The 69,764-nt window shown below is 42.6% G+C and overlaps 9 protein-coding genes across 9 annotated transcripts; all 9 read left to right on the top strand.

Annotated features, from left to right (window-relative positions):
• The first annotated feature begins 298 nt into the window (after window positions 1–298).
• On the top strand, window positions 299–2,125 carry LOC144500934 (interferon a3-like). The gene is made up of 4 exons (XM_078224433.1): window positions 299–430; window positions 788–877; window positions 1,685–1,918; window positions 2,027–2,125. Exons 1-4 carry the CDS (start codon window positions 299–301, stop codon window positions 2,123–2,125), a joined length of 555 nt encoding a protein of 184 aa, XP_078080559.1.
• Window positions 2,126–8,860: 6,735 nt separating this feature from the next.
• Window positions 8,861–10,611, top strand: LOC144500935 (interferon alpha-21-like). The gene is made up of 4 exons (XM_078224434.1): window positions 8,861–8,992; window positions 9,277–9,366; window positions 10,178–10,411; window positions 10,513–10,611. Exons 1-4 carry the CDS (start codon window positions 8,861–8,863, stop codon window positions 10,609–10,611), a joined length of 555 nt encoding a protein of 184 aa, XP_078080560.1.
• A 4,724-nt stretch (window positions 10,612–15,335) lies between these two features.
• LOC144500936 (interferon a3-like) lies at window positions 15,336–17,162 on the top strand. Its single transcript, XM_078224435.1, has 4 exons — window positions 15,336–15,467; window positions 15,825–15,914; window positions 16,722–16,955; window positions 17,064–17,162. Exons 1-4 carry the CDS (start codon window positions 15,336–15,338, stop codon window positions 17,160–17,162), a joined length of 555 nt encoding a protein of 184 aa, XP_078080561.1.
• Window positions 17,163–23,531: 6,369 nt separating this feature from the next.
• LOC144500938 (interferon a3-like) lies at window positions 23,532–25,360 on the top strand. The gene is made up of 4 exons (XM_078224436.1): window positions 23,532–23,663; window positions 24,021–24,110; window positions 24,920–25,153; window positions 25,262–25,360. The coding sequence occupies exons 1-4, from the start codon at window positions 23,532–23,534 to the stop codon at window positions 25,358–25,360; spliced, it is 555 nt and encodes a 184-aa protein (XP_078080562.1).
• A 4,719-nt stretch (window positions 25,361–30,079) lies between these two features.
• LOC144500939 (interferon a3-like) lies at window positions 30,080–31,906 on the top strand. The gene is made up of 4 exons (XM_078224437.1): window positions 30,080–30,211; window positions 30,569–30,658; window positions 31,466–31,699; window positions 31,808–31,906. Exons 1-4 carry the CDS (start codon window positions 30,080–30,082, stop codon window positions 31,904–31,906), a joined length of 555 nt encoding a protein of 184 aa, XP_078080563.1.
• A 4,725-nt stretch (window positions 31,907–36,631) lies between these two features.
• Window positions 36,632–38,459, top strand: LOC144500940 (interferon a3-like). Its single transcript, XM_078224438.1, has 4 exons — window positions 36,632–36,763; window positions 37,122–37,211; window positions 38,019–38,252; window positions 38,361–38,459. The coding sequence occupies exons 1-4, from the start codon at window positions 36,632–36,634 to the stop codon at window positions 38,457–38,459; spliced, it is 555 nt and encodes a 184-aa protein (XP_078080564.1).
• Window positions 38,460–43,168: 4,709 nt separating this feature from the next.
• LOC144500942 (interferon a3-like) lies at window positions 43,169–44,993 on the top strand. The gene is made up of 4 exons (XM_078224440.1): window positions 43,169–43,300; window positions 43,658–43,747; window positions 44,553–44,786; window positions 44,895–44,993. Exons 1-4 carry the CDS (start codon window positions 43,169–43,171, stop codon window positions 44,991–44,993), a joined length of 555 nt encoding a protein of 184 aa, XP_078080566.1.
• Window positions 44,994–50,591: 5,598 nt separating this feature from the next.
• On the top strand, window positions 50,592–52,422 carry LOC144500943 (interferon alpha-21-like). The gene is made up of 4 exons (XM_078224441.1): window positions 50,592–50,723; window positions 51,080–51,169; window positions 51,982–52,215; window positions 52,324–52,422. Exons 1-4 carry the CDS (start codon window positions 50,592–50,594, stop codon window positions 52,420–52,422), a joined length of 555 nt encoding a protein of 184 aa, XP_078080567.1.
• Window positions 52,423–55,298: 2,876 nt separating this feature from the next.
• On the top strand, window positions 55,299–57,110 carry LOC144500944 (interferon a3-like). The gene is made up of 4 exons (XM_078224442.1): window positions 55,299–55,430; window positions 55,788–55,877; window positions 56,677–56,910; window positions 57,012–57,110. Exons 1-4 carry the CDS (start codon window positions 55,299–55,301, stop codon window positions 57,108–57,110), a joined length of 555 nt encoding a protein of 184 aa, XP_078080568.1.
• Window positions 57,111–69,764: the final 12,654 nt, after the last annotated feature.

Genomic DNA, 69,764 nt, shown 5'->3' on the forward strand with positions numbered 1-69,764 from the left:
GAAATTTCATTCTTAATTAAGCAGAAAGTGAAAAAGGTTTCAAATGAAGAAGTCGTTTCTGGAAACAAGTTAAAAGATTCCCTGAAAGCACACGACGGTTAGAAGCAAAATCGATTCGTTTTTGTAACGTCAAAGGAATATCCTGGTTCACACCTTCAAATGGACACAATGGATGAATATTCCTTTCAATCCAACAGCGAAGGAGTTCAGCTGGTGTTAATATTGTGTTCGGCACTGAACCCCGATCCAGTCACTTTCTGCGATTTCTGATCGCTGCTTTACCCTGTGTTGTTTCAACATGTTTGTTCCGAGTGTTTGCGGGCTGTGGATTTTGTTAATCTGTTTGCCCGGGATCCTGAGCCAGGATTGCCAGAGGCTGCAGTTACAGCAAGTCCTTAACAAGAATGCTCAAAGGTCCCTGAGGGACATGGTGAGTTTATGCAGAGGTCCGCGGATTCGAGTAACCAATCTTAACTCGCAGGTTCTCGGGATAATCTCCTGTCGAGGAATTGCTGAGATTAAATCTGGTCTCTTCCAAAAACGTAGAACATCTCCTTGATGGAATGCACATTGAACTATTAAAATATAGAAGGAAGTGTGTGGAAATGTGAAACACTTTTTACTGAGAGTGATTTGTTTGGATGGTCAGTAAAATATGTGAGAGATAAAATGTTTCAATAAGTTGTTGAATGACCGTGCTGGTTTTGGGGGCAAGTTTCTGAGAGTAAGGACCGCTTGTGAAGTGTGAGCTTGGAGCCAGTTCTGACATCATTCTGTCCTGTTGCAGGGAGGTCCCTTCCCATTCCAGTGTACAACAACGAGAGAATCACTGAAAACCAAATCCCTGGACCTGCACCAGCTCATCAAGAGGTTACAGGTGAGTGTGCAATTTGTAACCTGTCTGATCATTCGGTTAATGCTGCCAGGTGTAATAGATATGTGGGGAATGTGTACACATCCCCAACAGTAGGAACAATGTAAATGATTTTTAAAGGCAAAGGCTTTAATTTGTTGATTCTCGTAAGACTGAAAATTTAATGTTGAGTCATTTGGAAACTGATAGACATTCTGCGGAATAGTTTGACCTTCTTCTCTCCATTTACCCCAAAATGCTGTCAGTACCAGATTTGCTCGCCAAAAGAGGAAAATACCAGTAACCAGTTTGATAATGATCAAAACTGTCATCAGAAAAGACGGTGTTGACTTTTGAAATTCGTGATTCTTCCACTTTTACTGCGTAAACGTGGAATCAGAGAGATGTACAGCACGATAACAGGGCTTTCGGCCCAAATCGTCCATTCCGACCAGGTTTCCTAAAGTGACCTGGCCCCATTTGCCTGTGTTTGGCCCATATCCCTCGGAACCTTTCCTATGCATGTACCTGTCCAAATGACTTTCAAATGTTGTAATAAATCCTGCTTCTGCCACTTCCTCTCATTCCATATATGCACCATCCTCTGTGTGAAAAAGTTGCCCCTCAGGTAGCTTTTAAATCATTCCCCTCTCCCTTAAATCTATGCCCTCTAGTTTTGGACTCCTGTACACTTCTCTACTCAATCTGCCATTTCTTGGACCAATGACCCAGTTGATCAAGATCACGTTGTCGTCTTAAATAACCTCCTATTTAAATAATCAGCTAAAGGAGAAATGTCCTCAATAATGTCGTTGTGTATATTTTGTCCAGACTCAGGACAGGATCCGGATTGTCCACCAAACCCTGCGCCGCATCAACAAGATCTATAGCATGAATCTGGGCTCAGTCACATGGGCCCGGGACAAGGTGGAACATTTCCGGCTGCTCCTGGATCGGCAGCTCAGTGAGCTGGAAGAATGTGTCAGGAACCCGGGATCCAGGCTGAGGAGAAACTCCACCATTCACAATTACTTTAGGAAACTGGAAAAGTTTCTCAAACAGCAGGTGGGACAATGGATAATTGACTGTGTGATTACCGGCATGTCGTTTCTTTCACTCCATTGAAATCTGTTCATTCTCTAATCCATGTCCCTCAATGTTTCCATTTCTCAGGGATTCAGTGAGTGTGCCTGGGAAATAATCCGCGCTGAGACCAGAGGCCGATTACAACAGCTCCTTCTCATAACGGCACAAATCAGCGGAAGCAATTAAAGAATTTCTATCGATATATTTATATGAAGACAGGGAACAGTAATTATATATTTAAAGATCGTATAATTTTTATCGAAGGATTATATTGTTCAGTCAGCTGCACAAGCCGGTTTGCCAGTGTGAAAATGGCCATTGTACAACATAATATCATAATGAAATAATAATATAACTTTTTAATATTTAATTTATGAGTCTAATATTCATACCTGGATGCACTGTGTGAACCTATTTCAAAACTAAAAATATTTGATGAATGCGAGAGGCTGCAAGATATATATTTATTTACAGCAGTTTTATATTGTAATCGACTGTATTTATTGGCATCAGATGTGTCCCAAATTACAGTTTCACAATAAATATTTTGAACTTTGAGTTTCATGATGTTGTCTTCGTTTCCACATTGATGTCGATGTCAGCTGGGTGTTTCTGTTCATCTTATGTGAGAGATTTCAATCACTGGGTTATGGAGTTTGGGCGGCCCAGTGCTTCCGAATTCATGTCCCACGCCAAGACTCTATCTGTTCTGGATGATGTTTATGAGCGGATTCAAATGATTTACTTCCGCACTATTGTCCTAAAGTGTGTGCAGATGCGAAATAAGACATCGAAATATGTGTCTCTTGTTAATAGCTGCAGAATAGAAACTGGTACATTTCGAGAAGTTGCATTTACCTCTTTGAGCCCGGGATTAGCTATGCTGCCCTCTGTCAGAACCGACCTGGCGAAACGCGCCATTTACCGGTCCAGGCAGCGGGCGATCGAGGGGGCCGTCCATCCTGACTGTCTTCCCCTCTACCGCGGCTACGTTCGCGGCCAGGTGTCCCTGGAGAGGGAGCATGCGGTGTCCACGGGCGAGGTTGACGCTTTCCGCGCCCGCTGGGCACCGCAGGGGTTGGGGTGCATTATTGACCCTAATAATCACATTTTAATTTGATGTTTTTAAGTTTCCTTTGTATTTTGATTTCTGTTCGGGCTGTTCCCCCTCCTTTTTGGGGAGCTGCCCCTTTTACTTTGTCCTGATTTAATTTGAGTTTGTTTAATTGGTTTGACCTAAAAAGAGGTCTGTCAGAACCGAAATGTATTCAATTGCTGTTCAAATGCACACCCACTGTCAATGAGCACCTGGTGATCTACTCAGGTTATAGACCATTAGTGTAAACAGCATCGGAGAAACATACTCCATTCTCAATATTTAACCGTTCCTTAACCTGAACGCTTTGATGTTAAATATATTATCAGTTTTCCTCTTTGACTGTGCTGTGTTTGCAATTTTTGATTTCTTGAAATCATGTATAAATGCAAACAAATATCTATCGAAAAGATTCCCACTGTTTGCAACTCAGATTTACATCAGGTCATTGTATTTTTTTTCAACAATCAAACATTTTGGCTAAATATTACATGGTACAAAATGATTCAATTATTCGCAACACCGAAGTGAACGAAATGGAAATGAACCGGCATTGTTATAGAGAAAAAGTAATAAAGTCCGCTCAAAGAATCCCCTCAATATATCGAGAAATACAACTATAATCAGAATGTATAATAGCTATTGACTGTGAAGCTTAGCTTTCCATTCAGGGTGGCACCACAACACAATCAGCAGATGTTCAGGGGGAAATAAATGGTTTGTTGGCGATCAGTCGTCCAGATGTGACCTTATTGTTTTTGGGGCAATGTGTCTCCTGATAACGTAACGCTTCCATTTGGTAGGAAGGGGTTTCCACTGGGAATTCATCTCAATGCCCTGTTTACACATTGATGATCATCTCTTAGCAAGAAATTGCATAGTGCAAATATTTTGCGACATTCAATGAAACGCTGACCATTAATGAGCACAAAGTGTACCTTTCCACTTATTGGTTAACAAGAATGAAAGTGCACACCGTCATCTGCATTATTTCTCGAATTTCCCTCCAGTGCGAAGTTGCTTTGCGGCACTGTGTCTTTTTGGAGCACTTACAACTATGCATATCATTAAAGTATTATCATTTTGTAAAAAATTGTATACTATTTCATATACATATAGTGAAGAGAAAAATCAGCGTTGCCCACATTATTGTCATTTCTCACCTTTTTTTGGCCATCGGGGATTTTCCAGTGCATGTTGCATTTCACCCCATCATCGACACAACAATGTAGGATATGTTTTTGAAAGGCATTTGCCATATGAAGTTGAGAATGGTGGTCGATAGTTAAACAACCAACGAGATACGGTGCTCCACCATCATCCCAATTACTCATCTCCAAACTCCGTGGCCTGGGCCTCAGCTCCTCCCTCTGCGACTGCATCCTGAACTTCCTTACTCACAATCAGTAAGGAAAGGCAACATCGCCTCCTCCACGACCATCCTCAACACCGGTGCCCCACGAGGCTGTGTTCTCAGCCCCCTACTATACCTGTTATACATCGATGACCGTGTGGCCAAATTCGCCTCCAACTCGATTTTCAAGTTTGCTGTTGACGCCATGATAATAGGTCGGACCTCAAACAATGATGAGATGGAGTACCGAAAGGAGATAGAGAATCTGGCGAACTGGTGTGACAACAATAATCTCTCACTCAATGTCGACTAAACAATCGGGATAGTCATCGACTTCAGGAAATGTAGTGGAAGACATGCCCCTGTTTACATCAATGGGGATGAACTAGAAATGGTTGAGAGCTTCACGTTTTTAGGTGTCCAGCCCACCTGCTGACACTATAGTTCAGAAAGCCCACAAATGCCTCTACCTTCTGAAAAGACGAAGGAAATTTGGTATGTCCACTACAACTCTCACCAACCTTTACAGATGCACCCGAGAAAGCATTCTTTCTGGTTGTGTCACAGCTTGGTATGGCTCCTGCTCCATCCAAGTTTGCAGGAAATTACAAAGTCTCCTGAACGAATGCCAGTCCATCACTCAAACCAGCCCCCCACCCATTGACACTGTCTACACTTCCCGCAGCCTCGGAAAAGCAGCCAGCATAATTAAGGACCCCATACATGCCAGAAATACGCTCTACGACCTTGTTCTGTCGGGAAAAGATACAAAAATCTGAGGACACGTACCAACGAACTCAAGAACATTTCCCTGCTACCATCAGACTTTTGAATGGACCTACCTCATATTAAGTTGATCATTCTCTACACCCTAGCTATGACTGTAACACTCTCTCCTTTCCTTATATATGAACGGTATGCTTTGTCTATATAGCGAGCAAGAAACAATATTTTTCACGGTATACCAATACACGTGACAATAAATCAAATCAAAATCACCGGTGCAGCAGGCATGGCAGTGCAAAATAGAGAGTTGAAATTGTTGCCACTTTCAGCCAGAAATGCCAAGTAATGAGGTGTTTTGCCTCCGCCGGCTTCAGCTGGACTTGCCGATCGCATCTCTCAAAACTCTATCCTGGTTTGGAACGCATTCCGGCCCTGTTCCTATACTTCTTTCAATATCTAAGCAGCTGCAAGTTTGGAAATGACATTCGTTCCTCACTATTTGATGACGAGGAAAAAAAGACAGGAAGTATAAGGAAAAGTTAACATTCACCCCAATAGACCCTGCCGGAGGGGTGGAGAGGGTAAAGGAGAATCAGGCAGGAGACCCTAGAGTTACTGTGTCACCGTGACCTGAAATCTCTCACAATGATTCAGATAGACCATTGATTCTTTAGTCATTTAGAACATAGAACAGTACAGCACAGAACAGGCCCTTCGGCCCACGATGTTGTGCCGAGCTTTATCTGAAACCAAGATCAAGCTATCCCACTCCCTATTATCCTGGTGTGCTCCATGTGCCTATCCAATCAGCGCTTTAATGTTCCTAAAGTGTCTGACTCCACTATCACTGCAGGCAGTCCATTCCACACCCCAAACACACTCTGCGTAAAAAACCTACCTCTGATATCCTTCCTATATCTCCCACCATGAACCCTATAGTTATGCCCCCTTGTAATAGCTCCATCCACCCGAGGAAATAGTCTTTGAACGTTCACTCTATCTATCCCCTTCATCATTTTATAAACCTCTATTAAGACTCCCCTCAGCCTCCTCCGCTCCAGATAGAACAGCCCTAGCTCCCTCAACCTTTCCTCATAAGACCTACCCTCCAAACCAGGCAGCATCCTGGTAAATCTCCTCTGCACTCTTTCCAGCGCTTCCACATCCTTCTTATAGTGAGGTGACCAGACCTGCACACAATATTCCAAATGTGGTCTCACCAAGGTCCTGTACAGTTGCAGCATAACCCCACGACTCTTAAACTCCAACCCCCTGTTAAGAAAAGCTAACACACTATAGGCCTTCTTCACAGCTCTATCCACTTGAGTGGCAACCTTTAGAGATCTGTGGATATGGACCCCAAGATCTCTCTGTTCCTCCACAGTCTTCAGAACCCTACCTTTGACCCTGTAATCCACATTTAAATTAGTCCTACCAAAATGAATCACCTCACATTTATCAGGGTTAAACTCCATTTGCCATTTTTCAGCCCAGCTTTGCATCCTATCTATGTCTCTTTGCAGCCTACAACAGCCCTCCACCTCATCCACGACTCCACCAATCTTGGTGTCATCAGCAAATTTACTGATCCACCCTTCAGCCCCCTGCTCTAAGCCATTCATAAAAATCACAAAGAGCAGAGGACCAAGCACTGATCCCTGCGGCACTCCGCTAGCAACCTGCCTCCAATCCGAAAATTTTCCATCCACCACCACCCTCTGTCTTCGATCAGACAGCCAGTTACCTATCCAATCGGCCAACTTTCCCTCTATCCCACACCTCCTCACTTTCATCATCAGCCGACCATGGGGGACCTTCTCAAATGCCTTACGAAAATCCATGTATATGACATCAACTGCCCTACCTCCATCAACACACTTAGTTACCTCCTCAAAAAATTCAATCAAATTTGTGAGGCACGACTTGCCCTTCACGAATCCATGCTGACTATCCCGGATTAATCCGCATCTTTCTAAATGGTCTTAAATCCCATCTCTAAGGAACTTTTCCATCAATTTACCAACCACCGAAGTAAGACTAACCGGTCTATAATTACCAGGGTCATTTCTATTCCCTTTCTTAAACAGGGGAACAACATTCGCCATTCTCCAGTCCTCTGGCACCATCCCCGTGGACAGCGAGGACCCAAAGATCAAAGCCAAAGGCTCTGCAATCTCATCCCTTGCCTCCCAAAGAATCCTAGGATATATTTCATCAGGCCCAGGGGACTTATCGACCTTCAGTTTATTCAAAACTGCCGGGCATCCTCCCTCCGAACATCTATTTCCTCCAGCCTATTAGCTTGTAACACCTTCTCTTCCTCAAAAACATGGCCCCTCTCCTTTAACTTGTTCTAAATGCTCTATTAGGCTAGAGCTAGAAGTTAATCTTCAAGCATCGCGTCTTTATATTAACATTGGTGTCTCTACAAAGAAGCAGGTCTCAATTGATTAAATTCATGAGTAGGTGAGCCAATCATGTCGTGAATGTTTCCAGAATCAATTCCGATAAGGTTATTGCCCTTGGCTGTGATTGTGGCAGAGGGGTTATAATGGGCCGTGAGGTAAAGCAGGGTAAATTAGTCCGTATTGTATACAGTTTCTGCTCATTATCCATTGATGCATTTTTGCAGTCTATCTGTGTGTGCTGTGAGGATAGTTCAGGACTAACAACCTCCTGCTGACTAACCAGTCAAGCGCTTTCACAATGGCCTCTTTGTGAAATAACAGTCTGCACAGTTAGCTTCACCATGAATGAATGTCTGTTGGGGAGGAATGAGGGGAGACAGACTTTAAGGGGAGATGGGAACAAACTCAACAGCCAGTCTCCTATTGGCAGGCCCATTGGATTTCAGTGGAAGTCAAATTCCATCATTCCATCGAGTTGTTCAGTGAATACTTAATTACACAGTCAGGACATTACAACCATGTCCTTTATGGAAGGAAATCTGCCATTCTTACTTGGTCTGGCCCACATGTGACTCCAGATCCACAGCAATGTGGTTGACTCTCAACTGCTCTAGGGCAACTAAGGATGGGCAACAAACGCTAGCCAGCTCGCGATGCCCATGTCCCACGAATGAATAAAACAAAATCCTTGAGTTTAAATGAGCATCCATGATTTTTAGTGCAGTTTCCATAATGGCATTGAATCAATTCACTTCTCACCTTCCCCGCCACATCAAACCCATCATTCTTCCCTGTTAGAGCCCAGCCTAATATTTTAAATCTCAATCCAATTCTGAACAGATTACACTGACTGTGAGTCATGCAGTTCCCGAGATAAGGTGGTTCCGCATTTTAGAATCTTAAAACATATGAAATGATTTTTTTAACGGATGTTTTTCTCAAGTCTGGCCAACAAAGGGCCAACAGAGGCAAATGTTTGGGTAGCATCTGTCCGATTTTTAATATCAAAGGATATATTTGCATCCAAATTTATGAGAGATAATGCATTCCCTTAATTAAGCAGAAAGTGAAAACGGTTTCAAATGAAGAAGTCGTTTCTGGAAACAGGTTAAAAGATTCCCTGAAAACACACCGCGGTTAGAAGCAAAATCGACTCGATTTTGTAACGTCAAAGGAATATCCTGGTTCACACCTTCAAAAGGACACAATGGATGAATATTCCTTGTAATCCAACAGCGAAGGAGTTCAGCTGGTGTTGATATTGTGTTCGGCACTGAACCCCGATCCAGTCACTTTCTGTGATTTCTGATCGCTGCTTTACCCTGTGTTGGTTCAACATGTTTGTTCCGAGTGTTTGCGGGCTGTGGATTTTGTTAATCTGTTTGCCCGGGATCCTGAGCCAGGATTGCCAGAGGCTGCAGTTACAGCAAGTCCTTAACAAGAATGCTCAAAGGTCCCTGAGGGACATGGTGAGTTTATGCAGAGGTCCGCGGATTCCTCCAAAAGTGCAGAGCATCTCCTTGATGTAATGCACATTGAAGTATTAAAATATAGAAGGAAGTGTGTGGAAATGTGAAACACTTTTTACGAAGAGTGATTTATTTCGATGGTCAGTAAAATATGTGAGAGATAAAATGCTTCAGCGAGTTGTTGAATGACCGTGCTGGATTTGGGGGCAAGTTTCTGAGAGTAAGGACCGCTTGTGAAGTGTGAGCTTGGAGCCGGTTCTGACAGTCACTCTGTCCTGTTGCAGGGAGGTCCCTTCCCATTCCAGTGTATGGCAACGAGAGAATCACTGAAGACCAAATCCCTGGACCTGCACCAGCTCATCAAGAGGTTACAGGTGAGTGTGCACTTTGCAACCTGTCTGATCATTCTGTTAATGCTACCAGGTATAATAGATATATCGGATAATGTATCCACATCCCCCCAACAGTAGGAACAATGTAAATGATTTTTAAAGGCAAAGACTTTATTTTGTTGATTGTCGTAAGACTGAAAATTTAATGTTGAGCATTTTGGGGACTGATAGACATTCTGCGGAATAGTTTGACCTTCTTCTCTCCATTTACCCCAAAATGCTGTCAGTACCAGATTTGCTCGCCAAAAGAGGAAAATACCAGTAACCAGTTTGATATTGATCAAAATTGTCACCAGAAAAGACGGTGTTGACTTTTGAAATTCGTAATTCTTACACTTTTACTGCGTAAACGTGGAATCAGAGAGATATACAGCACGGAAACAGGCCTTTCGGCCCGAATCATCTATTGCGACCAGGTTTCTTGAACTGAACTGGCCCCATTTGCCTGTGTTTGGCCCATATCCCTCGGAACCTTTCCTATGCATGTACCTGTCCAAATGACTTTCAAATGTTGTAATAAATCCTGCTTCTGCCACTTCCTCTCATTCCATATACGCACCATCCTCTGTGTGAAAAAGTTGCCCCTCAGGTAGCTTTTAAATCATTCCCCTCTCCCTTAAATCTATGCCCTCTAGTTTTGGACTCCTGTACACTTCTCTACTCATAATCTGCTATTTCTTGGACCAATGACCCAGTTGATCAAGATCACGTTGTCGTCTTAAATAACCTCCTATTTAAATAATCAGCTAAAGGAGAAATGTCCTCAATATGTCGTTGTGTATATTTTGTCCAGACTCAGGACAGGATCCGAATTGTCCACCAAACCCTGCGCCACATCAACATGATCTACAGCATGAACCCGGGCTCAGTCACATGGGCGCGGGACAAGGTGGAACATTTCCGGCTGCTCCTGGATCGGCAGCTCAGTGAGCTGGAAGAATGTGTCAGGAACCCGGGATCCAGGCTGAGGAGAAACTCCACCATTCACAATTACTTTAGGAAACTGGAAAAGTTTCTCAAACAGCAGGTGGGACAATTGACTGTGTGATTACCGGCATGTTGTTTCTTTCACCCCATTGAAATCTGTTCATTCTCTAATCCATGTCCCTCAATGTTTCCATTTCTCAGGGATTCAGTGAGTGTGCCTGGGAAATAATCCGCGCTGAGACCAGAGGCCGATTACAACAGCTCCTTCTCATAACGGCACAAATCAGCAGAAGCAATTAAAGAATTTATTTCGATATATTTATATGAAGACAAAGAACAGTAATTATTTATTTAAAGATTGTATAATTTTTATCGAAGTATTATATTGTTCAGTCAGCTGCACAAGCCGGTTTGGTTTACCAGTGTGAGAATGGCCATTGTACAACATAATATCATAATGAAATAATAATATACCTTTTTAATATTTAATTTATGAGTCTAATATTCATACCTGGATGCACTGTGTGAACCTATTTCAAAACTAAAAATATTTGATGAATGCGAGAGGCTGCAAGATATATATTTATTTACAGCAGTTTTATATTATATTGTAATAGACTGTATTTATTGGCATCAGATGTGTCCCAAATTACAGTTTCACAATAAATATTTTGAACTTTGAGTTTCATGATGTTGTCTTCGTTTCCACATTGATGTCGATGTCAGCTGGGTGTTTCTGTTCATCTTATGTGAGAGATTTCAATCACTGGGTTATGGAGTTTGGGCGGCCCAGTGCTTCCGAATTCATGTCCCTCGCCAAGACTCTATCTGTTCTGGATGATGTTTATGAGCGGATTCAAATGAATTACTTCCGCACTATTGTCCTAAAGTGTGTGCAGATACGAAATAAGACATCGAAATATGTGTCTCTTGTTAATAGCTGCAGAATAGAAACTGGTACATTTCGAGAAGTTGCATTTACTTCTTTGAGCACGGGATTAGCTGTGCTGTCCTCTGTCAGAACCGAAATGTATTCAATTGCTGTTCAAATGCACACCCACTGTCAATGAGCACCTGGTGATCTACTCAGGTTATAGACCATTAGTGTAAACAGCATCGGAGAAACATACTCCATTCTCAATATTTAACCGTTTCTTAACCTGAACGCTTTGATGTTAAATATATTATCAGTTTTCCTCTTTGACTGTGCTGTGTTTGCAATTTTTGATTTCTTGAAATCATGTCTAAATGCAAACAAATATCTATCGAAAAGATTCCGACTGTTTGCAACTCAGATTTACATCAGGTCATTGTATTTTTTTTCAAGACTCAAACATTTTGGCTAAATATTACATGGTACAAAATGATTCAATTATTCGCAACACCGAAGTGAACGAAATGGAAATAAAACGGCCTTGTTATAGAGAAAAAGTAATAAAGTCCGGTCAAAGAATCCCTTCAATATATCGAGAAATACAACTATAATCAGAATGTATAATAGCTATTGACTGTGAAGCTTAGCTTTCCATTCAGGGTGGCACCACAACACAATCAGCAGATGTTCAGGGGTAAATGAATGGTTTGTTGGCGATCAGTCGCCCAGATGTGACCTTATTGTTTTCGGGGCAATGTGTCTCCTGATAGCGTAACGCTTCCATTTGGTAGGAAGGGGTTTCCACTGCGAATTCATCTCAAAGCTCTGTTTACACATTGTTGATCATCTCTTAGCAAGAAATTGCATTGTGCAAAGATTTTGCGACATTCATTGAAACGCTGACCATTAATGAGCACAAAGTGTACCTTTCCACTTATTGGTTAACAAGACTGAAATACCTGTCATCTGCATTATTTCTCGAATTTCCCTCCAGTGCGAAGTTGCTTTGCGGCACTGTGTCTTTTTGGAGCACTTACAACTATGCATATCATGAAAGCATTATCATCATGTAAAAAATTGTATACTATTTCATATACATATAGTGAAGAGAAAAAGCAGCGTTGCCCACATTATTGTCATTTCTCACCTTTTTTTGGCCATCGGGGATTTTCCAATGCATGTTGCATTTCACCCCATCATCGACACAACAATGTAGGATATGTTTCTGAAAGGCATTTGCCATATGAAGTTGAGAATGGTGGTCGATAGTTAAACAACCAACGAGATACGGTTCTCCACAATCATCCCAATTACTCATCTCCAAACTCCGTGGCCTGGGCCTCAGCTCCTCCCTCTGCGACTGCATCCTGAACTTCCTTACTCACAATCAGTAAGGAAAGGCAATATCGCCTCCTCCACGACCATCCTCAACACCGGTGCCCCACGAGGCTGTGTTCTCAGCCCCCTACTATACTCCTTATACATCTATGACTGTGTGGCCAAATTCGCCTCCAATTCGATTTCCAAGTTTGCTGATGACGCCATGGTAGTGGGTCGGACCGCAAACAATGATGAGATGGAGTACCGAAACGAGATAGACAATCTGGTGAACTGGTGTGACAACAATAATCTCTCACTCAATGTCAACGAAACAATCGGGATAGTCATCGACTTCAGGAAATGTAGTGGAAGACATGCCCCTGTTTACATCAATGGGGATGAACTAGAAATGGTTGAGAGCTTCACGTTTTTAGGTGTCCAGACCACCAACAACCTGCTGACACTACAGATAAGAAAGCCCACCAATGCCTCTACCTTCTAGAAAAGACTAAGGAAATTTGGTATGTCCACTACAACTCTCACCAACCTTTACAAATGCACCCGAGAAAGCATTCTTTCTGGTTGTATCACAGCTTGGTATGGCTCCTGCTCTATCCAAGATTGCAGGAAATTACAAAGTCTCCTGAACGAATGCCAGTCCATCACTCAAACCAGCCTCCCATCCATTGACACTGTCTACACATCCCGCAGCCCCGGAAAAGCAGCCAGCATAATTAAGGACCCCACACATGCCAGAAATACGCTCTTCTACCTTGTTCTGTCGGGAAAAGATACAAAAATCTGAGGACACGTAACAACGAACTCAAGAACATTTCCCTGCTACCATCAGACTTTTGAATGGACCTACCTCACATTAAGTTGATCATTCTCTACACCCTAGCTATGACTGTAACACTCTCTCCTTTCCTTATGTATGAACGGTATGCTTTGTCTATATAGCGAGCAAGAAACAATATTTTTCACGGTATACCAATACACGTGACAATAAATCAAATCAAAATCACCGGTACAGCAGGCATGGCAGTGCGAAATAGAGGGTTGCAATTGTTGCCACTTTCAGCCAGAAATGCCAAGTAATGAGGTGTTTTGCCTCCGCCGGCTTCAGCTGGACTTGCCGATCGCATCTCTCAAAACTCTATCCTGGTTTGGAACGCATTCCGGCCCTGTTCCTATACTTCTCTCAATATCTAAGCAGCTGCAAGTTTGGAAGTGACATTCGTTCTTCACTATTTGATGGCGAGGAAAAAAAGACAGGAAGTATAAGGAAAAGTTAACATTCACCCCAGTAGACCCTGCCGGAGGGGTGGAGAGGGTAAAGGAGAATGAGGCAGGAGACCCAAGAGTTACTGTGTCACCGTGACCTGAAATGTCTCACAATGATTCAGACAGCGCATTGATCCGTTCGTCATTTAACTTGTTCTAAATGCTCTATTAGGCTAGAGCGAGAAGTTAATCTTCAAGCATCGCGTCTTTATATTAACATTGCTGTCTCTACAAAGAAGCAGGTCTCAATTGATTAAGTTCATGAGTAGGTGAGCCAATCATGTCATGAATGTTTCCAGAATCAATTCCGATAAGGTTATTGCCCTTGGCTGTGATTGTGGCAGAGGGGTTATAATGGGCCGTGAAGTAAAGCAGAGTAAATTAGTCCGTATTGTATACAGTTTCTGCTCATTATCCATTGATGCATTTTTGCAGTCGATCTGCGTGTGCTGTGAGGATAGTTCAGGACCAACAACCTCCTGCTGACGAACCAGTCAAGCGCATTCACAATGGCCTCTTTGTGAAATCACAGTCTGCGCAGTGAGCTCCACCATGAATGAATGTCTGTTGGGGAGGAATGAGGGGGGCAGACTTTAAGGGGAGATGGGAACAAACTCAACAGACAGTCTCCTATTGGCAGGCCCATTGGTTTTCAGTGGAAGTCAAATTCCATCACTCCATCGAGTTGGTGAGTGAATACTTAATTACACAGTCAGGACATTACAACCATGTCCTTTATGGAAGGAAATCTGCCATTCTTACTTGGTCTGGCCCACATGTGACTCCAGATCCACAGCAATGTGGTTGACTCTCAACTGCTCTCGGGCAACTAAGGATGGGCAACAAACGGTGGCCAGCCAGCGATGCCCATGTCCCACGAATGAACAATACAAAATCACTGAGTTTAAATAAACATCCAGGATTTTTAGTGCAGCTTCCATAAAGGCATTGAATCAATTCACTTCGCACCTTCCCCGCCACATCAAACCCATCAGTTTTCTCTGTTAGAACCCAGCCTAATATTTTAACCCCCAATCCAATTCCGGACAGTTTACACTGACTGTGAGCGTAGCAGTTGCCGGGATAAGGTGGTTCCGCATTTTAGAATCTTAAAACATATGCAATGATTTTTTTAACGGATTGCTTATCTGAGTCTGGCCAACAAAGGGCAACAGAGGTAAAAGTTTGGGTAGCACCTGTCCGATTTTTAATATCAAAGAGTATCTTTGCATCCTAATTTATTGGAGAGAAATTTCATTCTTAATTAAGCAGAAAGTGAAAAAGGTTTCAAATGAAGAAGTCGTTTCTGGAAACAAGTTAAAAGATTCCCTGAAAGCACACGACGGTTAGAAGCAAAATCGATTCGTTTTTGTAACGTCAAAGGAATATCCTGGTTCACACCTTCAAATGGACACAATGGATGAATATTCCTTTCAATCCAACAGCGAAGGAGTTCAGCTGGTGTTAATATTGTGTTCGGCACTGAACCCCGATCCAGTCACTTTCTGCGATTTCTGATCGCTGCTTTACCCTGTGTTGTTTCAACATGTTTGTTCCGAGTGTTTGCGGGCTGTGGATTTTGTTAATCTGTTTGCCCGGGATCCTGAGCCAGGATTGCCAGAGGCTGCAGTTACAGCAAGTCCTTAACAAGAATGCTCAAAGGTCCCTGAGGGACATGGTGAGTTTATGCAGAGGTCCGCGGATTCGAGTAACCAATCTTAACTCGCAGGTTCTCGGGATAATCTCCTGTCGAGGAATTGCTGAGATTAAATCTGGTCTCTTCCAAAAACGTAGAACATCTCCTTGATGGAATGCACATTGAACTATTAAAATATAGAAGGAAGTGTGTGGAAATGTGAAACACTTTTTACTGAGAGTGATTTGTTTGGATGGTCAGTAAAATATGTGAGAGATAAAATGTTTCAATAAGTTGTTGAATGACCGTGCTGGTTTTGGGGGCAAGTTTCTGAGAGTAAGGACCGCTTGTGAAGTGTGAGCTTGGAGCCAGTTCTGACATCATTCTGTCCTGTTGCAGGGAGGTCCCTTCCCATTCCAGTGTACAACAACGAGAGAATCACTGAAAACCAAATCCCTGGACCTGCACCAGCTCATCAAGAGGTTACAGGTGAGTGTGCAATTTGTAACCTGTCTGATCATTCGGTTAATGCTGCCAGGTGTAATAGATATGTGGGGAATGTGTACACATCCCCAACAGTAGGAACAATGTAAATGATTTTTAAAGGCAAAGGCTTTAATTTGTTGATTCTCGTAAGACTGAAAATTTAATGTTGAGTCATTTGGAAACTGATAGACATTCTGCGGAATAGTTTGACCTTCTTCTCTCCATTTACCCCAAAATGCTGTCAGTACCAGATTTGCTCGCCAAAAGAGGAAAATACCAGTAACCAGTTTGATAATGATCAAAACCGTCATCAGAAAAGACGGTGTTGACTTTTGAAATTCGTGATTCTTACACTTTTACTGCGTAAACGTGGAATCAGAGAGATGTACAGCACGATAACAGGGCTTTCGGCCCAAATCGTCCATTCCGACCAGGTTTCCTAAAGTGACCTGGCCCCATTTGCCTGTGTTTGGCCCATATCCCTCGGAACCTTTCCTATGCATGTACCTGTCCAAATGACTTTCAAATGTTGTAATAAATCCTGCTTCTGCCACTTCCTCTCATTCCATATATGCACCATCCTCTGTGTGAAAAAGTTGCCCCTCAGGTAGCTTTTAAATCATTCCCCTCTCCCTTAAATCTATGCCCTCTAGTTTTGGACTCCTGTACACTTCTCTACTCAATCTGCCATTTCTTGGACCAATGACCCAGTTGATCAAGATCACGTTGTCGTCTTAAATAACCTCCTATTTAAATAATCAGCTAAAGGAGAAATGTCCTCAATAATGTCGTTGTGTATATTTTGTCCAGACTCAGGACAGGATCCGGATTGTCCACCAAACCCTGCGCCGCATCAACAAGATCTATAGCATGAATCTGGGCTCAGTCACATGGGCCCGGGACAAGGTGGAACATTTCCGGCTGCTCCTGGATCGGCAGCTCAGTGAGCTGGAAGAATGTGTCAGGAACCCGGGATCCAGGCTGAGGAGAAACTCCACCATTCACAATTACTTTAGGAAACTGGAAAAGTTTCTCAAACAGCAGGTGGGACAATGGATAATTGACTGTGTGATTACCGGCATGTCGTTTCTTTCACTCCATTGAAATCTGTTCATTCTCTAATCCATGTCCCTCAATGTTTCCATTTCTCAGGGATTCAGTGAGTGTGCCTGGGAAATAATCCGCGCTGAGACCAGAGGCCGATTACAACAGCTCCTTCTCATAACGGCACAAATCAGCAGAAGCAATTAAAGAATTTATTTCGATATATTTATATGAAGACAAAGAACAGTAATTATTTATTTAAAGATTGTATAATTTTTATCGAAGTATTATATTGTTCAGTCAGCTGCGCAAGCCGGTTTGGTTTACCAGTGTGAGAATGGCCATTGTACAACATAATATCAGAATGAAATAATAATATACCTTTTTAATATTTAATTTATGAGTCTAATATTCATACCTGGATGCACTGTGTGAACCTATTTCAAAACTAAAAATATTTGATGAATGCGAGAGGCTGCAAGATATATATTTATTTACAGCAGTTTTATATTGTAATAGACTGTATTTATTGGCATCAGATGTGTCCCAAATTACAGTTTCACAATAAATATTTTGAACTTTGAGTTTCATGATGTTGTCTTCGTTTCCACATTGATGTCGATGTCAGCTGGGTGTTTCTGTTCATCTTATGTGAGAGATTTCAATCACTGGGTTATGGAGTTTGGGCGGCCCAGTGCTTCCGAATTCATGTCCCTCGCCAAGACTCTATCTGTTCTGGATGATGTTTATGAGCGGATTCAAATGAATTACTTCCGCACTATTGTCCTAAAGAGTGTGCAGATACGAACTAAGACATCGAAATATGTGTCTCTTGTTAATAGCTGCAGAATAGAAACTTGTACATTTCGAGAAGTTGCATTTACTTTCTTTGAGCACGGGATTAGCTGTGCTATCCTCTGTCAGAACCGGAATGTATTCAATTGCTGTTCAAATGCACACCCACTGTCAATGAGCACCTGGTGATCTACTCAGGTTATAGACCATTAGTGTAAACAGCATCGGAGAAACATACTCCATTCTCAATATTTAACCGTTCCTTAACCTGAATGCTTTGATGTTAAATATATTATCAGTTTTCCTCTTTGACTGTGCTGTGTTGGCAATTTTTGATTTCTTGAAATCATGTATAAATGCAAACAAATATCTATCGAAAAGATTCCGACTGTTTGCAACTCAGATTTACATCAGGTCATGGTATTTTTTTTCAAGAATCAAACATTTTGGCTAAATATTACATGGTACAAAATGATTCAATTATTCACAACACCGAAGTGAACGAAATGGAAATGAACCGGCATTGTTATAGAGAAAAAGTAATAAAGTCCGCTCAAAGAATCCCCTCAATATATCGAGAAATACAACTATAATCAGAATGTATAATAGCTATTGACTGTGAAGCCTAGCTTTCCATTCAGGGTGGCACCACAACACAATCAGCAGATGTTCAGGGGGAAATAAATGGTTTGTTGGCGATCAGTCGTCCAGATGTGACCTTATTGTTTTCGGGGCAATGTTTCTCCTGATAACGTAACGCTTCCATTTGGTAGGAAGGGGTTTCCACTGGGAATTCATCTCAATGCCCTGTTTACACATTGATGATCATCTCTTAGCAAGAAATTGCATAGTGCAAAGATTTTGCGATATCCAATGAAACAGCGTCCATTAATGAGCACAAAGTGTACCTTTCCACTTACTGGTTAACAAGAATGAAAGTGCACACCGTCATCTGCATTATTTCTCGAATTTCCCTCCAGTGCGAAGTTGCTTTGCGGCACTGTGTCTTTTTGGAGCACTTACAACTATGCATATCATGAAAGCATTATCATTTTGTAAAAAATTGTATACTATTTCATATACATATAGCGAAGAGAAAAATCAGCGTTGCCCACATTATTGTAATTTCTCACCTTTTATTGGCCATCGGGGATTTTCCAATGCATGTTGCATTTTACCCCATCATCGACACAACAATGTAGGATATGGTTCTGAAAGGCATTTGCCATATGAAGTTGAGAATGGTGGTCGATAGTCAAACAACCAACGAGATACGGTTCTCCACAATCATCCCAATTACTCATCTCCAAACTCCGTGGCCTGGGCCTCAGCTCCTCCCTCTGCGACTGTATCCTGAACATCCTTACTCACAATCAGTAAGGAAAGGCAATATCGCCTCCTCCACGACCATCCTCAACACCGGTGCCCCACGAGGCTGTGTTCTCAGCCCCCTACTATACCTGTTATACATCTATGACTGTGTGGCCAAATTCGCCTCCAACTCGATTTTCAAGTTTGCTGATGACGCCATGGTAGTGGATCGGACCTCAAACAATGATGAGATGGAGTGCCGAAAGTAGACAGAGAATCTGGTGAGCTGGTGTGACAACAATAATCTCTCACTCAATGTCAACAAAACAATCGGGATAGTCATCGACTTCAGGAAATGTAGTGGAAGACATGCCCCTGTTTCCATCAATGGGGATGAACTAGAAATGGTTGAGAGCTTCACGTTTTTAGGTGTCCAGACCACCAACAACCTGCTGACACTATAGTTAAGATAGCCCACCAATGCCTCTGCCTTCTAGAAAAGACTAAGGAAATTTGGTATGTCCACTACAACTCTCACCAACCTTTACAGATGCACCCGAGAAAGCATTCTTTCTGGTTGTATCACAGCCTTGTATGGCTGCTGCTCTATCCAAGATTGCAGGAAATTACAAAGTCTTCTGAACGAATGCCAGTCCATCACTCAAACAAGCCTCCCATCCATTGACACTGTCTACACATCCCGCAGCCCCGGAAAAGTAGCCAGCATAATTAAGGAACCCACACATGCCAGAAATACGCTCTTCTACCTTGTTCTGTCGGGAAAAGATACAAAAATCTGAGGACACGTACCAACAAACTCAAGAACATTTCCCTGCTACCATCAGATTTTTGAATGGACCTACCTCACATTAAGTTGATCATTCTCTACACCCTAGCTATGACTGTAACACTCTCTCCTTTCCTTATGTATGAACGGTATGCTTTGTCTATACAGCGAGCAAGAAACAATATTTTTCACGGTATACCAATACACGTGACAATAAATCAAATCAAAATCACCAGTGCAGCAGGCATGGCAGTGCGAAATAGAGGGTTGAACTTGTTGCCACTTTCAGCCAGAAATGCCAAGTAATGAGCTGTTTTGCCTCCGCCGGCTTCAGCTGGACTTGCCGATCGCATCTCTCAAAACTCTATCCTGGTTTGGAACGCATTCCGGCCCTGTTCCTATTCTTCTCTCAATATCTCATCAGCTGCAAGTTTGTAAATGGCATTCGTTCCTCACTATTTGATGGCGAGGAAAAAAAGACAGGAAGTATAAGGAAAAGTTAACATTCACCCCAATAGACCCTGCCGGAGGGGTGGAGAGGGTAAAGGAGAATGAGGCAGGAGACCCAAGAGTTACTGTGTCACCGTGACCTGAAATGTCTCACAATGATTCAGATAGAGCATTGACTCTTTAATCATTTAGAACATAGAACAGTACAGCACAGAACAGGCTCTTCAGCCCACGATGTTGTGCCGAGCTTTAGCTGAAACCAAGATCAAGCTATCCCACTCCCTATCATCCTGGTGTGCTCCATGTGCCTATCCAATAACCGCTTTAATGTTCCTAAAGTGTCTGACTCCACTATCACTGCAGGCAGTCCATTCCACTCTGTGCGTAAAGAACCAACCTCTGATATCCTTCCTATATCTCCCACCATGAACCCTATAGTTATGCCCTCTTGTAATAGCTCCATCCACCCGAGGAAATAGTCTTTGAACGTTCACTCTATCTATCCCCTTCATCATTTTATAAACCTCTATGAAGTCTCCCCTCAGCCTCCTCCGCTCCAGATAGAACAGCCCTAGCTCCCTCAACCTTTCCTCATAAGACCTACCCTCCAAACCAGGCAGCATCCTGGTAAATCTCCTCTGCACTCTTTCCAGCGCTTCCACATCCTTCTTATAGTGAGGTGACCAGAACTGCACACAATATTCCAAATGTGGTCTCACCAAGGTCCTGTACAGTTGCAGCATAACCCCACGACTCTCAAACTCCAACCCCCTGTTAATAAAAGCTAACACACTAGAGGCGTTCTACACAGCTCTATCCACTTGAGTGGCAACCTTTAGAGATCTGTGGATATGGACCCCAAGATCTCTCTGTTCCTCCACAGTCTTCAGAACCCTACCTTTGACCCTGTAATCCACATTTAAATTAGTCCTACCAAAATGAATCACCTCACATTTATCAGGGTTAAACTCCATTTGCCATTTTTCAGCCCAGCTTTGCATCCTATCTATGTCTCTTTGCAGCCTACAACAGCCCTCCACCTCATCCACTACTCCACCAATCTTGGTGTCATCAGCAAATTTACTGATCCACCCTTCAGCCCCCTCCTCTAAGCTATTAATAAAAATCACAAAGAGCAGAGGACCAAGCACTGATCCCTGCGGCACTCCGCTAGCAACCTGCCTCCAATCCGAAAATTTTCCATCCACCACCACCCTCTGTCTTCGATCAGACAGCCAATTACCTATCCAATCGGCCAACTTTCCCTCTATCCCACACCTCCTCACTTTCATCATAAGCCGACCATGGGGGACCTTCTCAAATGCCCTACTAAAATCCATGTATATGACATCAACTGCCCTACCTTCATCAACACACTTAGTTACCTCCTCAAAAAATTCAATCAAATTTGTGAGGCACGACTTGCCTTTCACGAATCCGTGCTGACTATCCTGGATTAATCCGCATCTTTCTAAATGGTCGTAAATCCCATCTCTAAGGAACTTTTCCATCAATTTACCAACCACCGAAGTAAGACTAACCGGTCTATAATTACCAGGGTCATTTCTATTCCCTTTCTTAAACAGAGGAACAACATTCGCCATTCTCCAGTCCTCTGGCACCAACCCGGGGACAGCGAGGACCCAAAGATCAAAGCCAAAGGCTCTGCAATCTCACCCCTTGCCTCCCAAAGAATGCTAGGATATATTTCATCAGGCCCCAGGGGACTTATCGACCTTCAGTTTATTCAAAACTGCCAGGACATCCTCCCTCCGAACATCTATTTCCTCCAGCCTATTAGCTTGTAACACCTTCTCTTCCTCAAAAACATGGCCCCTCTCCTTTAACTTGTTCTAAATGCACTATTAGGCTGGAGCTAGAAGTTAATCTTCAAGCATCGTGTCTTTATATTAACATTGGTGTCTCTACAAAGAAGCAGGTCTCAATTGATTAAGTTCATGAGTAGGTGAGTCAATCATGTCGTGAATGTTTCCAGAATCAATTCCAATGAGGTTCTTGCCCTTGGCTGTGATTGTGGCAGAGGGGTTATAATGGGCCGTGAGGTAAAGCAGGGTAAATTAGTCCATATTGTATCCAGTTTCTGCTCATTATCCATTGATGCATTTTTGCAGTCTATCTGTGTGTGCTGTGAGGATAGTTCAGGACCAACAACCTCCTGCTGACAAAGCAGTCAAGCGCATTCACAATGGCCTCTTTGTGAAATAAAAGTCTGCACAGTTAGCTTCACCATGAATGAATGTCTGTTGGGGAGGAATGAGAGGAGACAGACTTTAAGGGGAGATGGGAACAAACTCAACAGCCAGTCTCCTATTGGCAGGCCCATTGGATTTCAGTGGAAGTCAAATTCCATCATTCCATCGAGTTGTTCAGTGAATACTTAATTACAGAGTCAGGACATTACAACCATGTCCTTTATGGAAGGAAATCTGCCATTCTTACTTGGTCTGGCCCACATGTGACTCCAGATCCACAGCAATGTGGTTGACTCTCAACTGCTCTAGGGCAACTAAGGATGGGCAACAAACGCTAGCCAGCTCGCGATGTCCATGTCCCACGAATGAATAAAACAAAATCCTTGAGTTTAAATGAGCATCCAGGATTTTTAGTGCAGTTTCCATAATGGCATTGAATCAATTCACTTCTCACCTTCCCCGCCACATCAAACCCATCATTCTTCCCTGTTAGAGCCCAGCCTAATATTTTAAATCTCATCCAATTCTGAACAGATTACACTGACTGTGAGTCATGCAGTTCCCGAGATAAGGTGGTTCCGCATTTTAGAATCTTAAAACATATGCAATGATTTTTTTAACGGATGTTTTTCTCAAGTCTGGCCAAAAAAGGGCCAACAGAGGCAAATGTTTGGGTAGCATCTGTCCGATTTTTAATATCAAAGGATATATTTGCATCCAAATTTATGAGAGATAATGCATTCCCTTAATTAAGCAGAAAGTGAAAACGGTTTCAAATGAAGAAGTCGTTTCTGGAAACATGTTAAAAGATTCCCTGAAAACACACCGCGGTTAGAAGCAAAATCGACTCGATTTTGTAACGTCAAAGGAATATCCTGGTTCACACCTTCAAAAGGACACAATGGATGAATATTCCTTGCAATCCTACAGCGAAGGAGTTCAGCTGGTGTTCGGCACTGAACCCCGATCCAGTCACTTTCTGTGATTTCTGATCGCTGCTTTACCCTGTGTTGGTTCAACATGTTTGTTCCGAGTGTTTGCGGGCTGTGGATTTTGTTAATCTGTTTGCCCGGGATCCTGAGCCAGGACTGCCAGAGGCTGCAGTTACAGCAAGTCCTTAACAAGAATGCTCAAAGGTCCCTGAGGGACATGGTGAGTTTATACAGAGATCCGGGATTCGAGTAACCAATCCAAACTTGCAGCTTCTCGGGATAATCTCCTGTCGAGGAATTGCTGAGATTAAATGTGTTCTCCTCCAAAAGTGCAGAGCATCTCCTTGATGTAATGCACATTGAAGTATTAAAATATAGAAGGAAGTGTGTGGAAATGTGAAACACTTTTTACGAAGAGTGATTTATTTCGATGGTCAGTAAAATATGTGAGAGATAAAATGCTTCAGCGAGTTGTTGAATGACCGTGCTGGATTTGGGGGCAAGTTTCTGAGAGTAAGGACCGCTTGTGAAGTGTGAGCTTGGAGCCGGTTCTGACAGTCACTCTGTCCTGTTGCAGGGAGGTCCCTTCCCATTCCAGTGTATGGCAACGAGAGAATCACTGAAGACCAAATCCCTGGACCTGCACCAGCTCATCAAGAGGTTACAGGTGAGTGTGCACTTTGCAACCTGTCTGATCATTCTGTTAATGCTACCAGGTATAATAGATATATCGGATAATGTATCCACATCCCCCCAACAGTAGGAACAATGTAAATGATTTTTAAAGGCAAAGACTTTATTTTGTTGATTGTCGTAAGACTGAAAATTTAATGTTGAGCATTTTGGGGACTGATAGACATTCTGCGGAATAGTTTGACCTTCTTCTCTCCATTTACCCCAAAATGCTGTCAGTACCAGATTTGCTCGCCAAAAGAGGAAAATACCAGTAACCAGTTTGATATTGATCAAAATTGTCACCAGAAAAGACGGTGTTGACTTTTGAAATTCGTGATTCTTACACTTTTACTGCGTAAACGTGGAATCAGAGAGATATACAGCACGGAAACAGGCCTTTCCGCCCGAATCGTCCATTGCGACCAGGTTTCTTGAACTGAACTGGCCCCATTTGCCTGTGTTTGGCCCATATCCCTCTAAACTTTTCCTATGCATGTACCTGTCCAAATGACTTTCAAATGTTGTAATATATCCTGCTTCTGCCACTTCCTCTCATTCCATATACACACCATCCTCTGTGTGAAAAAGTTGCCCCTCAGGTAGCTTTTAAATCATTCCCCTCTCCCTTAAATCTATGCCCTCTAGTTTTGGACTCCTGTACACTTCTCTACTCAATCTGCTATTTCTTGGACCAATGACCCAGTTGATCAAGATCACGTTGTCGTCTTAAATAACCTCCTATTTAAATAATCAGCTAAAGGAGAAATGTCCTCAATATGTCGTTGTGTATATTTTGTCCAGACTCAGGACAGGATCCGAATTGTCCATCAAACCCTGCGCCACATCAACAAGGTCTACAGCATGAATCTGGGCTCAGTCACATGGGCGCGGGACAAGGTGGAACATTTCCGGCTGCTCCTGGATCGGCAGCTCAGTGAGCTGGAAGAATGTGTCAGGAACCCGGGATCCAGGCTGAGGAGAAACTCCACCATTCACAATTACTTTAGGAAACTGGAAAAGTTTCTCAAACAGCAGGTGGGACAATGGATAATTGACTGTGTGATTACCGGCATGTTGTTTCTTTCACCCCATTGAAATCTGTTCATTCTCTAATCCATGTCCCTCAATGTTTCCATTTCTCAGGGATTCAGTGAGTGTGCCTGGGAAATAATCCGCACGGAGACCAGAGGCCGATTACAACAGCTCCTTCTCATAACGGCACAAATCAGCAGAAGCAATTAAAGAATTTCTTTCGATATATTTATATGAAGACAAAGAACAGTAATTATTTATTTAAAGATTGTATAATTTTTATCGAAGGATTATATTGTTCAGTCAGCTGCACAAGCCGGTTTGGTTTACCAGTGTGAGAATGGCCATTGTACAACATAATATCAGAATGAAATAATAATATACCTTTTTAATATTTAATTTATGAGTCTAATATTCATACCTGGATGCACTGTGTGAACCTATTTCAAAACTAAAAATATTTGATGAATGCGAGAGGCTGCAAGATATATATTTATTTACAGCAGTTTTATATTGTAATAGACTGTATTTATTGGCATCAGATGTGTCCCAAATTACAGTTTCACAATAAATATTTTGAACTTTGAGTTTCATGATGTTGTCTTCGTTTCCACATTGATGTCGATGTCAGCTGGGTGTTTCTGTTCATCTTATGTGAGAGATTTCAATCACTGGGTTATGGAGTTTGGGCGGCCCAGTGCTTCCGAATTCATGTCCCTCGCCAAGACTCTATCTGTTCTGGATGATGTTTATGAGCGGATTCAAATGAATTACTTCCGCACTATTGTCCTAAAGTGTGTGCAGATACGAAATAAGACATCGAAATATGTGTCTCTTGTTAATAGCTGCAGAATAGAAACTGGTACATTTCGAGAAGTTGCATTTACTTCTTTGAGCACGGGATTAGCTGTGCTGTCCTCTGTCAGAACCGAAATGTATTCAATTGCTGTTCAAATGCACACCCACTGTCAATGAGCACCTGGTGATCTACTCAGGTTATAGACCATTAGTGTAAACAGCATCGGAGAAACATACTCCATTCTCAATATTTAACCGTTTCTTAACCTGAACGCTTTGATGTTAAATATATTATCAGTTTTCCTCTTTGACTGTGCTGTGTTTGCAATTTTTGATTTCTTGAAATCATGTCTAAATGCAAACAAATATCTATCGAAAAGATTCCGACTGTTTGCAACTCAGATTTACATCAGGTCATTGTATTTTTTTTCAAGACTCAAACATTTTGGCTAAATATTACATGGTACAAAATGATTCAATTATTCGCAACACCGAAGTGAACGAAATGGAAATAAAACGGCCTTGTTATAGAGAAAAAGTAATAAAGTCCGGTCAAAGAATCCCTTCAATATATCGAGAAATACAACTATAATCAGAATGTATAATAGCTATTGACTGTGAAGCTTAGCTTTCCATTCAGGGTGGCACCACAACACAATCAGCAGATGTTCAGGGGTAAATGAATGGTTTGTTGGCGATCAGTCGCCCAGATGTGACCTTATTGTTTTCGGGGCAATGTGTCTCCTGATAGCGTAACGCTTCCATTTGGTAGGAAGGGGTTTCCACTGCGAATTCATCTCAAAGCTCTGTTTACACATTGTTGATCATCTCTTAGCAAGAAATTGCATTGTGCAAAGATTTTGCGACATTCATTGAAACGCTGACCATTAATGAGCACAAAGTGTACCTTTCCACTTATTGGTTAACAAGACTGAAATACCTGTCATCTGCATTATTTCTCGAATTTCCCTCCAGTGCGAAGTTGCTTTGCGGCACTGTGTCTTTTTGGAGCACTTACAACTATGCATATCATGAAAGCATTATCATCATGTAAAAAATTGTATACTATTTCATATACATATAGTGAAGAGAAAAAGCAGCGTTGCCCACATTATTGTCATTTCTCACCTTTTTTTGGCCATCGGGGATTTTCCAATGCATGTTGCATTTCACCCCATCATCGACACAACAATGTAGGATATGTTTCTGAAAGGCATTTGCCATATGAAGTTGAGAATGGTGGTCGATAGTTAAACAACCAACGAGATACGGTTCTCCACAATCATCCCAATTACTCATCTCCAAACTCCGTGGCCTGGGCCTCAGCTCCTCCCTCTGCGACTGCATCCTGAACTTCCTTACTCACAATCAGTAAGGAAAGGCAATATCGCCTCCTCCACGACCATCCTCAACACCGGTGCCCCACGAGGCTGTGTTCTCAGCCCCCTACTATACTCCTTATACATCTATGACTGTGTGGCCAAATTCGCCTCCAATTCGATTTCCAAGTTTGCTGATGACGCCATGGTAGTGGGTCGGACCGCAAACAATGATGAGATGGAGTACCGAAACGAGATAGACAATCTGGTGAACTGGTGTGACAACAATAATCTCTCACTCAATGTCAACGAAACAATCGGGATAGTCATCGACTTCAGGAAATGTAGTGGAAGACATGCCCCTGTTTACATCAATGGGGATGAACTAGAAATGGTTGAGAGCTTCACGTTTTTAGGTGTCCAGACCACCAACAACCTGCTGACACTACAGATAAGAAAGCCCACCAATGCCTCTACCTTCTAGAAAAGACTAAGGAAATTTGGTATGTCCACTACAACTCTCACCAACCTTTACAAATGCACCCGAGAAAGCATTCTTTCTGGTTGTATCACAGCTTGGTATGGCTCCTGCTCTATCCAAGATTGCAGGAAATTACAAAGTCTCCTGAACGAATGCCAGTCCATCACTCAAACCAGCCTCCCATCCATTGACACTGTCTACACATCCCGCAGCCCCGGAAAAGCAGCCAGCATAATTAAGGACCCCACACATGCCAGAAATACGCTCTTCTACCTTGTTCTGTCGGGAAAAGATACAAAAATCTGAGGACACGTAACAACGAACTCAAGAACATTTCCCTGCTACCATCAGACTTTTGAATGGACCTACCTCACATTAAGTTGATCATTCTCTACACCCTAGCTATGACTGTAACACTCTCTCCTTTCCTTATGTATGAACGGTATGCTTTGTCTATATAGCGAGCAAGAAACAATATTTTTCACGGTATACCAATACACGTGACAATAAATCAAATCAAAATCACCGGTACAGCAGGCATGGCAGTGCGAAATAGAGGGTTGCAATTGTTGCCACTTTCAGCCAGAAATGCCAAGTAATGAGGTGTTTTGCCTCCGCCGGCTTCAGCTGGACTTGCCGATCGCATCTCTCAAAACTCTATCCTGGTTTGGAACGCATTCCGGCCCTGTTCCTATACTTCTCTCAATATCTAAGCAGCTGCAAGTTTGGAAGTGACATTCGTTCTTCACTATTTGATGGCGAGGAAAAAAAGACAGGAAGTATAAGGAAAAGTTAACATTCACCCCAGTAGACCCTGCCGGAGGGGTGGAGAGGGTAAAGGAGAATGAGGCAGGAGACCCAAGAGTTACTGTGTCACCGTGACCTGAAATGTCTCACAATGATTCAGACAGCGCATTGATCCGTTCGTCATTTAACTTGTTCTAAATGCTCTATTAGGCTAGAGCGAGAAGTTAATCTTCAAGCATCGCGTCTTTATATTAACATTGCTGTCTCTACAAAGAAGCAGGTCTCAATTGATTAAGTTCATGAGTAGGTGAGCCAATCATGTCATGAATGTTTCCAGAATCAATTCCGATAAGGTTATTGCCCTTGGCTGTGATTGTGGCAGAGGGGTTATAATGGGCCGTGAAGTAAAGCAGAGTAAATTAGTCCGTATTGTATACAGTTTCTGCTCATTATCCATTGATGCATTTTTGCAGTCGATCTGCGTGTGCTGTGAGGATAGTTCAGGACCAACAACCTCCTGCTGACGAACCAGTCAAGCGCATTCACAATGGCCTCTTTGTGAAATCACAGTCTGCGCAGTGAGCTCCACCATGAATGAATGTCTGTTGGGGAGGAATGAGGGGGGCAGACTTTAAGGGGAGATGGGAACAAACTCAACAGACAGTCTCCTATTGGCAGGCCCATTGGTTTTCAGTGGAAGTCAAATTCCATCACTCCATCGAGTTGGTGAGTGAATACTTAATTACACAGTCAGGACATTACAACCATGTCCTTTATGGAAGGAAATCTGCCATTCTTACTTGGTCTGGCCCACATGTGACTCCAGATCCACAGCAATGTGGTTGACTCTCAACTGCTCTCGGGCAACTAAGGATGGGCAACAAACGGTGGCCAGCCAGCGATGCCCATGTCCCACGAATGAACAATACAAAATCACTGAGTTTAAATAAACATCCAGGATTTTTAGTGCAGCTTCCATAAAGGCATTGAATCAATTCACTTCGCACCTTCCCCGCCACATCAAACCCATCAGTTTTCTCTGTTAGAACCCAGCCTAATATTTTAACCCCCAATCCAATTCCGGACAGTTTACACTGACTGTGAGCGTAGCAGTTGCCGGGATAAGGTGGTTCCGCATTTTAGAATCTTAAAACATATGCAATGATTTTTTTAACGGATTGCTTATCTGAGTCTGGCCAACAAAGGGCAACAGAGGTAAAAGTTTGGGTAGCACCTGTCCGATTTTTAATATCAAAGAGTATCTTTGCATCCTAATTTATTGGAGAGAAATTTCATTCTTAATTAAGCAGAAAGTGAAAAAGGTTTCAAATGAAGAAGTCGTTTCTGGAAACAAGTTAAAAGATTCCCTGAAAGCACACGACGGTTAGAAGCAAAATCGATTCGTTTTTGTAACGTCAAAGGAATATCCTGGTTCACACCTTCAAATGGACACAATGGATGAATATTCCTTTCAATCCAACAGCGAAGGAGTTCAGCTGGTGTTAATATTGTGTTCGGCACTGAACCCCGATCCAGTCACTTTCTGCGATTTCTGATCGCTGCTTTACCCTGTGTTGTTTCAACATGTTTGTTCCGAGTGTTTGCGGGCTGTGGATTTTGTTAATCTGTTTGCCCGGGATCCTGAGCCAGGATTGCCAGAGGCTGCAGTTACAGCAAGTCCTTAACAAGAATGCTCAAAGGTCCCTGAGGGACATGGTGAGTTTATGCAGAGGTCCGCGGATTCGAGTAACCAATCTTAACTCGCAGGTTCTCGGGATAATCTCCTGTCGAGGAATTGCTGAGATTAAATCTGGTCTCTTCCAAAAACGTAGAACATCTCCTTGATGGAATGCACATTGAACTATTAAAATATAGAAGGAAGTGTGTGGAAATGTGAAACACTTTTTACTGAGAGTGATTTGTTTGGATGGTCAGTAAAATATGTGAGAGATAAAATGTTTCAATAAGTTGTTGAATGACCGTGCTGGTTTTGGGGGCAAGTTTCTGAGAGTAAGGACCGCTTGTGAAGTGTGAGCTTGGAGCCAGTTCTGACATCATTCTGTCCTGTTGCAGGGAGGTCCCTTCCCATTCCAGTGTACAACAACGAGAGAATCACTGAAAACCAAATCCCTGGACCTGCACCAGCTCATCAAGAGGTTACAGGTGAGTGTGCAATTTGTAACCTGTCTGATCATTCGGTTAATGCTGCCAGGTGTAATAGATATGTGGGGAATGTGTACACATCCCCAACAGTAGGAACAATGTAAATGATTTTTAAAGGCAAAGGCTTTAATTTGTTGATTCTCGTAAGACTGAAAATTTAATGTTGAGTCATTTGGAAACTGATAGACATTCTGCGGAATAGTTTGACCTTCTTCTCTCCATTTACCCCAAAATGCTGTCAGTACCAGATTTGCTCGCCAAAAGAGGAAAATACCAGTAACCAGTTTGATAATGATCAAAACCGTCATCAGAAAAGACGGTGTTGACTTTTGAAATTCGTGATTCTTACACTTTTACTGCGTAAACGTGGAATCAGAGAGATGTACAGCACGATAACAGGGCTTTCGGCCCAAATCGTCCATTCCGACCAGGTTTCCTAAAGTGACCTGGCCCCATTTGCCTGTGTTTGGCCCATATCCCTCGGAACCTTTCCTATGCATGTACCTGTCCAAATGACTTTCAAATGTTGTAATAAATCCTGCTTCTGCCACTTCCTCTCATTCCATATATGCACCATCCTCTGTGTGAAAAAGTTGCCCCTCAGGTAGCTTTTAAATCATTCCCCTCTCCCTTAAATCTATGCCCTCTAGTTTTGGACTCCTGTACACTTCTCTACTCAATCTGCCATTTCTTGGACCAATGACCCAGTTGATCAAGATCACGTTGTCGTCTTAAATAACCTCCTATTTAAATAATCAGCTAAAGGAGAAATGTCCTCAATAATGTCGTTGTGTATATTTTGTCCAGACTCAGGACAGGATCCGGATTGTCCACCAAACCCTGCGCCGCATCAACAAGATCTATAGCATGAATCTGGGCTCAGTCACATGGGCCCGGGACAAGGTGGAACATTTCCGGCTGCTCCTGGATCGGCAGCTCAGTGAGCTGGAAGAATGTGTCAGGAACCCGGGATCCAGGCTGAGGAGAAACTCCACCATTCACAATTACTTTAGGAAACTGGAAAAGTTTCTCAAACAGCAGGTGGGACAATGGATAATTGACTGTGTGATTACCGGCATGTCGTTTCTTTCACTCCATTGAAATCTGTTCATTCTCTAATCCATGTCCCTCAATGTTTCCATTTCTCAGGGATTCAGTGAGTGTGCCTGGGAAATAATCCGCGCTGAGACCAGAGGCCGATTACAACAGCTCCTTCTCATAACGGCACAAATCAGCAGAAGCAATTAAAGAATTTATTTCGATATATTTATATGAAGACAAAGAACAGTAATTATTTATTTAAAGATTGTATAATTTTTATCGAAGTATTATATTGTTCAGTCAGCTGCGCAAGCCGGTTTGGTTTACCAGTGTGAGAATGGCCATTGTACAACATAATATCAGAATGAAATAATAATATACCTTTTTAATATTTAATTTATGAGTCTAATATTCATACCTGGATGCACTGTGTGAACCTATTTCAAAACTAAAAATATTTGATGAATGCGAGAGGCTGCAAGATATATATTTATTTACAGCAGTTTTATATTGTAATAGACTGTATTTATTGGCATCAGATGTGTCCCAAATTACAGTTTCACAATAAATATTTTGAACTTTGAGTTTCATGATGTTGTCTTCGTTTCCACATTGATGTCGATGTCAGCTGGGTGTTTCTGTTCATCTTATGTGAGAGATTTCAATCACTGGGTTATGGAGTTTGGGCGGCCCAGTGCTTCCGAATTCATGTCCCTCGCCAAGACTCTATCTGTTCTGGATGATGTTTATGAGCGGATTCAAATGAATTACTTCCGCACTATTGTCCTAAAGAGTGTGCAGATACGAACTAAGACATCGAAATATGTGTCTCTTGTTAATAGCTGCAGAATAGAAACTTGTACATTTCGAGAAGTTGCATTTACTTTCTTTGAGCACGGGATTAGCTGTGCTATCCTCTGTCAGAACCGGAATGTATTCAATTGCTGTTCAAATGCACACCCACTGTCAATGAGCACCTGGTGATCTACTCAGGTTATAGACCATTAGTGTAAACAGCATCGGAGAAACATACTCCATTCTCAATATTTAACCGTTCCTTAACCTGAATGCTTTGATGTTAAATATATTATCAGTTTTCCTCTTTGACTGTGCTGTGTTGGCAATTTTTGATTTCTTGAAATCATGTATAAATGCAAACAAATATCTATCGAAAAGATTCCGACTGTTTGCAACTCAGATTTACATCAGGTCATGGTATTTTTTTTCAAGAATCAAACATTTTGGCTAAATATTACATGGTACAAAATGATTCAATTATTCACAACACCGAAGTGAACGAAATGGAAATGAACCGGCATTGTTATAGAGAAAAAGTAATAAAGTCCGCTCAAAGAATCCCCTCAATATATCGAGAAATACAACTATAATCAGAATGTATAATAGCTATTGACTGTGAAGCCTAGCTTTCCATTCAGGGTGGCACCACAACACAATCAGCAGATGTTCAGGGGGAAATAAATGGTTTGTTGGCGATCAGTCGTCCAGATGTGACCTTATTGTTTTCGGGGCAATGTTTCTCCTGATAACGTAACGCTTCCATTTGGTAGGAAGGGGTTTCCACTGGGAATTCATCTCAATGCCCTGTTTACACATTGATGATCATCTCTTAGCAAGAAATTGCATAGTGCAAAGATTTTGCGATATCCAATGAAACAGCGTCCATTAATGAGCACAAAGTGTACCTTTCCACTTACTGGTTAACAAGAATGAAAGTGCACACCGTCATCTGCATTATTTCTCGAATTTCCCTCCAGTGCGAAGTTGCTTTGCGGCACTGTGTCTTTTTGGAGCACTTACAACTATGCATATCATGAAAGCATTATCATTTTGTAAAAAATTGTATACTATTTCATATACATATAGCGAAGAGAAAAATCAGCGTTGCCCACATTATTGTAATTTCTCACCTTTTATTGGCCATCGGGGATTTTCCAATGCATGTTGCATTTTACCCCATCATCGACACAACAATGTAGGATATGGTTCTGAAAGGCATTTGCCATATGAAGTTGAGAATGGTGGTCGATAGTCAAACAACCAACGAGATACGGTTCTCCACAATCATCCCAATTACTCATCTCCAAACTCCGTGGCCTGGGCCTCAGCTCCTCCCTCTGCGACTGTATCCTGAACATCCTTACTCACAATCAGTAAGGAAAGGCAATATCGCCTCCTCCACGACCATCCTCAACACCGGTGCCCCACGAGGCTGTGTTCTCAGCCCCCTACTATACCTGTTATACATCTATGACTGTGTGGCCAAATTCGCCTCCAACTCGATTTTCAAGTTTGCTGATGACGCCATGGTAGTGGATCGGACCTCAAACAATGATGAGATGGAGTGCCGAAAGTAGACAGAGAATCTGGTGAGCTGGTGTGACAACAATAATCTCTCACTCAATGTCAACAAAACAATCGGGATAGTCATCGACTTCAGGAAATGTAGTGGAAGACATGCCCCTGTTTCCATCAATGGGGATGAACTAGAAATGGTTGAGAGCTTCACGTTTTTAGGTGTCCAGACCACCAACAACCTGCTGACACTATAGTTAAGATAGCCCACCAATGCCTCTGCCTTCTAGAAAAGACTAAGGAAATTTGGTATGTCCACTACAACTCTCACCAACCTTTACAGATGCACCCGAGAAAGCATTCTTTCTGGTTGTATCACAGCCTTGTATGGCTGCTGCTCTATCCAAGATTGCAGGAAATTACAAAGTCTTCTGAACGAATGCCAGTCCATCACTCAAACAAGCCTCCCATCCATTGACACTGTCTACACATCCCGCAGCCCCGGAAAAGTAGCCAGCATAATTAAGGAACCCACACATGCCAGAAATACGCTCTTCTACCTTGTTCTGTCGGGAAAAGATACAAAAATCTGAGGACACGTACCAACAAACTCAAGAACATTTCCCTGCTACCATCAGATTTTTGAATGGACCTACCTCACATTAAGTTGATCATTCTCTACACCCTAGCTATGACTGTAACACTCTCTCCTTTCCTTATGTATGAACGGTATGCTTTGTCTATATAGCGAGCAAGAAACAATATTTTTCACGGTATACCAATACACGTGACAATAAATCAAATCAAAATCACCGGTACAGCAGGCATGGCAGTGCGAAATAGAGGGTTGCAATTGTTGCCACTTTCAGCCAGAAATGCCAAGTAATGAGGTGTTTTGCCTCCGCCGGCTTCAGCTGGACTTGCCGATCGCATCTCTCAAAACTCTATCCTGGTTTGGAACGCATTCCGGCCCTGTTCCTATACTTCTCTCAATATCTAAGCAGCTGCAAGTTTGGAAGTGACATTCGTTCCTCACTATTTGATGGCGAGGAAAAAAAGACAGGAAGTATAAGGAAAAGTTAACATTCACCCCAATAGACTCTGCCGGAGGGGTGGAGAGGGTAAAGGAGAATGAGGCAGGAGACCCAAGAGTTACTGTGTCACCGTGACCTGAAATGTCTCACAATGATTCAGACAGCGCATTGATCCGTTCGTCATTTAACTTGTTCTAAATGCTCTATTAGGCTAGAGCGAGAAGTTAATCTTCAAGCATCGCGTCTTTATATTAACATTGGTGTCTCTACAAAGAAGCAGGTCTCAATTGATTCAGTTCAAGAGTAGGTGAGCCAATCATGTCATGAATGTTTCCAGAATCAATTCCGATAAGGTTATTGCCCTTGGCTGTGATTGTGGCAGAGGGGTTATAATGGGCCGCGAGGTAAAGCAGGGTAAATTAGTCCGTATTGTATACAGTTTCTGCTCATTATCCATTGATGCATTTTTGCAGTCTATCTGTGTGTGCTGTGAGGATAGTTCAGGACCAACAACCTCCTGCTGACTAACCAGTCAAGCGCATTCACAATGGCCTCTTTGTGTAATAACAGTCTGCGCAGTGAGCTCCACCATGAATGAATGCCTGTTGGGGAGGAATGAGGGGGGCAGACTTGAAGGGGAGATGGGAAGAAACTCAACAGCCAGTCTGCTATTCGCAGGCCCATTGGTTTTCAGTGGAAGTCAAATTCCATCATTCCATCGAGTAGTTTAGTGAATACTTAATTACACAGTCAGGACATTACAACCATGTCCTTTATGGAAGGAAATCTGCCATTCTTACTTGGTCTGGCCGACATGTGACTCCAGATCCACAGCAATGTGGTTGACTCTCAACTGCTCTCGGGCAACTAAGGATGGGCAACAAACGGTGGCCAGCCAGCGATGCCCATGTCCCACGAATGAATAAAACAAAATCACTGAATTTAAATAAACATCCAGGGTTTTTAGTGCAGCTTCCATAAAGGCATTGAATCAATTCACTCCGCACCTTCCCCGCCACATCAAACCCATCATTCTTCTCCGTTAGAACCAAGTCTAATATTTTAACCCCCAATCAAATTCCGATTAGATTACACTGACTGTGAGCGGAGCAGTTGCCGAGATAAGGTGGTTCCGCATTTTAGAATCTTAAAACATATGAAATGATTTTTTTTAACGGATTGCTTATCGAAGTCTGGCCAACAAAGGGCAACAGAGGTAAAAGTTTAGGTAGCACCTGTCCGATTTTTAATATCAAAGAGTATCTTTGCATCCTAATTTATTGGGGAGAAATTTCATTCTTAATTAAGCAGAAAGTGAAAATGGTTTCAAATGAAGAAGTCGTTTCTGGAAACAAGTTAAAAGATTCCCTGAAAACACACCGCGGTTAGAAGCAAAATCGATTCGTTTTTGTAACGTCAAAGGAATATCCTGGTTCACACCTTCAAATGGACACAATGGATGAATATTCCTTGTAATCCAACAGCGAAGGAGTTCAGCTGGTGTTAATATTGTGTTCGGCACTGAACCCCGATCCAGTCACTTTCTGTGATTTCTGATCGCTGCTTTACCCTGTGTTGTTTCAACATGTTTGTTCCGAGTGTTTGCGGGCTGTGGATTTTGTTAATCTGCCTGCCCGGGATCCTGAGCCAGGACTGCCAGAGGCTGCAGTTACAGCAAGTCCTTAACAAGAATGCTCAAAGGTCCCTGAGGGACATGGTGAGTTTATGCAGAGGTCCGCGGATTCGAGTAACCAATCTTAACTCGCAGGTTCTCGGGTTAATCTCCTGTCGAGGAATTGCTGAGATTAAATCTGGTCTCTTCCAAAAACGTAGAACATCTCCTTGATGGAATGCACATTGAACTATTAAAATATAGAAGGAAGTGTGTGGAAATGTGAAACACTTTTTACTAAGAGTGATTTGTTTGGATGGTCAGTAAAATATGTGAGAGATAAAATGTTTCAATAAGTTGTTGAATGACCGTGCTGGTTTTGGGGGCAAGTTTCTGAGAGTAAGGACCGCTTGTGAAGTGTGAGCTTGGAGCCAGTTCTGACAGTCACTCTGTCCTGCTGCAGGGAGGTCCCTTCCCATTCCAGTGTACAGCAACGAGAGAATCACTGAAAACCAAATCCCTGGACCTGCACCAGCTCATCAAGAGGTTACAGGTGAGTGTGCACTTTGCAACCTGTCTGATCATTCGGTTAATGCTGCCAGGTGTAATAGATATGTGGGGAATGTGTACACATCCCCAACAGTAGGAACAATGTAAATGATTTTTAAAGGCAAAGGCTTTATTTTGTTGATTCTCGTAAGACTGAAAATTTAACGTTGAGTCTTTTGGAAACTGATAGACATTCTGCGGAATAGTTTGACCTTCTTCTCTCCATTTACCCCAAAATGCTGTCAGTACCAGATTTGCTCGCCAAAAGAGGAAAATACCAGTAACCAGTTTGATAATGATCAAAACTGTCATCAGAAAAGACGGTGTTGACTTTTGAAATTCGTGATTCTTACACTTTTACTGCGTAAACGTGGAATCAGAGAGATATACAGCACGATAACAGGCCTTTCGGCCCAAATCGTCCATTGCGACCAGGTTTCCTAAACTGAACTGGCCCCATTTGCCTGTGTTTGGCCCATATCCCTCTAAACCTTTCCTATGCATGTACCTGTCCAAATGACTTTCAAATGTTGTAATAATTCCTGCTTCTGCCACTTCCTCTCATTCCATATACGCACCATCCTCTGTGTGAAAAAGTTGCCCCTCAGGTAGCTTTTAAAGCTTTCCCCTCTCCCTTAAATCTATGCCCTCTAGTTTTGGACTCCTGCACACTTCTCTACTCAATCTGCTATTTCTTGGACCAATGACCCAGTTGATCAAGATCACGTTGTCGTCTTAAATAACCTCCTATTTAAATAATCAGCTAAAGGAGCAATGTCCTCAATATTGTCGTTGTGTATATTTTGTCCAGACTCAGGACAGGATCCGGATTGTCCACCAAACCCTGCGCCGCATCAACAAGATCTACAGCATGAATCTGGGCTCAGTCACATGGGCCCGGGACAAGGTGGAACATTTCCGGCTGCTCCTGGATCGGCAGCTCAGTGAGCTGGAAGAATGTGTCAGGAACCCGGGATCCAGGCTGAGGAGAAACTCCACCATTCACAATTACTTTAGGAAACTGGAAAAGTTTCTCAAACAGCAGGTGGGACAATGGATAATTGACTGTGTGATTACCGGCATGTCGTTTCTTTCACCCCATTGAAATCTGTTCATTCTCTAATCCATGTCCCTCAATGTTTCCATTTCTCAGGGATTCAGTGAGTGTGCCTGGGAAATAATCCGCGCTGAGACCAGAGGCCGATTACAACAGCTCCTTCTCATAACGGCACAAATCAGCGGAAGCAATTAAAGAATTTCTATCGATATATTTATATGAAGACAAAGAACAGTAATTATTTATTTAAAGATTGTATAATTTTTATCGAAGGATTATATTGTTCAGTCAGCTGCACAAGCCGGTTTGGTTTACCAGTGTGAGAATGGCCATTGTACAACATAATATCAGAATGAAATAATAATATACCTTTTTAATATTTAATTTATGAGTCTAATATTCATACCTGGATGCACTGTGTGAACCTATTTCAAAACTAAAAATATTTGATGAATGCGAGAGGCTGCAAGATATATATTTATTTACAGCAGTTTTATATTGTAATAGACTGTATTTATTGGCATCAGATGTGTCCCAAATTACAGTTTCACAATAAATATTTGAACTTTGAATTTCATGATGTTGTCTTCGTTTACACATTGATGTCGATGTCAGCTGGGTGTTCCTGTTCATCTTATGTGAGAGATTTCAATCACTGGGTTATGGAGTTTGGGGGGCCCAGTGCTTCCGAATTCATGTCCCACGCCAAGACTCTATCTGTTCTGGATGATGTTTATGAGCGGATTCAAATGAATTACTTCCGCACTATTGTCCTAAAGTGTGTGCAGATACGAAATAAGACATCGAAATATGTGTCTCTTGTTAATAGCTGCAGAATAGAAACTGGTACATTTCGAGAAGTTGCATTTACCTCTTTGAGCACGGGATTAGCTGTGCTATCCTCTGTCAGAACCGAAATGTATTCAATTGCTGTTCAAATGCACACCCACTGTCAATGAGCACCTGGTGATCTACTCAGGTTATAGACCATTAATGTAAACAGCATCGGAGAAACATACTCCATTCTCAATATTTAACCGTTCCTTAACCTGAACGCTTTGATGTTAAATATATTATCAGTTTTCCTCTTTGACTGTGTTGTGTTTGCAATTTTTGATTTCTTGAAATCATGTACAAATGCAAACAAATATCTATCGAAAAGATTCCGACTGTTTGCAACTCAGATTTACATCAGGTCATTGTATTTTTTTTCAACAATCAAACATTTTGGCTAAATATTACATGGTACAAAATGATTCAATTATTCACAATTCCGAAGTGAACGAAATGGAAATGAACCGGCATTGTTATAGAGAAAAAGTAATAAAGTCCGCTCAAAGAATCCCCTCAATATATCGAGAAATACAACTATAATCAGAATGTATAATTGACGGTGAAGCTTAGCTTTCCATTCAGGGTGGCACCACAACACAATCAGCAGATGTTCAGGGGGAAATAAATAGTTTGTTGGCGATCAGTCGTCCAGATGTGACCTTATTGTTTTCGGGGCAATGTGTCTCCTGATAGCGTAACGCTTCCATTTGGTAGGAAGGGGTTTCCACTGGGAATTCATCTCAATGCCCTGTCTACACATTGATGATCATCTCTTAGCAAGAAATTGCATAGTGCAAAGATTTTGCGATATCCAATGAAACACTGACCATTAATGAGCACAAAGTGTACCTTTCCACTTATTGGTTAACAAGAATGAAAGTGCATACCGTCATCTGCATTATTTCTCGAATTTCCCTCCAGTGCGAAGTTGCTTTGCGGCACTGTGTCTTTTTGGAGCACTTACAACTATGCATATCATTAAAGTATTATCATTTTGTATAAAATTGTATACTATTTCATATACATATAGTGAAGAGAAAAATCAGCGTTGCCCACATTATTGTCATTTCTCACCATCCTTTTGGCCATCGGGGATTTTCCAATGCATGTTGCATTTCACCCCATCATCGACACAACAATGTAGGCTATGTTTTTGAAAGGCATTTGCCATATGAAGTTGAGAATGGTGGTCGATAGTCAAACAACCAACGAGATACGGTGCTCCACCATCATCCCAATTACTCATCTCCAAACTCCGTGGCCTGGGCCTCAGCTCCTCCCTCTGCGACTGCATCCTGAACATCCTTACTCACAATCAGTAAGGAAAGGCAACATCGCCTCCTCCACGACCATCCTCAACACCGGTGCCCCACGAGGCTGTGTTCTCAGCCCCCTACTATACCTGTTATACATCGATGACCGTGTGGCCAAATTCGCCTCCAACTCGATTTTCAAGTTTGCTGTTGACGCCATGATAATAGGTCGGACCTCAAACAATGATGAGATGGAGTACCGAAAGGAGATAGAGAATCTGGCGAACTGGTGTGACAACAATAATCTCTCACTCAATGTCGACTAAACAATCGGGATAGTCATCGACTTCAGGAAATGTAGTGGAAGACATGCCCCTGTTTACATCAGTGGGGATGAACTAGAAATGGTTGAGAGCTTCACGTTTTTAGGTGTCCAGCCCACCTGCTGACACTATAGTTCAGAAAGCCCACCAATGCCTCTACCTTCTGAAAAGACGAAGGAAATTTGGTATGTCCACTACAACTCTCACCAACCTTTACAGATGCACCCTAGAAAGCATTCTTTCTGGTTGTGTCACAGCTTGGTATGGCTCCTGCTCCATCCAAGATTGCAGGAAATTACAAAGTCTCCTGAACGAATGCCAGTCCATCACTCAAACCAGCCCCCCATCCATTGACACTGTCTACACTTCCCGCAGCCTCGGAAAAGCAGCCAGCATAATTAAGGACCCCATACATGCCAGAAATACGCTCTACTACCTTGTTCTGTCGGGAAATGATACAAAAATCTGAGGACACGTACCAACAAACTCAAGAACATTTCCCTGCTACCATCAGACTTTTGAATGGACCTACCTCATATTAAGTTGATCATTCTCTACACCCTAGCTATGACTGTAACACTCTCTCCATTGCTTATATATGAACGGTATGCTTTGTCTATATAGCGAGCAAGAAACAATATTTTTCACGGTATACCAATACACGTGACCATAAATCAAATCAAAATCACCGGTGCAGCAGGCATGGCAGTGCGAAATAGAGGGTTGCAATTGTTGCCACTTTCAGCCAGAAATGCCAAGTAATGAGGTGTTTTGCCTCCGCCGGCTTCAGCTGGACTTGCCGATCGCATCTCTCAAAACTCTATCCTGGTTTGGAACGCATTCCGGCCCTGTTCCTATACTTCTCTCAATATCTAAGCAGCTGCAAGTTTGGAAGTGACCTTCGTTCTTCACTACTTGATGGCGAGGAAAAAAAGACAGGAAGTATCAGGAAAAGTTAACATTCACCCCAGTAGACCCTGCCGGAGGGGTGGAGAGGGTAAAGGAGAATGAGGCAGGAGACCCAAGAGTTACTGTGTCACCGTGACCTGAAATGTCTCACAATGATTCAGACAGCGCATTGATCCGTTCGTCATTTAACTTGTTCTAAATGCTCTATTAGGCTCGAGCTAGAAGTTAATCTTCAAGCATCGCGTCTTTATATTAACATTGGTGTCTCTACAAAGAAGCAGGTCTCAATTGATTAAGTTCATGAGTAGGTGAGCCAATCATGTCATGAATGTTTCCAGAATCAATTCCGATAAGGTTATTGCCCTTGGCTGTGATTGTGGCAGAAGGGTTATAATGGGCCGCGAGGTAAAGCAGAGTAAATTAGTCCGTATTGTATCCAGTTTCTGCTCATTATCCATTGATGCATTTTTGCAGTCGATCTGTGTGTGCTGTGAGGATAGTTCAGGACCAACAACCTCCTGCTGACTAACCAGTCAAGCGCATTCACAATGGCCTCTTTGTGAAATAACAGTCTGCGCAGTTAGCTCCACCATGAATGAATGTCTGTTGGGGAGGAATGAGGGGGACAGACTTTAAGGGGAGATGGGAACAAACTCAACAGCCAGTCTGCTATTGGCAGGCCCATTGGTTTTCAGTGGAAGTCAAATTCCATCACTCCATCGAGTTGTTTAGTGAATACTTAATTACAGAGTCAGGACATTACAACCATGTCCTTTATGGAAGGAAATCTGCCATTCTTACTTGGTCTGGCCGACATGTGACTCCAGATCCAGAGCAATGTGGTTGACTCTCAACTGCTCTCGGGCAACTAAAGATGGCAACAAACGCTGGCCAGCCGCCGATGCCCATGTCCCACGAATGAATAAAACAAAATCACTGAGTTTAAATAAACATCCAGGATTTTTAGTGCAGCTTCCATAAAGGCATTGAATCAATTCACTCCGCACCTTCCCCGCCACATCAAACCCATCATTCTTCTCTGTTAGAATCCAGACTAATATTTTAACCCCCGATCCAATTCCGGACAGTTTACACTGACTGTGAGCGTAGCAGTTGCCGAGATAAGGTGGTTCCGCATTTTAGAATCTTAAAACATATGAAATGATTTTTTTTAACGGATTGCTTATCTAAGTCTGGCCAACAAAGGGCAACAGAGGTAAAAGTTTGGGTAGCATCTGTCCGATTTTTAATATCAAAGAGTATCTTTGCATCCTAATTTATTGGAGAGAAATTTCATTCTTAATTAAGCAGAAAGTGAAAAAGGTTTCAAATGAAGAAGTCGTTTCTGGAAACAAGTTAAAAGATTCCCTGAAAACACACCGCGGTTAGAAGCAAAATCGATTCATTTTTGTAACGTCAAAGGAATATCCTGGTTCACACCTTCAAATGGACACAATGGATGAATATTCCTTTCAATCCAACAGCGAAGGAGTTCAGCTGGTGTTAATATTGTGTTCGGCACTGAACCCCGATCCAGTCACTTTCTGCGATTTCTGATCGCTGCTTTACCCTGTGTTGTTTCAACATGTTTATTCCGAGTGTTTGCGGGCTGTGGATTTTGTTAATCTGCCTGCCCGGGATCCTGAGCCAGGATTGCCAGAGGCTGCAGTTACAGCAAATCCTTAACAAGAATGCTCAAAGGTCCCTGAGGGACATGGTGAGTTTATGCAGAGGTCCGCGGTTTCGAGTAACCAATCTTAACTCGCAGGTTCTCGGGATAATCTCCTGTCGAGGAATTGCTGAGGTTAAATCTGGTCTCTTCCAAAAACGTAGAACATCTCCTTGATAGAATACACATTGAGCTATTAAAATATAGAAGGAAGTGTGTGGAAGTGTGAAACAGTTTTTACTAAGCGTGATTTATTTGGATGGTCAGTAAAATATGTGAGAGATAAAATGCTTCAACAAGTTGTTGAATGACCGTGTTGGTTTTGGGGGCAAGTTTCTGAGAGTAAGGACTGCTTGTGAAGTGTGAGCTTGGAGCCGGTTCTGACATCATTCTGTCCTGTTACAGGGAGGTCCCTTCCCATTCCAGTGTACAGCAACGAGAGAGTCACTGAAAACCAAATCCCTGGACCTGCACCAGCTCATCAAGAGGTTACAGGTGAGTGTGCAATTTGTAACCTGTCTGATCATTCTGTTAATGCTACCAGGTATAATAGATATGTGGGGACTGTATACACACCCCCAACAGTAGGAACAATGTAAATGATTTTTAAAGGCAAAGGGTTTATTTTGTTGATTCTCGTAAGACTGAAAATTTAATGTTGAGTGTTTTGGAAACTGACAGACATTCTGCGGAATATTTTGACCATCCTCGCTCAATTTACCCCAAAATGCTGTCAGTATCAGATTTACTCGCCAAAAGAGGAAAATACCAGTAACCAGTTTGATAATGATCAAAATTGTCACACAGAAAAGACGGTGTTGTCTTTTGAAATTCGAGCTTCTTGTACTTTTACTGCGTAAACGTGGAATCAGAGAGATATACAGCACGGAAACAGGCCCTTCGGCCCAAATCGTCCATTGCGACCAGGTTTCCTAAACTGAACTGGCCCCATTTGGCTGTGTTTGGCTCATTTCCCTCTAAACCATTCCTATGCATGTACCTGTCCAAATGTCTTTCAAATGTAATAAATCCTGCTTCTGCCACCTCCTCGCATTCCATATACGCACCATCCTCTTTGTGAAAAAGTTGCCCCTCAGGTAGCTTTTAAAGCTTTCCCCTCTCCCTTAAATCTATGCCCTCTAGTTTTGGACTCCTGTACACTTCTCCACTCAATCTGCTATTCCTTGGACCAATGACCCAGTTGATCAAGATCACGTTGTCGTCTTAAATAACCTTCTATTTAAATAATCAGCTAAAGGAGAAATGTCCTCAATAATGTCGTTGTGTATATTTTGTCCAGACTCAGGACAGGATCCAGATTGTCCTCCAAACCCTGCGCCACATCAACAAGATCTACAGCATGAATCTGGGCTCAGTCACATGGTCCCGGGATAAGGTGGAACATTTCCGGCTGCTCCTGGATCGGCAGCTCAGTGAGCTGGAAGAATGTGTCAGGAACCCGGGATCCAGGCTGAGGAGAAACTCCGCCATTCACAATTACTTTAGGAAACTGGAAAAGTTTCTCAAACAGCAGGTGGGAAAATGGATAATTGATTGTGTGATTACCGGCATGTAATTTCTTTCACCCCATTGAAATCTGTTCATTTTCTAATCCATGTCCCTCAATGTTTCCATTTCTCAGGGATTCAGTGAGTGTGCCTGGGAAATAATCCGCACGGAGACCAGAGGCCGATTACAACAGCTCCTTCTCATAACGGCACAAATCAGCGGAAGCAATTAAATAATTTCTATCGATATATTTAATGAAGACTGGGGAACAGTGATTATTTATTTAAAGATTGTATAATTTTTATCGAAGGATTATATTGTTCAGTCAGCTGCACAAGCCGGTTTACCAGTGTGGGAATGGCCATTGTACAACATAATATCTGAATGAAATAATAATATAACTTTTTAATATTTAATTTATGAGTCTAATATTTATACCTGGATGCACTGTGTGACCATATTTCAAATCTAAAAGTATTTGATGAATGCGAGAGAGGCTGCAAGATATATATTTATTGACACCAGTTTTATATTGTAATAGACTGTATTTATTGGAATCAAATGTGTCCCAAATTGCAGTTTCACAATAAATATTTTAAACTTTGAATTTCATGATGTTCTCTTCGTTTCCACACTGATGTCGATGTCGGCTGGGTGTGTTTCTGTTCATCTTGTGTGAGAGATTAAAGTCATTGTGTTATGGAGGTTGTGCGGATCAGTACACAGCACCAAATCCCCTGAGCCAGAACTTCCGAATTCAAGTCCCACGCCAAGACTGTGTCGGTTCTGGAAGCGATGTTTATGAGCGGATTCAAATGAATTACTACCGCACTATTGCCCCAAAGGGGAAATAAGTGTGTGCAGATACGAAACAAAACATCGAAATGTGTGTCTCTTGTTAATAGCTACAGAAACTGGTACATTTCCAGAAGTTGCATATTCTTATTTGAGGCCAGGGTTAGCTGTGCTGTCCTCTGTCAGATCCGCAATGCATTCAATTGATGTTCAAATGCACTATTAAGGTGTTGATCTATTCAGGTTAAAGACCATTAGTGTAAACAGCATAGTAGAAACATATTCCATTCTCAATATTTAACTGTTTCTTAACCTGGACACTTTGATGATAAATACATTGTCAGTTTTCTTGTTTGAGTGTGTGATCTGTTTGCAATGTTTGATTTCTTGAAATCATGTATAAAGACAAACAAATATCTATTGAAGAGATTCCGACTGTTCACAACTGAGATTACATCGGGTCATTGTATTTTTTTCAAGAATCAAACATTTTGGCTTAATATTACATGATACAAAATGATTCAATTATTCGCAACACCGAAGCCAACTAAATGGAAATATAACGGCATTGTTATCGAGAAAAGGTCACAAAGTCAGATCAAATAAATGCCTCATATCGAGAATTGCAAGTAGAATCGGAATAGCTGATAGTTACTGACTGAAGCTTAGCTTTCCATTCAGTGTGGCACTGTAACACAATCAGCAGATTGTGTTACAGTGCCACGCCTCTACTTTCTCACAAGACTAAAGAAATTTGGCATGTCAGCTACGAGTCTCACCAACTTTTACAGATGCATCATAGAAAGCATTCTTTCTGGTTGTATCGCAGCTTGGTATGGCTCTTGCTCTACCCAAGACCGCAAGGAACTACAAAAGGTCGTGAATGTAGCCCAATCCATCACACATACCAGCTTCCCATCCATTGACTCTGTCTACACCTCCCGCTGCCTCGGAAAAGCAGCCAGCGTAATCAAGGACCCCACGCACCCCACTTATTCTCTCTTCCACCTTCTTCCCTTGGGAAAAAGATACAAAAATCAACCGGCTCAAGAATAGCTACTTCACTGCTCCCTGTCAGACTTTTGAATAGACTTACGTTGTATTAAGTTGATCTTTCTCTGCACCCTAGCTATGACTGTAACACTACATTCTGCACTCTCTCGTTTCCTTCTCGATGAATGGTATGCCTTGTCTGTATAGCGCGCAAGAAACAATACTTATCTCTGTATGTTAATATATGTGACAATAATAAATCAAATCAAAAGATGTTCAGGGGGAACTAAATGGTTTGTTGCCAATCAGTCGTCCAGATGTGACCTGATTGTTTTCGGGGGAACGTATCTCCTGATAACGTAACGCTTCCATTTGGGGAGGAAGGTGTTTCCACTGGGAATTCATCTCAATCCCCAGTCTACACATTGATGATCATCTCTGAGCAAGAAATGGCATTGTACAAAGATTTTGTGATATCCAATGAAACGCTGAGCATTAATGAGCACAAAAGATGCCTTTCCACTTATTGGTTAACAAGAATGAAAGTGCAAAACTGTCATCTGCATTAATTCTCGAATTTCCCTCCAGTGCGAGATTGTTTTGCGGCACTGTGTCTTTTTGGAGCAATTACAACTATGCGTAACACCAAAGCAATATCATTTTTTTAAAATTGCATACAATTTTATATACATGCATGAAGAGAAAAATCTGCGTTGCCCACATTATTGACATTTCTCACCATATTTTTGGCCATCAGGGATTTACCACTGCATGATGCATTTCACCCCATCATCGACACAACAATGTAGGGTATGTTTTTTGAAAGGCATTTGTCCTCTGCCGTCGAGAATGGCGGTGGATAGATGAACAATCAATGGAGTGCGGTGCTCCACAAACATTCCCAATGCTCAACGGTGCAGCAAGCATGGCAGAGCGAAATAGAGGGTTGAAACTTTTACCACTTTCAGCCAGAAATGCCAAGTACATGAACCGTTTTGACCATAGCTGGCTTCATCTGGACTTGCTGATCGCATCTCTCTACACTCTTTCTAGTTTGGAATCAGTTACCGCCCTGTTCTTATATTTTTCTCGATGTGGAGTTGCCAGCGTTGGACAGGGATAGGCACAATAAGTAGTTTCACCTGATGAAGGCGCAACCCTCCGAAAGCTCGTGCTACCAAATAAACCTGTTGGACTTTAACCTGGTGTTGTGAGACTACTTACTGTATTTTTCTCAATATCTAAGCAGCTACAAGTTTGGAAGTGAAATTCGTTCCTCACTATTTGATGGCGAGGAAAGAAAGATAGGAAATATCAGGAAAAGTTAACATCCACCCAATAGATCCTGCCGGAGGAGTGGAGAGGGTAAAGGCGAATCAGGCAGGAGACCCAAGCGTTACTGTGTCACCGTGACCTGAAATCACCCAAAGTAATTCAATGAGAGAGTAACATTGATCCTCTAGTCGTTTAACTTATTCTAAATGTTGAATGAGGCTAGAGTTAGATGTCAAACTTCAGTCGTGGTGCCTTTATATTAATATTGGGTTATCTACAAAGAAAAAAGTCTCAGCTGATTAAGTTGGTGAGTAGCTGAGCCAATCATGTCAGGAATGTTTCCAGAACTCCAGTAGGATTAGTGCTCGAGGCTGTGATTGTGGATGAGGTGTGAAAATCGGCTGTGAGGTAAAGAGCGGTAAATTACCCAGTATTGCGCCCAGTTTCTGCTCATTATCCATTGGTGCATTTTAACAGTCAGTGTGTGAGGATATTACAGGACCCACAATCTTCTGCACACTAACTAGTCACGCACATTCACAATGGACTCTGTTTTTTCAATAACAGTCTAAGAAGTTAGCTCCACCATAAATGGATGTCTGTTGGGGTGGAATAAAGGGGACAGACTTTAAGGGGAGATGGGAGCGAACTCAACGCCCAGTCCCCGATTGGCAGGCCCATTGGTTTTCAATGGAAGTCAAATTCCATGATTCTATCGACACCACTCAACAATCCCCGGGCAGGAGTGTTCCCTTCCAGTCGGGGAGCACTTCAGCAGTCAAGGGCATTCAGCCTCCAATCTTTGGGTAAGCGTTATCCAAGGCGGCCTTCAAGACACACGGCAAAGCAGAATTGCCAAGCAGAAACTGATAGCCAAGTTCCGCATACAAAGAACAAAGAACAGTACAGCACAGGAAACAGGCCCTTCGGCCCTCTAAGCCTGTGCCGCTCCTTGGTCCAACTAGACCAATTGTTTGTATCCCTCCATTCCCAGACTGCTCATGTGACTATCCAGGTAAGTCTTAAACGATGTCAGCGTGTCGGCCCCAACCACCCTACTTGGCAGCGCATTCCAGGCCCCCACCACCCTCTGTGTAAAAAACATCCCTCTAATATCTGAGTTATACTTCGCCCCTCTCACCTTGAGCCCGTGACTCCTCGTGATCGTCACTTCTGATCTGGGAAAAAGCTTCCGACCGTTCACCCTATCTATCCCCTTCATAATCTTGTACACCTCTATTAGATCTCCCCTCATTCTCCATCTTTCCAGGGAGAACAACCCCAGTTTACCCAATCTCTCCTCATAGCTAAGACCCTCCATACCAGGCAACATCCTAGTAAACCTTCTCTGCACTCTAATGCCTCCACGTCCTTCTGGTAGTGCGCCGACCAGAACTGGATGCACTACTCCAAATGTGGCCAAACCAGCGTTCTATACAACTGCATCATCAGACTCCAGCTTTTAACTCTTTACCCCGTCCTATAAAGGCAAGCATACCATATGCCTTCTTCAGCACCTTCTCCACCTGTGTTGCCACCGTCAAGGATTTGTGGACTTACACACCTAGGTCCCTCTGTGTTTCTATACTCTTGATGGCTCTGCCATTTATTGTATAACTCCTCCCTATATTATTTCTTCCAAAATGATTTTTTATTTCTTTCACACATGAGGATGGCCTCAAACGGGATCCTGTGTTCATGTCACACTACGTGTAACCCCCAGCATTTGGCCTGGGCTTGCAAAATCTTAGTAACCGTCCTGACTTGAGACAATTCACACCTCTTTAACCTGTGCTTAACCCTCTCTCCACTCGCATTGTCTGCACCTGTAAAGACTTGATTCCCGGTTAAGGCACGCATTCCAACCATTATCTTGCAATTGAGTCTGTGTCTATATGTGCCTTGTTTGTGAATCCAACTCTCTAATCACCTGATGAAGCGCTCCGAAAGCTCTCGTGCTACCAAATAAACCTGTTGGACTTTAACCTGGTGTTGTGAGACGTCTTACTCTGCCCACCCCAGTCCAACACCGGCATCTCCACTCCATCGAGTTCGTTAGTGAATACTGAAAACTAATTACACAGTCACGACTTTACAGCCAAAATCCTCGAGTTTAAATTAGCTTCAAGGATTTACAGTGCACCTTCCATGAAGGGATTGAAACAATTCACTTCCCACCTTCCCCGGCACTTCAAACATAGTATTCGTACCTGTCAGAACAAATCCGAATATATTAATATTCGCCCCGCCCCAACCCAATTCCTAACAGATTACACTGAGTGTGAGCGGAGCAGATCCGCATGTAAAATGGTTCCGCATTTTAGAATCTTAAAACATATGAGATGATTTTTTTTAACGAATTCCTTATCTAAGTCTGGTCAGCAAATGGCTACCAGATGTGAAATTTTGGGTAAGATCTGTCCGGTTTTTAATTTCGAAGTATAGGTTTGCATCCAAATTTATGAGAGATAATGCTCTCTCATAATTAAGCAGAAAGTGAAAAAGGTTTCAAATGAAGAAGTCGTTTCTGGAAACAAGTTACAAGATTCCCTGAAAACACACCGCGGTTAGAAGCAAAATCGATTCGTTTTTGTAACGTCAAAGGAATATCCTGGTTCACACCTTCAAATGGACACAATGGATGAATATTCCTTTCAATCCAACAGCGAAGGAGTTCAGCTGGTGTTAATATTGTGTTCGGCACTGAACCCCGATCCAGTCACTTTCTGTGTTTTCTGATCGCTGCTTTACCCTGTGGTGTTTCAACATGTTTGTTCCGAGTGTTTGCGGGCTGTGGATTTTGTTAATCTGGCTGCCCGGGATCCTGAGCCAGGATTGCCAGAGGCTGCAGTTACAGCAAGTCCTTAACAAGAATGCTCAAAGGTCCCTGAGGGACATGGTGAGTTTATGCAGAGGTCCGGGGATTCGAGTGACCAATCTTAACTCGCAGGTTCTCGGAATAGTCTCCTGTCGAGGAATTGCTGAGATTGAATCTGTATTCTAATAAAAATGTAGAACATCTCCTTGATGGAATGAAAATTGAAGTATTAAAGTAGAGAAGGAAGTGTGTGGAAATGTGAAACACTTTATACTTAGAGTGATTCAGTTGGATGGTCAGTTAAATATGTGAGAGATAAAATACTTATGCAAGTTCTTGAGCACTTTCCTGGTTTTGGGGGCACGTTTCTGAGAGTAAGGACCGCTTGTGAAGTGTGCGCTTGGAGCCGGTTCTGACATCATTCTGTCCTGTTGCAGGGAGGTCCCTTCCCATTCCAGTGTATAACAACGAGAGAATCACTGAAAACCAAATCCCTGGACCTGCACCAGCTCATCAAGAGGTTACAGGTGAGTGTGCACTTTGCAACCTGTCTGATCATTCTGTTCATGCTGCCAGGTGTAATAGATATGTGGGGAATGTGTACACATCCCCAACAGTAGGAACAATGTAAATGACATTTTAAAGGCAAAGGCTTTATTTTGTTGACAATCATAAGACTGAAAATTTAATGTTGAGCATTTTGGGGAACCGACAGACATTCTGCGGATTACTTTGTCCCTCTTCTCTCCACTTGCCCCAAATTGCTTCAAGTTAGTTCGCCAAAAGAGGAAGATAACAGGAACAAGTTTGATAATGATCAATATTGCCACCACAAAAGGCGGTATTGACTTTTTAAATTCGAGCTTCTTAAACTTCTACAGCTGTAGATATACAGAGTCAGGGAGATATACAGCACGGAAACAGACCCTTCGGCCCAACTAGCCCACGGCGACCAGGTTCCCTAAACTGAAATAGTCCCATTTGTCTGCGTTTGACCCATATCCCTCTAATCTTTTCCCTAACCATGTACTTCCAAATGTCTTTTAAATGTTGTAATTGTCCCCGCCTCTACCACCTCCTCTGGCAGCTCATTCCATACACGCACCACCCTCTGTGTGAAAAAGCTGCCCCTCAGGTTCCTTTTAAATTTTTCACCTCCCCCGTAAACCTATGCTCTCTAGTTTAGGACTCCCCTACACTCCTGTATCCAATCTGACATTACTCGGACCACTGGACAAAGTTGATCAAGATCACGTTGTAGTCTCAGATAACCTTCTATTAAAATAGTCAGTAAAAGGAGAAATGTCCTCACCAATGTCGTTATGTATATTTTGTCCAGACTCAGGACAGGATCCAGATTGTCCATCAAACCCTGCGCCACATCAACAAGATCTACAGCATGAATCTGGGCTCAGTCACATGGGCCCAGGACAAAGTGGAACATTTCCGGCTGCTCCTGGATCGGCAGCTCAGTGAGCTGGAAGAATGTGTCAGGAACCCGGGATCCAGGCTGAGGAGAAACTCCACCATTCACAATTACTTTAGGAAACTGGAAAAGTTTCTCAAACAGCAGGTGGGACAATGGATAATTGACTGTGTGATTACCGGCATGTAGATTATTTCACCCCATTGAAATCTGTTCATTCTCTAATCCATGTCCCTCAATGTTTCCATTTCTCAGGGATTCAGTGAGTGTGCCTGGGAAATAATCCGCACGGAGACCAGAGGCCGATTACAACAGCTCCTTCTCATAACGGCACAAATCAGCGGAAGCAATTAAAGAATTTCTAACGATATATTTAATGAAGACTGGGGAACAGTGATTATTTATTTAAAGATTGTAGAATTTTTATAGAAGGATTATATTGTTCAGTCATCTGCACAAGCCGGTTTCCCAGTGTGAGATTGGCCATTGTACAACGTAATATCATAACGAAATAATAATATAACTTTTTAATATTTAACTTGTGAGTCTAATATTTATACCTGGATGCACTGTGTGAATATATTTCAAATCTAAGAGTATTTGATGAATGCGAGAGAGGCTGCAAGATATATATTTATTGACACCAGTTTTATATTGTAATAGACTGTATTTATTGGCATCAAATGTGTCCCAAATTGCAGTTTTACAATAAATATTTTGAACTTTGAATTTCATGATGTTGTCTTCGTTTCCAAATTGATGTCGATGTCGGCTGGGTGTTTCTGTTCATCTTGTTTGAGAGATTTAAGTCATTGGGTTATGAAGTTTGTGCACAGCGCCAAACCCTTTGAGCCAGAAATTCCGAAATCAAGTTTGGAATGACTATGTCAGTTCTGGAAATGATGTTTATTAGCGATTCAAATGAATTACTTCCGCACTATTGTCCCAAAGGAAAAATAAGTGTGTGCAGATACGAAACAAAACATCGAAATATGTGTCTCTTGTTAATAGCTACAGAATAGAAACTGGTACATTTCGAGAAGTTGCATTTACTTCTTTGAGCCCGGGATTAGCTATGCTGTCCTCTGTCAGAACCGAAATATATTCAATTGCTGTTCAAATGCACACCCAGTATCAATGAGCACCAGGTGATCTACTCAGGTTATAGACCATTAGTGTAACAGCATAGTAGAAACATACTCCATTCTCAATATTTAACCGTTTCTTAACCTGAACACTTTGATGCTAAATACATGATCAGTTTTCTTGTTTGACTGTGATGTGTTTGCAATTTTTGATTGCTTGAAATCATATATAAATGCAAACAAATATCTATTGAAGTTTTTCCGATTGTTTGCAACTCAGATTTACATCGGGTCATTGTATTTTTTTCAAGAATCAAACATTTTGGCTAAATATTACATGATACAAAATTATTCAATTATTCGCAAAACCGAAGTCAATCAAATGGAAATAAAACGGCATTGTTATAGAGAAAAAATAATAAAGTCAGCTCAAACAAACCCCTCAATATATCGAGAAATACAAGTATAAGCAGAATGTATAATGATTACTGACTGTGAAGCTTAGCTTGCCATTCAGGGTGGCACCATAACACAATCAGCAGATGTTCAGGGGGCAATAAATAGTTTGTTAGCGATCTGTCGTCCAGATGTGACCTGATTGTTTTCGGGGGAATGTGTCTCCTGATAACGTAACGCTTCCATTTGGTAGGAAGGGGTTTCCACTGGGAATTCATCTCAAAGCCCTGTTTACACATTGATGATCATCTCTTAGCAAGAAATTGCATAGTGCAAAGATTTTGTGATATCCAATGAAACGCTGACCATTAATGAGCACAAAGTGTATCTTTCCACTTATTGGTTAACAAGAATGAAAGTGCATACCTGTCATCTGCATTATTTCTCGGATTTCCCTCCAGTGCGAGATTGCTTTGCGGCACTGTGTCTTTTTGGAGCACGTACAACTATGCATATCATTAAAGCATGATCATTTTTTAAAAATTGTATACTATTTCATATACACGTAGTGAAGAGAAAAATCTGCGTTGCCCACATCATTATCATTTCTCACCATTTATTTGGCCATCAGGGATTTTCCAATGCATGTTGCATTTCACCCCGTCATCGACACAACAATGTAGGATATGTTTTTGAAAGGCATTTGCCATATGAAGTTGAGAATGGCGGTCGGTAGAATTGGAATGAGCCAGTGAGATTCTGCAAGTCCAGGAGGCAAGCTGTGGGGGTTACCGATAGTGTGACATTTGCTACCAAATAAACCTGTTGGACGTTAACCTGGTGTTGTTAAAACTCTTACTGTGTTTACCCCAGTCCAACGCCGGCATCTCCACATCATGACTTTTACTGACACAGCCAGGGCATTACAACCATGTCCTTTATGGAAGGAAATCTGTCATTCTTACTTGGTCTGGCCGACATGTGACTCCAGATCCACAGCAATGTGGTTGACTCTCAACTGCTCTCGGGCAACTAAGGATGGGCAACAAACGTTGGCCAGCCAGCGATGCCCATGTCCCACGAATGAATAAAACAAATTCCTTGAGTTTAAATGAGCATCCAGGATTTTTAGTGCAGTTTCCATAATGGCATTGAATCAATTCACTTCTCACCGTCCCCGCCACATCAAACCCATCATTCTTCCCCGTTAGAGCCCAGCCTAATATTTTAAATCCCAGTCCAATTCCGAACAGTTTACAATGACTATGAGTCTAGCAATTGCCGAGATAAGGTGGTTCCGCATTTTAGAATCTTAAAACATATGAAATGATTTTTTTAACGGATTGCTTATCTAAGTCTGGCCAACAAAGGGCAACAGAGGTAAAAGTTTGGCTAACATCTGTCCGATTTTTAATATCAAAGGATATATTTGCATCCAAATTTATGAGAGATAATGCGTTCTCTTAATTAAGCAGAAAGTGAAAAAGGTTTCAAATGAAGAAGTCGTTTCTGGAAACAAGTTACAAGATTCCCTGAAAACACACCGCGGTTAGAAGCAAAATCGATTCATTTTTGTAACGTCAAAGGAATATCCTGGTTCACACCTTCAAAAGGACACAATGGATGAATATTCCTTTCAATCCAACAGCGAAGGAGTTCAGCTGGTGTTAATATTGTGTTCGGCACTGAACCCTGATCCAGTCACTTTCTGTGATTTCTGATCGCTGCTTTACCCTGTGTTGTTTCAACATGTTTATTCCGAGTGTTTGCGGGCTGTGGATTTTGTTAATCTGGCTGCCCGGGATCCTGAGCCAGGATTGCCAGAGGCTGCAGTTACAGCAAGTCCTTAACAAGAATGCTCAAAGGTCCCTTAGGGACATGGTGAGTTTATACAGAGATCCCGGGATTCGAGTGACCAATCTTAACTCGCAGCTTCTCGGGATACTCTCCTGTCGAGGAATTGCTGAGATTAAATCTGTTCTCTTCCAAAAATGTAGAACATCTCCTTGATGGAATGCACATTGAAGTTTCAAACTATAGCAGGGAGTGTGTGGAAATGTGAAACAGTTTTTACTAAGAGTGATTTATTTGGATGGTCAGTAAAATATGTGAGAGATAAAATGCTTCAACAAGTTGTTGAATGACCGTGTTGGTTTTGGGGGCAAGTTTCTGAGAGCAAGGACCGCTTATGAAGTGTGAGCTTGGAACCGGTTCTGACATCATTCTGTCCTGTTGCAGGGAGGTCCCTTCCCATTCCAGTGTACAGCAACGAGAGAATCACTGAAAACCAAATCCCTGGACCTGCACCAGCTCATCAAGAGGTTACAGGTGAGTGTGCAATTTGTAACCTGTCTGATCATTCTGTTATAAGATATGTGGGGAATGTATCCACAACCTTAAGAGTTGGAACAATATAAATGATTTTTAAAGGCAAAGACTTTATTTTGTTGATTGTCGTAAGACTGAAAATTTAACGTTGAGCATTTTGGGGACTGATAGACATTCTGCGGAATAGTTTGACCTTCTTCTCTCCATTTACCCCAAAATACTGTCAGTATCAGATTTGCTCGCCAAAAGAGGAAAATACCAGTAACCAGTTTGATAATGATCAAAATTGTCACACAGAAAAGACGGTGTTGACTTTTGAAATTCGAGATTCTTACACTTTTACAGCGTAATCGTGGAATCAGTGAGATATACAGCACGGAAACAGGCCCTTCGGCCCGAATCGTCCATTGCGAACAGGTTTCCTAAGCTTAACTGGTGCCATTGGCCTATGTTTGGCCCATATCCCTCTAAACCTTTCCTGCGCATGTACCTGTCCAAATGACTTTCAAATGTTGTATGAAATCCTGCTTTTGCCACCTCCTCTGGGAGCCCATTCCATATACGCACCACCGTCTGTGTGAAAAAGTTACCCCTCACGTCCCTTTTCAATCTTTCCCCTACCCCGTAAACCTATGCCCTCTAGTTTTGGACTCCCCAACACTTCTCTACTCGATCTGCCATTTCTTGGACCAGTGACCCAGTTGAGCAAGATCACGTTGTGGTCTTAGATAACCTTCTTTTAAAATAGTCAGCTAAAGGAGAACTGCGTTTACTAATGCCATCGTGTGTATTTGTCCAGACACCGGACAAGATCAAGATTCTCCATCAAACCGTGCGCCACATCAACAAGATCTACAGTATGAACCTGGGCTCAGTCACATGGGCCCGGGACAAAGTGGAACTTTTCCGGCTGCTCCTGGATCGGCAGCTCAGTGAGCTGGAAGAATGTGTCAGGAACCCGGGATCCAGGCTGAGGAGAAATTCCGCCATTCACAATTACTTTAGGAAACTGGAAAAGTTTCTCAAACAGCAGGTGGGACAATTGACTGTGTGATTACCGGCATGTCATTTCTTTCACCCCATTGAAATCTGTTCATTCTCTAATCCATGTCCCTCAATGTTTCCATTTCTCAGGGATTCAGTGAGTGTGCCTGGGAAATAATCCGCACGGAGACCAGAGGCCGATTACAACAGCTCCTTCTCATAACGGCACAAATCAGCGGAAGCAATTAAAGAATTTATATCGATATATTTAATGAAGACTGGGGAACAATGATTATTTATTTGAAGATTGTAGAATTTTTATAGAAGAATTATATTGTTCAGTCAGCTGCACAAGCCGGTTTACCAGTGTGAGATTGGCCATTGTACAACATAATATCATGATGAAATAATAATATAACTTTTTAATATTTAATTTATGAGTCTAATATTTATACCTGGATGCACTGTGTGAATATATTTCAAATCTAAAAATATTTGGTAGATGCGAGAGCCTGCAAGATATATATTTATTTACACCAGTTTTAAATTGTAACAGACTGTATTTATAGGCATCCGAGATGTCCCAATTTGCAGTGTCACAATAAATATTTTAAACTTTGAATTTCATGGTGTTGTCTTCGTTTCCACACTGATGTCCATGTCGGCTGGATGTGTTTCTGTTCATCTTGTGTGAGAGATTTCAATCATTGGGTTATGGAGTTTGTGCGGCCCAGTGCACAGCGCCAAAACCTCTGAGCCAGAACTTCCGGAATCAAATCCCATGCCAAGGCTTTGTCGGTTTTGGAAGCGATGCTTATGAGCGGATTCAAATAAATTACTTCCCCACTATTCCCCAAAGGGGAAATAAGTGTGTGCAGATACGAAACAAAACATCGAAATATGTGTCTCTTGTTAATTGCCACAGTGTAGATACTGGTACTTTTTCAGAAGTTGCATTTATTTATTTGGGATTAGCTGTGCTGCCCTCTGTCAGATCCACAATGTCTTCAGTGGCTGTTCAAATGCAGACCGACTATTAGGCTGTTGATCTACTCAGGGTATAGACCATTAGTTTAAAAAGTATTGTAGAAACATACTCCTTTCTAAATACTTAACCGTTTCTTAACCTGAACAATTTGATGTTAAATACATTGTCAGTTTTCTTGTTTGAGTGTGTGATGTGTTTGCATTTTTGATTTCTTGAAATCATGCATGAATGCAAACTAGTATCTATTGAGGAGATCCCGACTGTTCACAACTCAGATTTATATCGGGTCATTGTATTTTTTCAGGATTCAAACATTTTGGCTAAATATTACATGATACCAAATGATTCAATTTTTTGCAACACCAAAGTCAATTAAATGGAAAGAAAACTGCATTGTTATGGAGAAAATTTAACAATGTCAGATCAAACGAAACTCCACAATATATCGAGAAATACAAGTCTAATAAGAGTAGTTGATAGTTACTGAAGACGGGAACGGGTTAATGAACTTTGTAATATTTGGAGATTTGTAAAAAGCATTGTAGAACTTGTTTTCATGTCTGTAGAATTTGTTTTCGTGTATCCAAAAACAGATAAGAGAAGCAGCTGTCCCTGCTGTTGTACACAAGTTTATGATTTTCCCAGCTAGCTGTGTTCAGGAATGTGGCTAACCCAGCTAGTATCTATTTTGTGTTCTCTTATATTATGTACTTCTGTTTAACACGGTGGAGCTTACATGCATGCCTTCTGTGATCGTATAATAATAGATTCATATATATTTATTATATACTATTTATCCTTACTGATATAAATTGTTATATAGGCCCCTGTACTTCAGTTGACTTGTTTGTGCAAACTTATAATCTTGTATGCTGGATAAACAAACCACAGATGTCCGCCACATAGAGGCGACAGAACAGACAGTTGCAGCCTTGAGATGGCTACGATTACACGGACTACGCGAAGGACAGAACCGCCGATGCAGCAATAATCATGAGAAAATGCGGACGTGACCAGGGGTGAAAATATATGTCTAAATATCTGCTCTTAACTTGTATTTGGGGAGAAGTTTAGAGAACCTCTTTAGGATCGGAGTTCTCCCACAAGCTTGTGAAAATAAACTGCTGTACTTTGACTCACGACTAGTCTCAGAGGTATTATTTACCGACAACAAATTGGTGCCGAAACCCGGGATCTGTTTATGGGTCTGGTCGAATGGCCACGACCGGGACACCAGAATAGAATACCAAACTTAATAGGGTGGGTCAAACTACAGTAGGTGGTCATCTGTGATGAGAGAGTGTGAGAGTGAAAGATGTCTGAACTGAGCACATATGGACAAGGAGTCAATTGACTCTAACACACAGCCTTAGACAGGTTGTTATGAGGAGAAATCCCCTACGCGATGGTCAGGACCATGAAGTGGGTGTAGAGTCTGGAAAAAGGTTGCCTGAGGTGTGATGTTCAGACGTGAGTGAGAAAGAGACTGTCTGAGTGATCGCCAGAGGGATCTGATCGCCCCTGACAGGTATCACTGGACTCTGATAAGAGTGACCTCGGAGGGGGAGAGCGAGAAGGGAGAACAGAAGACTCCAGGTGGTGAGTATAAACTTATTGGTGTTATGGCGGGACAAGGACAGTGGGGACCCCCGGGATCCCTGATAAACGAATATATGACTAAGAGGGACAAATTCATTAAACAGATGAGCAAAGGGGGGTGGGATTCATCCCACCCGCTAGACCAACAACGGAAATGGTTGGAAAAGGAAAAGAAAGACAGAACTAAGAAAATTGGAGTTCTCTTAGTTCACCAATTGGCCGGATTAACTGAACAGGTCTCAATCTCAGGTAAGAAATGGGCTGATTACAAAGCAAAAATTAAAATGCTGGAAGCACGCAATAGAGAATTAGAAAAGAGAAGCCAACTTTTAGAGGACCCCGGCTGGGGATCCTTGCCTCCCTATGGGCTGGCCGTACAACCCACGGCACCAGTGGGAGACTTCGACCCGATGAGGAAGAGGTCCATGATCTCGCTCCCATACCTCGGGGCGGGACATTACAACATCCCATGGCTCAATACAAACCCTTTACCCCAGGAGAAAGACAACAGGTTTTGGCATCCCTGGAAGGCTCCAGCCCCGGAGTGGCAATAGCAAATTTTAGGCAGAACTAGACACCATTTGGGTTGGACACCAATTACATTTGCGGGATATACACCAGTTGGTACGAGCCGCTTGCCCACAGGACAGGTGGAGACTACTGGGTGACAGGGCGGACCAGGCTGACGTCGCCATCAGAGCCCGGTTTTATTACCAAGGCGGAAGGTGGACGTTCGCGACAGAGACAAACGCCGAGATCGATGAAATGATGGAACCATTTAATTGGTTTAAGGCAGCAGTCCAGCGAGTATTGGACAATGCACCAACCAACTGGACCAGAATTACCAATACTAACCAACAAAGGGGTGAAGGAGCCTCCGAATTCGGGGAGCGACTCTTCAAAGTATATCAAGAATGTTCCGGAATGCCCGATAATGCCCGAACAGATAGAGCCTTTCTACAAGCATTTAAGGATGGGCTGTCACCAGCTCACCAAAAAATCCTTAAAATGGGAGTCCTCAGTACCCGGGATTACAATGAATTAGTAGAATGGACATCTGGAATTAGAGACGGACCAGATGAGAAACCATACCCACGAATAAAACAGGAAAATGTTAGTGCAAACAGTGAAGGAGCTAAACCAAAGGGTGCGTGCTATAATTGTGGGAAACCGGGTCACTTTGCCAGAGACTGTAGAGCTCCAAAGTGGGGTAGAAGGAAGGCCCCTACCTGCCAGTTTTGCAATAAGGATGGCCACACCGAGGCCACCTGTTGGAGCAAACACAGCAGACCGAGTCAACTCCTCCCCCCTCCCCACACCGAGGAGGGAGGGAACTGGCGTGAGGCAGCCCCCGCAAGCCTGGGCAGAAAGGTGGGTAGAATCTACGTGTCTGCACTAGTAGGGGGCAGACAATGTGAAATGCTGGTGGACACAGGAGCCTCCATATCAATCACCAATCTACCCTTGTCCATCACTAATAAAATGATCTGTGTAAGAGGAATTAATGGACAGAAGACCCCTGCCTACTTAAGCGAAACCACCCTAGTAGAAATTAATAACCTGTATATACCTATGCGATTTTATTATGTAAAAATAATGAAGGAACTATTATGGGAAATGACCTGATGAAGGAGTACAAAGTCTTACTAGATTGCAGGAAGGGCGAATTGATTTGGCCCCGCCCCCATGGGAGAAAGGACAGGGTAGGAACATATGTAAACTATCTAGGAACCGTCCATGCAGCATCTGCAACAGGACGCGACTGGCAGTTAGAAGATAATGGATTTGGTGCCATCTGCGCCTCTATCCCCGGGTATGGGCGGAAACGAAACTAGATACTGGATTAGTCAAAACTGACCCCATAATAGTGGAAGGACCAGAACATAAACCACATCGACAATACCCGATTAAGCCCAAAGCCAAAAAGGCATTTGAGGAAATTGCGATGGGATTAGTAAAAAGGGGGATCCTACAGGAAACCACTAGTCCCACCAACTCCCCCACCTGGCCGGTGCCTAAACCGGACGGGAGCTATAGATTAACCATTGATTATACAGCTTTAAATAAAGTGACCCCCAAGCTACACCCCATCGTGGCTAGCCCCTCCACCATTTTAAACGGGTGGTCACCATCCCATGGAATCTTTACAGTATTAGATATCACCAACGGATTTTAGTCCATTCCCCTGGATCCTAATTCACAAGATAAATTTGCATTTACCATAGGCGATAAACAGTACACATGGACTAGGCTCCCGCAAGGCTTCCACAACAGCCCGGCTATATTTCACCGGGTAATGAGTAAGATATTAGAACAAGTAGAAGTCCCAAAAGGGAGCACAATTCTGCAGTATGTAGACAACATCTTAATAGCCTCCAAAACTAGAGCAGAACATCAGATGGCACTATACTCAGTCTTGAAGCACTTAGAAGAACAGGGACTAAAGGCGAGCCCCAGGAAGCCCCAAATAGGGAAAGCGCAGGTGTTATATTTGGGACACCTGATATCCCAGGGAACCAAAGAAATGCCAGTGGACAGGGAAACAGCTATACAGCAAATGCCAAGACCAGTAACCGTCCAAGGGGTAAGGAAGGTTTTGGGATTGTTTAATTACAGCCGCGACTTTATACCGGAATTCGCCTGACTAACCGAACCAATACAAAGGCTAGTAAAAGGTGGGAAACCCACTCTAGAAGTTATAGAGTGGGGATCAGAACAGGAAGAGGCATGTAGCAAACTAAAAGCAGAACTAATGACAGCTCCGGGACTTGGACTGCCTGACGCTGGTAAAGATTTTCACATCTATTGTAATAATGAAGGGGGATATTACTCGGCAGTAGTCATACAGGTCCATGGGGATAAGCAGTGACCCATGGGTTATTATTCCACAGCGGAGGGCCCCGTAGTAACCGGGTTACCCAGATGTATAGCCACACTGGATTGCGCTGCAGGGGCAGTAAAGATCAGCGAGCCCATTGTAATGACGGGGAATATTGTCTTGCACGCCATACATACCTTGGTGGAAATGCTGAACACAGGAAAATTACAGTCTGTCTCAAATATGAGAAGGGCGAAGCGGGAGGCAGTGCTTCTCCCACCCACTAAGTCCATCACCATTGTACGAGATATGGGAACGAACCCCGCAGAAGGAATGTTAGGTGAAGGGAACCCACACAACGTGTGGGGACGTAGATGAAGAGGTAGAGGAAGGTAGAATAAAGGATGTGCTCCTGGAGGCACCAGATATTGTCCTGTTTGTGGATAGATCATGGAAATATGTAGATGGGTCACCATGAACAGGATGAACAGTAGTGAATGCGCACTTACTAATTGTTCAAGCAGGAAGGATAGAGGGAGGCATGTCAGTGCAAGTGGCGGAACTAGTAGCCTTAACTCAGGCTTTTACCGAGGCGGTGGGGAAAATGGTCAACATTCACACCAATAGTAGATATGCATTCGGAATTGTGCATGTCTATATGACCGTTTGGGGGAGAAGGGGATTTGTCACAATGGGAGGCACTACAATTAAACATGGCCAGATAATAGCAACCTTACTGGAAGCCAGCAACCTCCCATCGGAAACCACGGTATTGAAGGTAAAGGCGCACCAAAAGGAACCAGACATGCAAAGTCCTGAGTGGCATATCTTTAAGGGAAACCAGGCAGCCGACATAGCGGCATGATCTGCCTTGGAAGCAAGGGAAATGCAAGCCTTGCCGGCTGCCTCGGCCAAAGTCGAACCCCCGATAGACATCTCACAGCTACATGCTGATACCCCTGAAGAAGAACGTGCGAGTTGGAAAGCTCAAGGAGCTACACCTGATGGAGGGGGGATATGGAGATTAAATGATAAAGTTCTAGCGCCAGAATGTATCCAGCATACTCTGATGCGGTTACATCATGGGCTGTTGCATGTGGGAAGGGATACCATGATGACCAGTATGGGGAAGGAATGGTCGTGGAAAGGAATGGGATGGGACATTGCCCGGTATTGTCACCGGTGCATAACCTTTGCACAGTATAACCCCGGAAGAGCCGTAAAAATCAAGATGGGACACCAGCCCCACCCTAAATGTCCCTGGGAACATCTACAAATCGACTTTACAGGGCCTCTTCCGCAGTCACATGGGAGAACCTACTGCTTGGTAATAATTGACCAATTCACCAGATGGGTAGAAGCATTTCCAATGAAAAACTGTTCTGCCACTACAGTGGCAAGAATACTAGCTGAGGAAGTTATCCCAAGATGGGGGGGTGCCTTTGCAAATAGACTCCGATCAAGGCACACACTTTACGGGGAAGGTAGTAAAAACTATATGTCAACTGATGGGGATAAAACAGAAATTTCACATACCCTACCACCCTCAAAGCTCAGGAATGGTGGAACATATGAATAGGACACTTAAGACCTCCCTGGCAAAGGCCATGCAGGAATCAGGGAAGAGATGGACAGAAGTATTACCCGCCATATTAATGAAACTCAGAGCCACCACAAATCGGACCACTGGGCTGACACCATATGAGCTAATGACCGGAAGGGCTATGCAACTGCCCAAGTCCATCATTACCCGAGGGGCAGATGTAGGCCCATTACGGGACAGGATTAGACGATATGTATTAGAATTAAGCTCGCAATTAAAAGATATGTGGAAAACAGTACGGGACAAACAAATAGCGGTAGATGAGCACAATGAACTAGAACAGACCCCGGAGTTACCCCCGGCGGGCAGCAAGGTTATGGTAAAAACATTACCTGGAAAACCTGGGTTCGCCCCCAAATGGAATGGCATCAGTGGAGACACCTGTGCCTGCATAGATATGCAAGGCAGGGGCATCTGGAAACATTGGACTCAGTTGAAAGAATACACTGGCACCAATTGGAAAACATGTAATGTGCTCAATTCACAGATACGTGAGACGGCTGACCTCCAAGCAAGCTGAACAGGTTCGTGGGAAGTTGCGCGCGGGCAATATAGCCTTGGAACCATTGTATAACGGTCACGCAGATTATTAGTAAGTGATAAGATGCTTCTCATGCTGCTTCCCGCGACCCTGGCCCTGTTAGCCATAGCGGGAAAGTATAGATGGAATTATGAGGATTTAGCGATGAAGCACCATGAAGTAACAATGACTCTGTCTATTGTATGAACACCTTTGTGTATATGTCTTATCTGTATGCATCACAATCAAATCTGAGCAAGTGCTGGGTCTGTTCACACATTCCCACGCACGGAGGAAAGGGAGGAAATCCTTTATTCCCTATCCCCTTATCAGCTCTGGGAATGATAGAATGGATTTTAAATCAGAATGGAACCCAGGAAGGGACAAGGAAACTGACATTCAAAACCCCATCGGGTACAACCATGCAGAGTACGTTTAATATCAGTAACAGTGATGTTGTTTTAGGGCTAGAGGGTGGAGGGTGCACTTTATCGACCTTTAAGAAACATTACCAACCCAGCTATGACAGATCAGATTCCCCACCCAACTTCGTTGTGAAAAATCAACAAAGGGGATCTATCTGCCTGACAAGAAATGGAACCATACCTGTTGGCTGGAGCTACTGTATACAGTAAGAGTTTTAACAACACCAAGTTAAAGTCCAACAGGTATATTTGGTAGCAAATACCATTAGCTTTCAGAGCGCTGCTCCTTCGTCAGATGGAGTGGAAATGTGCTCTCAAACAGAGCATAGAGACACAAAATCAAGTTACAGAACTTGTTACAAGTTACAAAATCAAGTTACAGAACTTGTTACAAGTTACAGAACTTCTGTAACTTGATTTTGTGTCTCTGTGCCCTGTTTGAGAGCACATTTCCACTCCATCTGACGAAGGAGCAGCGCTCCGAAAGTTAATGGTATTTGTTACCAAATAAACCTGTTGGACTTTAACCTGGTGTTGTTAAAACTCTTACTGTCTTCACCCCAGTCCAACGCTGGCATCTCCACATCATGGCTACTGTATACAGCAGATTAATGTCACTAATGACGCTTGGGCCATGGTACAACAGGTCACAATCCAGTGCCCCACATGCACTGTCCCGGTTAGCCTCCCCTCCGCTTATGTAAGCAGGATGACTGCATATAATGGTACCTATTTTGTCTGTGGAAACAGTGCCTACCCGTGGCTTCCCTGGAATTGGGCAGGATCGTGTTATTTGGCATATGTGGCGCCCGATATTCACCAATACACTGACTTACGGGACCACCCCAAGATACACCTGCTTAGGGTTAAGCGAGCCATTAGTGAGACAGAATGGTTCTTCATGATAGCCTACCCACTTTATGGGACGGCAAAGGCAGCACAGGAACTTATACAGATGGCCTCGACCCTAGAGAAAATTGCAAATGAGACTAAAGATGGGTTCGAGGAGGTGAGCACGGCCGTCTCTGAAGCATCAACAGAGGTTGTAGCTATTCGGACTGTGGCGCTACAGAACCGATTGGCACTCAATTATGTGCTAGCCTCCAAAGGAGGAATATGCGCTATAGTTGGCTCCGAATGCTGACCGTATATTCCAGATGCTTTGAAGAATATAACTCGCTTGGCAGATCTTATTAAACACGTGGCGAAAACAGGATGAGGGGAACCAATATCACAATTATAGCCCCCCAGGCTGGCTGGGGCAATGGTTTGGGTCATGGGGTTCATACCTGAGGCATGGATTGATTATATTAATTGTAATTATAATTGCTTGCTGTGTTTGTATGGCATTATTGAACGCCTGTTGTAAAATGGTAACAGCGCGGATTATGCCAGGCGCAAGTGTACACGCAGAGGGGGCAGACCTCCTGACAAAGGAGCTGGGCCCATATGCTGATAACATTTGGTTCTGAATTGGTCCTGGGGCCATGCTTGGGCCTGGCCCTGATCAAAAGGGGGGAATGAAGACGGGAATGGGTTAATGGACTTTGTAATACTTAGAGATTTGTAAAAAGCATTTTCGAACTTGTTTTCGTGTCTGTAGAACTTGTTTTCATGTATCCAAAAACAGATAAGAGAAGCAGCTGTCCCTGCTGTTGTACACAAGCTTATGATTTTCCCAGCTAGCTGTGTTCAGGAATGTGGCTAACCCAGCTAGTATCTATTTTGTGTTCTCTTATATTATGTACTTCTGTTTAACACGGTGGAGCTTACATGCATGCCTTCTGTGATCGTATAATAATAGATTCATATATATTTATTATATACTATTTATCCTTACTGATATAAATTGTTATATAGGCCCCTGTAACTTCAGTTACCTTGTTTGTGCAAACTTATAATCTTGTATGCTAGATAAACAAACCACAGATGTCCGCCACATGGAGGCGACAGAACAGACAGTCGCAGCCTTGGGATGGCTACAATTACACGGACTACGCGAAGGACAGAACCGCCGAGGCAGCAATAATCATGAGAAAATGTGGACATGACCAGGGGTGAAAATATATGTCTAAATATCTGCTCTTAACTTGTATTCGGGGAGAAGTCCAGAGAACCGCTTTAGGAATCGGAATTCTCCCACAAGCTTGTGAAAATAAACCACTGTACTTTGACTCACGACTAGTCTCAGAGGTATTATTTACTGACAACAGTTACTGACTATGAAGCTTAGCTGTCCATTCAGGGTGGCACTCTAACACAATCATTAAATGTTCAGGGGAGACTAAATAGTTTGTTGGCGATCAGTCGTCCAGATGTGACCTGATTGTTTTAGGGGGAATGCATCTCCTGATAATGTAACGCTTCCATTTGGGAAGGGAGGGGTTTCCACTGGGAATTCATCTCAATGCCCTGTCTACAGATTGTTGATCATCTCTTGGCAAGAAATGGCATCATGTAAAGATTTTGTGAAATCCAATGAAACGTTGACCATTAATGAGCACAATTTCTTGAAATTTCCTTCAGTGCGAGATTGCTTTGCTCCACTGTGTCTTTTTGGAGCACTTGCTATTATGCATTAAACAATATCATTTAAAAAATATGCATGCTATTTTATATATATGTAGTGAAGAGAGAAATCTGCATTGCCCACATTATTGACATTTCTCACTATATTTTTGGCCATCGGGGATTTTCCATTGCGTGTTGTATTTCACCCCATCATCGACACAACATTTCACAGTAAGTTAATTGCAGTGTTAATGCAAGTCTTACTTGTGACTAATAAATAAACATTAAAAAAATGTAGGATATGTTTTTTGACAGACATTTGCCCTATGCCAGTGGAGGGCATAGAAGGTCTGCAGAGAGATTTGGACAGGCTGAGTGAGTAGGCGAGGATCTGGCAGATGGAGTATAACGTTAACAAATGCGAGGTTATTCACTTTGGTAGAAATAATAGCAAATTGGATTATTAAATAAATGGAAAGAAATTACAACATGCTGCTGTGCAGAGGGACCTGGGGGTCCTTGTGCATGAGACGCAAAAACCCAGTCTGCAGGTGCAACAGGTGATCAAGAAGGCAAATGGGATGTTGGCCTATATCGCAAGGGGGATAGAATATAAAAGCAGGGATGTCTTGCTGCATCTGTACAGGGCATTGGTGGGGCTGCAGCTGGAATACTGTGTGCAGTATTGGTCCCCTTATTTGCGGAAGGATATATTGGCCTTGGAGGGCATGCAGAGAAGGTTCACCAGGTTGATACCAGAGATGAGGGGTGTTGATTATGAGGAGAGACTGAGCAGATTGGGTTTGTACTCATTGGAATTTAGAAGGCTGAGGGGGGATCTTATAGAGACCTATAAGATAATGAAGGGGCTGGATAGGGTAGAGGCAGAGAGATTCTTTCCACTTAGAAAGGAAACTAGAACTAGAGGACACAGCCTCAAAATAAAGGGGGGGTCAGTTTAGGACAGAGTTGAGGAGGAACTTCTTCTCTCAGAGGGTGGTGAATCTCTGGAATTCTCTGCCCACTGAAGTGGTGGAGGCTACCTCGTTGAATATGTTTAAATCATGGATAGATGGATTCCTGATCGGTAAGGGAATTAGGGGTTATAGGGATCAGGCGGGTAAGTGGAACTGGTCCACTTCAGATCAGCCATGATCTTATTGAATGGCGGGGCAGGCTCGAGGGGCTAGATGGCCTACTCCTGCTCCTATTTCTTATGTTCTTCCCAAAGGGTACAGCGCGCCACACTGGTGCGGCAAGAGAGGATGGCAAGTGTGGCGGGAAGATTCAAGGACAATCAAAGAAACATTTAAACATGGATTAGATATTTTTCCAAAGGGATTGTTTTATACTTTCTGGATGTCCCATGATCATATTATAAAGTAGTTGTGTTCTATGTTATGAATCAAACACTGCTAGGAGTTGTTTTTTGGTTTTGAATATATTTCTTATCAATAAAAAATTCGGTGTGGCGCGAGCAAATTTTTATTCCGAAAGTGCGGCCCAGTGAAAAAAGTTTGGGAACCACTGCCCTATGCAGTCGAGAATGTCGGTGGATAGTTGAAAAACCAACTGAGCACAGCGCTCCACAAACATTCCCAATACTCAACAGTGCAGCAAACATGACAGCGCGAAATAGAGACTCATTGTTGCCTCTTCCTATTGGATATGCCAAGTAGATTAACTGTTTTGCAGGTTTCAGCTGGACCTGCTGATCGCATCTCTCTAAATTCTATCCTCGTTTGGAAGTCATTACCCACCTGATCCTATATTTTCCTCAATATCTAAACAGCTGTAAGTTTGGAAGTGAAATTCGTTCCTCGCTATTTGATGGCGAGGAAAGAAAGACAGGAAGTATCAGGAAAAGTTAACATTCACCCGATAGATCCTGCCAGAAGAGTGGAGAGGGTAAAGGAGAATCAGGCGGGAGACCCAAGAGTTGCTGTGTCACCTTGACCTGAAATCTCTCACAATGATTCAGTGAGAGAGTAACATTGGTCCTCTGGTCATTAAACCTATTTTAAATGTTCAATGAGGCTGGAGTTAGAAGTTAAACTTCAAGCATCGTGTCTTTATATTAACATTGGTGTCTCTACAAAGAAGCAAGTTTCAATTGGTTAAGTTCGTGAGTAAGTGAGCCAAACATGCCAGGAATGTTTCCAAAGTCAACATCAATATGATTACTGCTCTTGGCTGTAATTGTGACAGCTGAGTTATAATTGGTTGTGAGGTAAAGAGTGGTAAATTACCCAGTATTGTATACAGTTTCTGCACATTATCACTTGTCAAATTATCACACTGATGCATTTTTGCATTCGTTACGTGTGTGTTGTATGAGAATAATTCAGGACCCACAAAACTCTCTGCTCACTAACCAGTCACACGCATTCACTTTGGTCTGTGCTTGTGAAATATCAGAGTCTGAGCACTTAGCTCCAT

This window comes from Mustelus asterias, chromosome 11 (genome assembly GCF_964213995.1).
Source record: "Mustelus asterias chromosome 11, sMusAst1.hap1.1, whole genome shotgun sequence".
Taxonomy (NCBI): domain Eukaryota; kingdom Metazoa; phylum Chordata; class Chondrichthyes; order Carcharhiniformes; family Triakidae; genus Mustelus; species Mustelus asterias.

Bases quoted from the DNA above. Each gene is read 5' to 3' on its own strand.
- LOC144500942 (XM_078224440.1), top strand. From the start codon at position 43,169: ATGTTTATTCCGAGTGTTTGCGGGCTGTGGATTTTGTTAATCTGCCTG. The intron at 43,301-43,657 runs GTGAGTTTATGC...GTCCTGTTACAG, and splicing joins AAAGGTCCCTGAGGGACATG to GGAGGTCCCTTCCCATTCCA. The intron at 43,748-44,552 runs GTGAGTGTGCAA...TATTTTGTCCAG, and splicing joins AGCTCATCAAGAGGTTACAG to ACTCAGGACAGGATCCAGAT.
- LOC144500935 (XM_078224434.1), top strand. From the start codon at position 8,861: ATGTTTGTTCCGAGTGTTTGCGGGCTGTGGATTTTGTTAATCTGTTTG. The intron at 8,993-9,276 runs GTGAGTTTATGC...GTCCTGTTGCAG, and splicing joins AAAGGTCCCTGAGGGACATG to GGAGGTCCCTTCCCATTCCA. The intron at 9,367-10,177 runs GTGAGTGTGCAC...TATTTTGTCCAG, and splicing joins AGCTCATCAAGAGGTTACAG to ACTCAGGACAGGATCCGAAT.
- LOC144500938 (XM_078224436.1), top strand. From the start codon at position 23,532: ATGTTTGTTCCGAGTGTTTGCGGGCTGTGGATTTTGTTAATCTGTTTG. The intron at 23,664-24,020 runs GTGAGTTTATAC...GTCCTGTTGCAG, and splicing joins AAAGGTCCCTGAGGGACATG to GGAGGTCCCTTCCCATTCCA. The intron at 25,154-25,261 runs GTGGGACAATGG...TCCATTTCTCAG, and splicing joins AAAAGTTTCTCAAACAGCAG to GGATTCAGTGAGTGTGCCTG.
- LOC144500939 (XM_078224437.1), top strand. From the start codon at position 30,080: ATGTTTGTTCCGAGTGTTTGCGGGCTGTGGATTTTGTTAATCTGTTTG. The intron at 30,212-30,568 runs GTGAGTTTATGC...GTCCTGTTGCAG, and splicing joins AAAGGTCCCTGAGGGACATG to GGAGGTCCCTTCCCATTCCA. The intron at 31,700-31,807 runs GTGGGACAATGG...TCCATTTCTCAG, and splicing joins AAAAGTTTCTCAAACAGCAG to GGATTCAGTGAGTGTGCCTG.
- LOC144500943 (XM_078224441.1), top strand. From the start codon at position 50,592: ATGTTTGTTCCGAGTGTTTGCGGGCTGTGGATTTTGTTAATCTGGCTG. The intron at 51,170-51,981 runs GTGAGTGTGCAC...TATTTTGTCCAG, and splicing joins AGCTCATCAAGAGGTTACAG to ACTCAGGACAGGATCCAGAT. The intron at 52,216-52,323 runs GTGGGACAATGG...TCCATTTCTCAG, and splicing joins AAAAGTTTCTCAAACAGCAG to GGATTCAGTGAGTGTGCCTG.
- LOC144500936 (XM_078224435.1), top strand. From the start codon at position 15,336: ATGTTTGTTCCGAGTGTTTGCGGGCTGTGGATTTTGTTAATCTGTTTG. The intron at 15,468-15,824 runs GTGAGTTTATGC...GTCCTGTTGCAG, and splicing joins AAAGGTCCCTGAGGGACATG to GGAGGTCCCTTCCCATTCCA. The intron at 16,956-17,063 runs GTGGGACAATGG...TCCATTTCTCAG, and splicing joins AAAAGTTTCTCAAACAGCAG to GGATTCAGTGAGTGTGCCTG.
- LOC144500934 (XM_078224433.1), top strand. From the start codon at position 299: ATGTTTGTTCCGAGTGTTTGCGGGCTGTGGATTTTGTTAATCTGTTTG. The intron at 878-1,684 runs GTGAGTGTGCAA...TATTTTGTCCAG, and splicing joins AGCTCATCAAGAGGTTACAG to ACTCAGGACAGGATCCGGAT. The intron at 1,919-2,026 runs GTGGGACAATGG...TCCATTTCTCAG, and splicing joins AAAAGTTTCTCAAACAGCAG to GGATTCAGTGAGTGTGCCTG.
- LOC144500940 (XM_078224438.1), top strand. From the start codon at position 36,632: ATGTTTGTTCCGAGTGTTTGCGGGCTGTGGATTTTGTTAATCTGCCTG. The intron at 37,212-38,018 runs GTGAGTGTGCAC...TATTTTGTCCAG, and splicing joins AGCTCATCAAGAGGTTACAG to ACTCAGGACAGGATCCGGAT. The intron at 38,253-38,360 runs GTGGGACAATGG...TCCATTTCTCAG, and splicing joins AAAAGTTTCTCAAACAGCAG to GGATTCAGTGAGTGTGCCTG.
- LOC144500944 (XM_078224442.1), top strand. From the start codon at position 55,299: ATGTTTATTCCGAGTGTTTGCGGGCTGTGGATTTTGTTAATCTGGCTG. The intron at 55,878-56,676 runs GTGAGTGTGCAA...GTATTTGTCCAG, and splicing joins AGCTCATCAAGAGGTTACAG to ACACCGGACAAGATCAAGAT. The intron at 56,911-57,011 runs GTGGGACAATTG...TCCATTTCTCAG, and splicing joins AAAAGTTTCTCAAACAGCAG to GGATTCAGTGAGTGTGCCTG.